General features: G+C 39.2%; 1 protein-coding gene across 4 annotated transcripts; it reads right to left on the bottom strand.

The window, feature by feature from the left end:
* Positions 1 to 20,483: 20,483 nt before the first annotated feature.
* LOC149179399 (uncharacterized) lies at positions 20,484 to 30,602 on the bottom strand. 4 transcript variants are annotated; one of them, XM_089420644.1, is made up of 5 exons: positions 30,326 to 30,571; positions 30,035 to 30,235; positions 21,216 to 21,302; positions 21,030 to 21,122; positions 20,502 to 20,857 (listed from the first exon to the last, which is right to left on the bottom strand). In XM_089420644.1, the coding sequence occupies exons 2-5, from the start codon at positions 30,149 to 30,151 to the stop codon at positions 20,660 to 20,662; spliced, it is 495 nt and encodes a 164-aa protein (XP_089276770.1). In that variant the 5' UTR covers positions 30,152 to 30,235; positions 30,326 to 30,571; the 3' UTR covers positions 20,502 to 20,659. The 4 variants fall into 4 exon arrangements, with proteins under 4 accessions (XP_089276771.1, XP_089276768.1, XP_089276770.1 ...); XM_089420643.1 differs by having other exon boundaries at positions 30,405 to 30,571; XM_089420645.1 differs by lacking the exon at positions 21,216 to 21,302 and having other exon boundaries at positions 20,484 to 20,857; positions 30,405 to 30,602.
* Between the last annotated feature and the right edge of the window lie 41,487 nt (positions 30,603 to 72,089).

Below are 72,089 nucleotides of genomic sequence, written 5' to 3'. Positions count from 1 at the left end.
CTATCATACTTAACTATGTGTTTCAAGTGCCTAGGAGCAGTTATCAACGAAAAAAGCATGATCATAAGCTGATTTTCCTAACTCCCCCTTCATTGTATTTCACCCCCACTATATACTCACTAATTTTCCTTTTACCCCTTCATGGCTTATGAAAACCCCTTCCCCCTCATTTTTACTCCTACCCCTTAGTTTCGTACATTTCCCTAGTCAATTACTCCTAAAATCCATTCCCCTAAGTGTGAAACCCATTTCCTCCCTTTTAAAATCATGTTTTCACTTCAATAATTACCCAAAACCCCTCTAAACCCTTTATCCTAACTCTAAAAAACCCCTGCCTCACTAACTTCACCACTTAACCATTTTCTTGACTGAACTCGAGTTTAACTTGCCACCTTGGTGAGGTAAACTAACCCTTATACCCCTAAAACTCCATAGTTTAATTAATCCGCACTTAAACATGGGTTAATTACTCTAAACCGTATTTAAAACCCATGGGTCCCGCTAACCTCTGCCCCATTTCCCGACCACACAACTTTCCCACGCGATGGTCGTCTGATCATCCACCCCCAGATCCAATGGCCCTCGCCCATATCGCGCCCATGCAATGTCCAACCTTTAACGGCCCGAGAGCACGCGATATGGGTGGTTTTGCTCGGGGCCCATTTGCCTACGTGTCAGCCTTTGGCATAGATCGTGTTCCCCCAGAAAAATACCGCCCAACCCCCATAAGCGGTGTGATGGCCTCCAAAACCACCTCCCCACCAAAGTGAAAACCAACACTATTCATAAAACATTTTTCCCCGCCATTTTTCCAACCGTTCGCGGTTAAAATCCTTCCAACCCCCATTTTCACCCTTTTTCGCTCAAATCGCACTGTTGAACCTCTGAAGCACCTGCACCTTCCGAACTCCTGCAACCAACTATCAACTATTAGAGCCTTCTGACGCCACCACTACACACCATCCTAGCTGCCGAAGCCCTCTGCAAACCCCAATTGAAAACCAGTTGCAGCCCCGACTGTAAATTCCAGGTATTTGAACAAGAACCAAGAATTACCCTCTCTTTAAAGAAAGAACATTAAATTCTTAAAATAACTGAAAGAATTTGATTAATTTCAATTTAATTGAGAGTCTCCCATTCCCAAAGTACCAGAACCCCAACCTGCAAACTGCTCATACCCTACCCTGGTTATTCAATTACTGAAATTTCACTCCCAAAGCCATATAAAGCCCAATTTTCCACATTTTATCACAAAAAATGGCTACCCAGACCTCCCTGGATATCAGGCCAGTAACAACCCCTCACTTATACATTGACCACCTGGCCTTGGCAGACGAAGACTTCCAAATCACCTGCCGTGACCTTTTGAAAATACATCGCTGGAGTAAAGATATATTCTTGAACAAAGAAGAAGATATCTACTTTTGGGACTCAAATCTACCCAAGTATACATTCCTAGAAGTACACCTTTTCCCAAACATTGTACATTTTTGCCATGCATGTTACATCCCTAGCCAAAGGGCTATAATTGCCCCAAACCAAGACTTCTTGTTTTCAGTTACTGCTGAGTCTATTAACCAGATGCTTCAAGTCTAGCCCAGCCACAATTTGACTCCTTTGTCCATTGGAAGCCACTTTGACCTCCATTGTACCCTAGACCCAACCAAAATCAAGCAAATCTTTCAGAATGTTATCATTGAGGAATGCCACACTCCAAAAGACATCCCACCTTATGTCGCCACCATTTTCTCACAAACTGGTAGGCGAATAATCACCATGCTCTCATGCATCTTAGGATACAGAATAGATAAGCATATAGATGAGATATTCATGGCTTTTATGCCTATTTTCACTCCAGGTCAACCCCCTACTATTATGTTTGACTATGCTCAGTTCATTGCAGACAGGATGCATGAACAATTTACTAGATTTCCCATTGAAAGAGTGTCCAAGTACGCTTCAGTGTTGTTTTACATGTTTCTATATTACTAGATAGACAAGTTCCCAGTGAAGATTCAGAAAACAGATACCAGGGGAAAGGTAGGATCAGTCATCTACTGGACACCCTTGGTCCAGAGGTGTAACACAACATTCACATACAAAGACTTCATATATTATTTTGTTCATCCTGTCATAAACATGCTGACTTCTAGCACTCAACCTGGAATAAATACTCAGAGCAAGAGAGTACTACAACTGGCAAAGAATAGCAGAGTAGGAGACCAGTACCTCTACCAGAATCATACTGAAATCAGGATCTATGGCTGTGAGTTAACCCCCTACAAATTCCCTAAGTATCTCCCAATGATAATATTTTCCCTTGAATACTTCAGGAAAATCATTAGTGCAGATGAAGTCAACTTCCTAGCTACTAGGAAAAAGACACAGTTTAAGATGAAAAACCAAATGGGACCTTTCATCTACAATGCCAGAGAGGCTGGACCTAAGGCCGATAAGATGCTTCAAGACATGAAATTCCAACATAGTTTCATTTGGCATTATGACTCTCATGGGGTTGTGAACAAACTCAGATAAAAGGTCAAGCTGGGACCTTACATCCACTACCCCATGCCTGACATTGAACAGTATGCTAATCAGTCAAAATGGGTAGAGAACACATTGATAGATATGGATAGCATAGTGGTGGATGTGGAGAACACCATGATTGACTTGGAGAAACAATTTGATGAAAGTTGTTTCTTGCAGGTCCCAGAGTTGGAAGAGCCAATGAATATCCCTCCCATCATTCAAACTCTTGTCAATGAGGAGAAGAATCCCAAAAGAAACAAGGAGGAAGCATCAAGCTCTACCATGGAGACCATTGATCAGCAATTCCAACTAAGCAAAAGGCCCAAATTGACTCTTGTGTCTGAACAGGATGAAAACATTGCATCAGAAGACATCATTGACATTGAGGCAATGGGGCAGAGCAGTAAATAGATGACAGAGACAGTTGCATCAGCAGAAACATAGCAACCATCTACTTCCAACACACAGATCATACAGAGACAGAAGAGTGTGGAGGTGTCTTCCTTTGTCAGGCCAGCTGACAAGGAAGTAGATATCAAGGAAAGATTCAAGGAGATTAAAATGAGGAATGAAAATCTCAAGGCAGACACTTATGCCAAGTACTTGAAGATGACACCACCAAATCAAAATAGATTGATGTCAGCTTTTGACATCAAAGAAGGAAAGATGCAAGTGTCTTTCCTACAACCTACTGTACAACAACCTAAAACCACAACAGACTACAAGAAGACCAACTTTGAGGTCTTAGCCAAGGATGTGCATCCCATAGATCAAATAGAATTTCACAAGCAGGCTAGAGAGATGATCTACTCCACCCTCACAGCAAAAGCAATGGCAACATTCAAGCTCAAGGACTCATTAGACAATGTGATAGCCCAGTACAAACTGGAAAAAGCATCTTCCAGTGCCAAAGACACAAGGATCAAATCCTTAGAATACTTGGTCATTGAGCTGGGCCATGATCCAAAGGACATGTTGTTGAACAGTTAATTAAGAATAAAATGAAGACATTGCAGCCCTTAGGAAACAGCTCAAGCTACCTCAGTCACAGCACCATCAAACAAAAGAATTCCTAGAAAGTTAAACAAATCATGAATAGATGATGGACTTGGTGTTGCAACTCAATGACCAATTGAAGGAAATGGAAAAGGAACTAGATAGCTTGATCCAGCTCAAACAAGCTAGTCTAGATATTACTCCTCCAACTATCATTCCTACAGTGACCACAGTTGTGCCTTCCACATTGGCAGCAGCATTAGCTCCCACTGGTCCAATGGCCACTGCATTGCCAGCAGCAACAACAACTACATTAGCAATGGCATCAACAGCAATACGTACCACAGGTGATGAAGCAAACATATTGGTCAAGGCAATGGAAGAAATGTCCATTTAGACCAATGAAATGAACAAGTTAAAAGAAAAACTTATCGGCCTAGAGACAGATTGTTGGTTAGCCCAGATCATGCATAAGGAAGAACAATAAAAGGCTACCAGAATGAATGAGAGAGTGAAAAGCCTGGAGAAATAGTTAACACTGAGTGAACCTTTGGGAAAGTCCAAACAATTATTATGGGCCAATATCATTGATCGGATGCCAAAGTTACAACCCCAGGAAGTTGATGTACCAACTTACCTAAAACGAGGCCCAGAGTTTGACGTTTCATCTTGTAGGGTTAGGTTTTTGGATGTTAAGGGTTTTCCATTGTTTCTCAACAATAAATAGGCCTTCGAGCCTCATTGTAACACATTTCAAAGGCATTTCGTCGCCACATCTCTTCTCAAAGATAAAGCTACCATCGCCCTAGCTGGTTTATTTCCATTTCTGTTTGTAAGCATATTTTAGTATTTTACATTAATGAAATGAAGTATTATTTCCGCTGCATATCTGTATTTATGGTTACTTCTATAATTTATTTCGTTCCTGTTTAAATCCAGATCAGTCGTATCAGAGCAGTCTGCTTTTTCTATGTTTTTCTTTGAATGTCCCCAACGAGGTCGGGATATAAGGAGTTAGGGCTTGAATTGGTCAAACCTTTGCATGACCAGCCTTCCAAATCCTGAAGGCCTCCCATGGCGAATGAAAAGAAAGACGAGGGGGTAAGAGATCCTATCAAAATCTTTCTCGAAGAAGCCCTCAAGCGACAAAGGAACGCAATGATGGACAGCTTTTCCTAGATCCTTCAGTGGCTACCCAAAGGCAACGCATCGGCTTCCAGCAACTACTCTGGAAATGCCACACCCTTTAAGGTACAAGTTAATTTTGAAATCCCCATATTCGAGGGTCAGATAGACACAGATGCCATAGATAAATGGTTAAATCTGCTAGAGGATTATTTTTCTGTTCCTGAAATTTCAAGTCGGGAAAAGATTATTTTCGCTCTTATCAATGCAACCCCACATGTCAAGGACTAGTGGGAAACCTGCTACGAGCAGAAGGATGAAAGTACGGACTCATTGTTCTCAGCTACACCCACTTGCAATTCCTTCTAGGAAGCCATCAAGGAGCAACACTACCCTGCCAAAAGCTATGAGGACAAATACATAAAGTGGACGACGTTGCGATAGGGACGGACAAAGATGTGTTGGAGTTCACAAACATTTTTCATACCCTTTTCACACAGTTTGGTATCAAAGATTATGAGTTGCATCTGGTACTCAATTACTGTGGCTTCCTACACAGATACATCTAGGAAGAGATGGAGTTCCTGAAAATCTCCTCGCTTAGCATGGCATACTGATACGCTATCAAGATCAAGCAGAAGTTTAAACAAAAGAAGCGAGACTTTGGATCTGTGAATCTGACGACCAAAGGACAAAGCCAAGGTGGGGTGACCCAAGACAACCTGTCGAAGCTGCAATAAAATACAAACACCATGAAGTCGAAGAAAGACACAGGTAAGTGGTGTGAGTTCCATAAGAGCCCCACTCACAACACAAGTGAGTGTCGAACCAAGTAGCTGTTGGTGGCAGATTTGAAGGCTTTAGAATTAGATGCATGTTCTGACCCTGAGTGAGAACCCGACAAGGGAAATGGCAAAGGGAAGCAGATAATTGACGCGGAGCCCAGTGCCATTGTTGCCACCGCCAAGATCTAGAAGAATGAGCCTGAAGATCCAAAGGAGGGGGAGCGTCTTTTCCACTCATAGATGTGGGTGAAGGGTTCACCACTGCAATTCATTGTCGATAGTGGTAGCCAAAAGAACCTCATTTCAATAGAGGTCATGAAGTGGTTAGGCCTACAGACTACACCACACCCGCAGTCGTATAGTATCGGGTGGCTTCACCAAGGATGAGATCTCCAAGTTCGCCAGCAGTCTCGCCTTCCTTACAGCATCAAACCCTTCATAGACGAGGTATTGTGTGATGTTACACCTCTGGATGTTTGTGATGTATTATTAGGCTAGCCATACTTGTGGAGGCGACATGTTGTGTATGAGTCAAGGCCTCGTGCTGTTATTATTACTTTAGGCAATTCATTTTACAGGATACCGGAGGTAGCCCCACCTACCACCACCTCTTTGATCTCTGCTAAGAAATGTAGCAAGATCGTCTCTGAGACTAGGAAATTCATTTTATGTCTGGTTCGCTCCCAAAGTAAGGGGAAGATCGTAGCCACATCCATGACCCCCGCGAAGGGTTCCTCCACACAGCAACAATAGCAAAGGGATACGGTCATGACAGAACACAGGAACAACTTCTCCTCACCCACAAGGGTACCACACAAGTTTCGGGTGGGCGAAAAAGTTTAGTTACATCTACAGAAAGAATGCCTCACAAGATCCCATCAGAAACTCAGACCACTCTGACATGGCCCTTGGAGCATTACCAAGGTTGTGGGAAACAATGCTTTGGAGCACAGCATTCCTCCATTCCTTCTCTTGCACCAAGTGTTGGGTGTGGAGCATGATTATCATCCTAATTTAGAGGTATTTTTTTCAGCTGGATGTATACCCCAGGAAGATTGTAGACCCCTCCATGCGGGGGGGTGCGGGGGGGACTTGTCCCCCTCACGGGGTAAAATTTCCTTGTAAAAGTATAGTAATTTATGGTCAATCTGGGCTGCTCATTAGGCAGATGATTTGACGGTAGAATTTATGTTTAGTTTAGGTTTTTTTTTCCCTAGAAGGCAACCCCTCTCTTTGTATGAGGGTATTGTATTGAGGCTATAGAACATATGTGTATTCTCAAAGCGAGAAACAAAGAGGTGAGGCTGTGAGAGAAATAGAGGATATTACAGCGAATCTACTGTAGGTTGTGTCTCTTCATTTTGCTGGATAATAGAAAGGAAAGACTGGTTGTTCAGGGTGGACGTAGCCCAAACAGGGTGAACCACGTATATATGTGTCTCTCTGGCTTTATGTGTTTGTGTTTTTTCCGCATATTATATGTCTTGCATTTCTCTGTCATATATAATATTTTTCTAATATTATTATCTGATGTTACACCTCTGGATGTTTGTGATGTACTATTAGGCTAGCCATACTTGTGGAGGTGACATGTTGTGTATGACTCAAGGCCTCATGAAGTTATTATTACTTTGGGTAATTCATTATATAGGACATAGAAGGTAGCCCCACCTACCGCCACCTCTTTGATCTCTGCTAAGAAATGTAGCAAGATCGTCTCCCCGACTAGGAAATTCATTTTCTGTCTGGTTTACTCCCAAAGTAAGGGGAAGATCGTAGCCACATCCATGACCCCCACGAAGGGTTCCTCCACATAGCAGCAGTAGCAGCAAAGGGATACGGTCATGATAGAAAACAAGAACAACTTCTCCTCACCCACAGCGGTACCACACAAGTTTCAGGTGAGCGACAAAGTTTGGTTACATCTGCAGAAAGAACACCTCACAAGATCCCATCAGAAACTCAGACCACTCCGACATGGCCCTTCCAACATTACCAAGGTTGTGGGAAATAATGCATTGGAGCACAACATTCCTCCATTCCTTTGCTTGCACAGAGTGTTCAATGTGGAACGCCCTCTACCATGCTTCCCACCATTACTGAACACATCAGAGATTGCAGAACAGCTCACCAGGGACCAAGTTCAGCAAATGGAGGAACTCACTACAATGGGGATCATTGCTTCCTAAGGGGGGAGGAATGATCCATGTGGATTTTGGTGGCCACCCACCTATCCCATTTGGACCCCCACAAATGTCTCTTTCAGTTTTTCAGTTTCTGTAATTGTAGCACAATTTACTATTTTTAGCAGTTTTTCGGGTCTTGAACTTCCGGAGCCATTTTGAGGCCCTAAACAATGTTGCTCTTCCCAAAGTTGTATTGCTCGGATAGATATTTCTAATGAGCTATTGTACGCATCAAACTAAGATTGGGTGACAAAGTTACGACACCGAGAAGTTGATGTACCAACTTACCCAAAACAGGGCCCACAATTTGGCATTTCATCTTCTAGGATTAGGTTTTTGGATGTTAAGGGTTTTCCATTGTTTCTCAACAATAAATAGGCCTTCGAGCCTCATTGTAACACAGTTCAGAGCCATGTAGCCGCCACATATCTTCTCAGAGATAAAGCTACCATTGCCCTAGCTGGTTTATTTCCATTTCTATTTGTAAGCATATTTTAGTATTTTACATTAATGAAATGAAGTATTATTTTCGTTGCATATCTGTATTTATGGTTACTTCTGTAATTTATTGCACTCCTGTTTAAATCTGGATCAGTGGTATCAGAGCGGTCTGTTTTTTCTCCGTTTTTCTGTGCATGTCCCCAACGAGGTTGGGATATAAGGAGTTAGGGCTTGAACTGGTGTAACCTTTACAAGGCCAGCCTTGCAAATATTGACGGCCTCCCATGGCAGATGAAAAGAAAGACGAGGGAGCAGGAGATCCTATCAAAATCTTGCTCGAAGAAACCCTCGGGTGACAAAGGAACGCAATGATGGATAGCTTTGCCCAGATCCTTCAGGGGCTACCCAGAGGCGACGCATCGGCTTCCAACAGCCACTCTGGAAACGCCACGCCCTTTAAGGTACAATTTAATTTTGAAATCCCCATATTCGAGGGTCAGATAGACGTAGATGCCATAAATAAATGGTTAAATCTGCTAGAGGGTTATTTTTCTGTTCATGAATTTTTTAGTCGGGAAAAGATTGCTTTTGCTCTTCTCAAAGCAGACCCTCACGTCAAGGAATGGTGGGAAACCTACTGCGAGCGGAAGGATGAAAGTATGGACTCACTGTTCTCAGCCGCACCGACTTGGAATTCCTTTTGGGATGCCATCAAGGAGCAGTACTCCCTGTTAGCATCGTTGGCACTAGGCCCAAAAATTGGATTCATGTATGCTCTTAAAGTTTCCAGATTCGCTTAAACTCATCCCAAGTGATCCAAAAATCCCTTTAAATCTTCAGCATTTTCTTAAAGATCATTCAAAAATCAAAACTAGCATAGGAGGAAAACCCTTAAAAGGGAGGAAAAACATTATTGGGAGGCCAAATCACTGAAAAATCAGCAAAAAACTACATATCGGAGGCTTTAACAGTCGAGGCACAGCAATCGATCTAAGCGGCTAATCGCAATCGACGCTATCATAGAGGAGGTTTAAACGTGGGCACATGACACCACCGATCAGCGATCGCTAATGATCGGATCGGCGGAGGACATATGTTCTATTATATAAAGGACTAGGGAGCGAGCGATGCGCGATTTCGATTTATCGCATCTCTATATCGCATCAACACTATACCATGGGGCGGGGCCTAGGCATGGGAATATGTGCGACCCAATGGGCCGGACCCGACAGAATTATATGCGACAATTGATCAATTTTGAATTCTATGTGAAGGCCTACTTTTAATGTATTTCATTGTTTAAACGAAATACAAAGGAACCTTGGCAGTGTCGATAGCGATGAAGTCCAGCCCTGAAAGGGTTCGGGAATGATATTCTATAATATTTGAAATCCGCGGCTTGGCCATTTTTAATGCATTTTTCATATATTTCGTTATTTAACGAAATACACAGGAACCTTGGCAGCGCCGATAGCGATGAAGTCTGGACTCGATGGGTTTCAGAGTTCAAATATATACTGTTTTAGGTCTGCCAAAGCCAATTTCACATGTTTTTTAGTGTTTTTGGCAGATTTCCAAATACAAGGAAAAGACATAGGATGCAGGATTTTGTGAATTGCGATGGCGACTAGGGTGGACCCGAGAGAAGAATAAACCATTTTTGAAGACCTTTGAAGTCCGAAAGGACAGAGAAGGCAGGATTTAGCAGTGATGGTTGTGTTTTCTATTTAAAACGGAAATATACATTTTTTTCAATAGATGTCCACCACAGGGGCAGCATTGTTTCACCATAATGGAAGCATGCATTGTTAAATCATTGGAAGGGCCACAGCACGATGCAGCCTGAAACAGAAAGATCAGGGAGCTCAGACAGCACAACAGCCACACCAACAAACATTATGGAGTATCTCTGGCACAGGAAAACTCCCAGACAGCACAACAAGCCACCAAAAATATCTGAAAGCGGTTACTTTGTTGTCAGAAGTAGAAAAATCTGCTCCCATGCTTGCCTAAAGGGCATCAAATCAGTTAGCAATGCATATTAGACAAATTAAGACTCCGAGCCTCTTAGAGCTCAGGAGCATTGTAAACAGGCTATAAATAGTTGTTCGTAAGATGTAATAAGGGTTCAACTTTTGGAGATTATTCCTCCTCTGCTCATTTAAGCTTTTCATCTTCATTCTAGCAATATAAGCTTGTTTTGCCATTATATGTTCAATGTCCATTCTCCTTATTGTTCTATGCTTGCACTTGAATAGTTTGTTCATGTTTTCTTTGTGTCTAATACCAGTTAACTGTTATCTTATCTCTGCTTTGATATATTAGATCTGCAAGCTTCTTTGTTTCCTATAGCTAACCAGCCATGTGTGGTCATATATGCATTTGCCAGTACAGTCAGTATTACTTTTGCTGCCTATAGCTATCCATTCATTTATGTTTATGTATGCAATCTGCTAGTACAGTCAGTGTTCTCCATCTATCTACTGAATATATAAATTATTGAGCATTAGTGGTCTAAAGCCTTGTATTGGTGAAAGTGTTCATGCATGTCTTGAGTGAAAATAGAGCTGAAATGGCTATATAACTTTATCCAAACCCTCATTTATTCCAATAGTTCAGCGAATAATATTGAAGATTATCTTTTACCAGGCATCTCCGATCTGCAACCTAGGAGAGTTTCCTGGAGTGATTACATAATTGGTGTCGTTTCCGGGGAAAGGAAACTGAAGCTCAGCTTCCCTAGGAAACGACATAGATCCAACTTTGATGATAGACAAATTTTTGGAACTGTACTGGAGGCCGAACCTCTTGGCAACTCCACTTCATAGTTCTGGCTCATTTTGTGATGCATATCTGAGAAATCCTCAAAAGCTACAAGCTAACCCAGTACCTGACCCTGAAAAAATCATCAAAGAGAGAAAGGTATTGCAAAAAGGAGCATCAGGTTTAGGTAAACCTAAACAATCTCCTATATCTCTTCAAGAAAGGCTTGTAATAGAACAAATACATGTTGAGAGTATAGCATCTAATACTAGCAGTGAAGAAAAACTCTCAGAGATTCATAAAGCTCCTTATTCTTTAGGTTTTCCTTTTGCTTTAAGCCCAAAGGAAACCTCACTTCCTACCCATCATACTCCTTTAGTCCTGTCAGTCACTTCTCAGCCATCTATCATTCAAACTGCTAGTACTCTTTTAGCCACCACAGTTATGGTAGGTCCACAAGCACCTACCAAAATGGAAAGAATCATAGCTACCAGGTATGGACCTCTAATATTGCCCACTCCTTTGAATTCCATGCCTACTGGAGAATATCAGAAATATAGGCCTAAGTTCATTGGGACTGAAGGTGTTACTGCTGAAGAACATCTTGAGTCATTCTATAGCTATGCTGATAATTTGGACATTAGTGAAGATGATGTGTGGATGAGAGTCTTTTTCCAAAGCCTAGATGGAGAGGCTAGAAAATGGTTCAGAGAACTAACTCCAAGATCTATAGCAGATATTGAAGCTTTAGATGATGCATTCCTAAAGCATTGGGGTGATAATAAGGATCTCCTCTACTACCACACTGAGTTTGGGAACTTAAAGAGGGAAAATGGTGAGTTGTTGTCTGATTTTAATAAGAGGTTTAACCGTATGTACAACAAGATACCAGCTGAAGTAAAACCCACTACTACCTCTGCTAAACTCACCTATGCTAGTGCTTTTGATTCTGACTTCTGCCTACTATTGAGAGAGAGGTGATGTGCTACTTTGGCTGACATGCAGGATGCAGCCTTGGAAGTGGAATCAAACATCATGGCTGCAGAGAAGCTCAAGGGAAATGTTGATAGAAGAAGACAGAGGGGCAAGTCTTCATCATCCTCTGATCCTAATATAGATAAAATGACCAAAATGATTGAGTCATTAGCCTCTGAAATCTCTAAATTGAAGATTGAGCAGCACCCAGGGAAAGGAAGAATGCCTAATACCTTTGCCCTAAGAAATCCAAATCCAAATCCATATAGAAGAATGAATGAGCAGTTGCAGATTTTGCAAAGAAACAATGATGCAAAAGAAGACCAAAGGGTGAAGGCTCCTTTTTAGAATGCAGTCATGGAAGAAGAGAAGTTTGAAGAGGATGATAAGATCCATTGTCTAGAAGACAAAGGAAATGCTTCCATTTTTACCTCAATTGCCTATGAAAAGTCATTATGCAATGACCAAATCAGCCAAGAATGGGATGGTGAAGCTATTCTACAAACTGTAGATTAGCAAAGATATAATTTGAGGTCGAAGATAAATAATGCGAAGGAAACTCCTGTTCAAAGAGTTGTTGTCCCTATAGTACAACAAGCTAATAAGCAAAAACAACTAGCAATTGATCCCATCATCCTCAAAGCTCCAACTCATGAGGTAAGAGGCCTTGACAAGTCTCCTTCTCCTTTCAATTTTCAATCAGAAATTCAAAAGCTAAGAATACCTATGCCTCTAATTGAACTAGTGAAGAATGAGTCCTTCAAAAGATCCATCCTCGAGGCCCTTGAACCTAAATCCATCCAAGCCTCCACTGACTATGTAAATCTGAAAGATGATAAGCTAGCTGTTTTTCTGAGCCCAATGATTGAAAATTGTGAAGACATCTCCCCATCATTCTATGTCTCCCTAACTATTCATGATAAAATCCTTCACAATTTCCTTCTAGACACTGGAGCCAGCCATAATCTAATGCCCAAGGCTGTCATGGATGAGTTGGGTCTTGACATCACTAAGCCTTATCATGACCTATTTTCTTTTGACTCTAGGAAAGTGAAATGTCTAGGATTAATCAAGGACCTAGCCATCACTTTGTCTCAATTGCCAATGAAAAGCATGATGATGGATATTTTGGTAGCAGATGTGCCTCCCAAGTTTGCCATGTTACTTTCCAGAGGTTGGATCAAGAGATTAGGTGGATCATTACAAAATGATCTGTCCTATGCTACTGTCCCAGTTTTCGGAGGTGAGAGCAAGAGATTATACAAAGAGGCGCAGTTGGCTTATATAATCAGCGATGAAAAGAATCCCACCAATCATCCCATACATGTTGTTGACACTGATTTTGGAGCTTGTATTCTTCATATTGAAGAATCCCAGTTGGCCTCCACGCAGCTCAAGAAACCAGTTTGCCAGATCGCAGAGGAAGAAAACCCACAGATTTGGGACATGTTCTTTGATGGAGCTTGCTCTAAGGAAGCTGTTGGGGCAGGTGTAGTCCTTGTGTCCCCAACACAGGAACACATTCATTTATCTTTCAAATTAACCTTCCAGGTCACAAACAACATTGCAGAGTACGAAGCTTTGATTCTGGGCTTAAGCACTGCTAAAGAAATGGGCATCAAAGGCCTAAAAGTGTTTGGAGACGTAGACCTCATTATTCAGCAGGTAAATAAAACTTTCCAAGCGAAGCATCCAAGGTTGAAGGCATACAGAGATGAGGTATCGAGGCTCAAGTATTGTTTTAATGATTTTAGCATTTCTTATATTCCAAGAATGAAGAACCAGCTTGCCGACTCCCTCGTTGTCTCTGCTAGCATGTTTATTCCTCCTTTGCCTCCCAAATTGACATATGAAGTTCAAGTAAAATACAAACCATCTCTGCCTGACAATATCAAATATTGGAGGGTTTTTTAAGACGATGAGGAAATTCACAAGTTTTTGCAAGTCATGGAGGAATTTTCTGAAACGCACATCGATCAAGAAAATGAAGCCATGGGAGAATGTGGCCAACCCAAGCTAAAAAGAGAGATCGGTCGAGGAAGCATCGTCCAGTTACCCAGTAATCACATACCAAAAGGATTGGTGCCTCTAGAGAAGCTTTTCGACCAAAACGATGTGCCATATAAGCCTGCCAAAACAGAAAATGAGTCTGTTGTTTGTAAACATAATATAGGGAGCCCAGCCCATCCAAAAAACATAAATTTGTCCACGCATTTGTCCTCTGCCCAGAATTTCGAGTATTGCACCCTTATGAAGCAATTCACTGACATTTTTTCCTGGGAATACAACGATCTTAAAACCTATGATGCAGACATCATTCAACATAAGATCCCACTGGAAAAGAACACCATACCTTTTAAGCAAAAATTAAGACCTATCAGCCCTCTCTTGTTGACTTTGATTGAGAAAGAAATCAAGAAGTTGTTGGATGCCAAAATCATAGTTCCCCTGAGGTATTCAAAGTGGATAGCCAACCTTGTGGTAGTAAGAAAGAAAAATGGAGAAATCAAGCTTTGTGTTGACTTCAAAAATCTGAACAAGTGCTCTAAAAAAGATAATTATCCCCTGCCTAAGATGGAACACTTGCTGCAAAGAGTTTCAAGGGCTAGAGTCATGTCTTTCTTAGATGGATTTTTAGGTTACAATCAAATTGATGTACATCCTGAAGATCAGGAAAAGACCGCCTTCACGACTCCTTGGGGCACTTTCATGTACTCCAAGATGCCTTTCGGACTGATGAATCTTGGGGCTACTTTTCAAAGGGCCATGGACATAGCTTTTGTGGGAGAGAAGGAAAAAATTGTCCTTATTTATCTTGATGACATAACAGTCTTCTCTAGCATCCACAAAGATCATTTACAACATTTGAAGAAGGTCTTCCTAAAGTGCAGACAGTTTGGAATTTCAATGAACCCAAAGAAGTCATAGTTTTCTCTAGAAGAAGGCAAACTCCTGGGACATATTGTTTCTGCTGAAGGTGTAAAAATTGATCCAGCAAGGGTTCAATCCATTCAGACATTGTCCATCCCAAGGTCAAAAAGGGACATTCAATCCTTCCTGGGTAAGATTAACTTTGTAAGGAGGTTCATTCCAAACTTTGCAGAGCTTGTAAAGCACATCACTTCCATGTTGAAGAAAAGAGCAGAAATAAAATGGACAGATGCTTCAAGAAGCTCTTTTGAAGCCATCAAGCAGGCCATCATGGAAGCTCCCACTCTAATCAACCCAAATTACACTAAGGAGTTTTGTATCTTCTCTTTTGCCTCTTATGATACACTTACAGCAGTTCTGTTGTAGAAAAATGATGAAGGCATAGAGCCCCCTGGCCTTTTTCAGCAAAACTTTAAGGGATGCCGAACTAAGGTATGACCTTATTGAAAAACAAGCCTATGCTCTTATAAAATATTTAAAGGCATTCAGAATTTATATTCTACATTCCAAAGCAGTTGCATATGTACCTTCAGCCTTAGTAAAGGATGTCTTAACTCAGCCAGATATTGATGGGAAGAGAGCTAAATGGATTGCAAAATTCATAGATTTTAACATAGAGGTGAAGCCCAATAAGCTTGTCAAAGGCCAGGGCTTGGATAAACTTATGGTTGAAGAAAATTGTAGCTTGTTAGATATAAATTCCATGGGTATAAATTCAGATTATGAGTAGGCAAAGGGATCAGTAGAAGAGCAAAAGCAGAATCAGTCTTTGGCTGAAAATCTAGCCACATGTGAATGGTATTACAGCATAGTTCATTTTTTGCAAAAGCTAGAAGTCCCTCCCTGGCTTAGCTCAAGTCAAGCTCAAGCCATTAAACTTAGATCTACCAAATTCTACATTAATAAAAATCTGCTTTACTGGAACGACCCAATAGGAATCCTCTTGAGGTGTCTAGATAAAGAACAATCTATAGAAGTCATGCACCAGTTCCATTCTAGCATCTGTGGAGGGAATCATTATTGGAAAACCACAGCTCACAAAATCTTGAGGGCTGGATATTATTGGCCTACTTTGTTCTCTGATGTGTTTTATTTTGTAAAAGCTTGTGACAAGTGTCAGAGGTTTGCAGGACAATAGCAACTAAAATCTCTGCCCTTGAAGCCAATACATGTCAATGGTCCCTTCCAGTAGTGGGGCTTGGACTTTATAGGTGAGATCAACCCACATTCCAGTGGCCAACACAAATGGATCTTAGTAGCCACTGATTATTTCACCAAGTGGATTGAGGCTATACCCACTAAGAATGTCAATCATCAAGTTGTCATAAAGTTCTTGAATGAGAATATTTTCACTAGATTTGGTTGCCCAACCAAACTAGTCACTGATACTGCAACAGCTTTCAAGGAAAAATAATTGATGGACATGACTGAATCCATGGGCATTCAAGTCTTGCATTCTACCTCATATTATCCTCAAGAAAATGACCTAGCAAAATGATCTAATAAGAGTCTGGTAAGGGCAAGCAAAAAACTGTTAGAGGACAACAAAAAGAGTTGGGATTCCAAGTTGAAGTTTGCACTATGGGCTGACAGAGTTACCATCAAAAAAATCCATAGGGAATCCTCCATTTAAACTGATTTATGGTGTTGATGTTGTTTTCCCCATCTAGTTGATTCTCCCTGTGGCTAAATTCTTGCAAGAAGAACAAGATGAAGAAAATTCCATGGTAAGAAGGGTGAATAACCTAGTTGAACTACAGCAGATCATAGAGCAGCTGGTTGAGAAGTCAAAGGCTCATCAGAAGAAAATCAAAGAAACCTTTGACAAGAAGGCAAAAGTGGACAATTTCCAAGTTGGTGATTGGGTGCTTAAATGGGATGCATTTAAGGAAAAGAAAGGTAATCATGGCAAGTTTGACTCCTTATGGACAGGTCCTTTTGTCATCGCTCAAGTTTAGTAAAACAACACATTCATTCTGCACAGTCTAGAAGGAGGAGGTACTTTTGGTAGCCCAGTAAATGGGCGGTTCTTGAAACTTTATTTCGTTTAAGGCTTTAAAGCCTTATATTGTAAATATGTTTTTCTTTCAGTTTTCATTTCATGCTAAATAGACTCCATGCCCAATGGAACACTAGGAGGAAGATTTGATTTTGTTTTTACAGGAAAGGCATTGATCTGTGATCCTTGAAACCTCACAGGGAGGATTTCATCCCCAGAAGGAGCCAGTGTTAGCCTCGCTGGCACTAGGCCCAAAAATTGGATCCATGTATGCTCTTAAAGTTTCCAGATTCGCTTAAAATCATCCCAAGCGATCCAAAAATTCCCTTTAAATCTTCAACATTTGCTTAAAGATCATTCAAAAATTAGAACTAGCGCAGGAGGAAAACCCTTAAAAGGGAGGAAAAACACTATCGGGAGGCCAAAACACTGAAAAATCAGTAAAAAACTACATATCGGAGGCTTTAATAGTCGAGGCACAACAACTATTAGATCTGGCCGATCAATGGCCCAGATCTAAGCGGCTAATCACAATCGGCGCTATCACAGAGGAGGTTTAAAGGCGGGCACATGACACCACCGATCAGCGATCGTCGATGATCGGATCGGCGGGTCGCATCGGTGGAGGACATATCTTTTGTTATATAAAGGGTCGGGGAGCGAGCGATGCGCAATTGTGATTTATCGCATCAGCACTATACCATGGGGTGGGGCCTAGGCACAGGCATATGTGCGACCCGATGGGCTGGACCCGACGGAATTATATGCGACAGTTGATAAATTTTGAAGTCCGCGTGAAGGCCTACTTTTAATGTATTTTAATGTATTTCGTTGTTTAAACGAAATACAAAGGAACCTTGGTAGTGCCGATAGCGATGAAGTCCAGACCCAAAAGGGTTCGGGAATGATATTCTATAATATTTGAAATCCACGGCTTGGCCATTTTTAATGCATTTTTCATATATTTTGTTATTTAATGAAATACACAGGAACCTTGGCAGCGCCGATAGCGATGAAGTCCAGACCCGATGGGTTTCAGAGTTCAAATATATACTGTTTCAGGTCCGCCAAAGCTGATTTCATATGTTTTTCAGTGTTTTTGGTGGATTTCCAAATACAAGGAAAACACACAGGATGCAGGCTTTTGCGAATTGCGATGGCGACTAGGGCAGACCTGAGAGAAGAATAAACCATTTTTGAAGACCTTTGAAGTCCGAAAGGATAGAGAAGGCGGGATTTAGCAGTGATGGTTGTGTTTTCTATTTAAAACAGAAATATACATTGTTTTCAATAGAGGTCCACCACAGGGGTAGCGTTGTTCTGCCATAACAGAAGCATGCATTGTTAAATCATTGGAAGGGCCACAGCATGCTGCAGCCCGAAACAGAAAGATCAGGGAGCTCAAATAGTGCAACAACCACACCAACAAACATTATGGAGTATCTCTGGCACAGGAAAACTCCCAGACAGTGCAACAAGCCACCAAAAATATCTGAAAGCAGTTACTCTGTTGTCAGAAGCAGAAAACTCTGCTCCCATGCTTGCCTAAAGGGCATCAAATCAGTTAGCAATGCATATCAGACAGATTAAGACTCCAAGCCTCTTAGAGCTCAGGAGCATTGTAAACATGCTATAAATAGTTGTTCGTAAGATGTAATAAGGGTTCAACTTTTGGAGATTATTCCTCCTCTGCTCATTCAAGCTTCTCATCTTCATTCTAGCAATATAAGCTTCTTTTGCCATTATATGTTCAATGTCCATTCTCTTTGTTGTTCTATGCTTGCACTTGAACAGTTTGTTCATGTTTTCTTTGTGTCTAAGGCCAGATAACTGTCATCTTATCTCTGCTTTGATATATTATATCTGCAAGCTTCTTTGTTGCCTGTAGCTAGCCATCCATGCGTGGTCATATATGCATCTACCAGTACAGTCGGTATTCTCTTTTACTGCCTATAGCTAGCTATTCACTACAACAAAACCAGCGATTTGCGCCAGATTTTAGTGCATTTTTTTTGTAATTGTGATGAGCAACCTGGCGCTAAATCTGGCTCTATTGTACAATTTTTAAAGCGTCCTTTTTTGCACCTGATTTTGCATCCTTTTTCACGCTAGATTTTGCATCATTTTTTGCGTCAAATTTTGAACCAAGATTTGCATCTTATTTTATGACAAGTTTTGCTTCTAGTTTTGTGTCATTTTTTGCATCTATTTTTCATTCTCTTTTGCTTCCTATTTTGTGTCATTCTTTGCTTCCATTTTTGCACCATCATTTGTATCAAGTTTACACTGTATTTTGAATCCAATTTAACGTCTTTTTATGCATCCATTTTGTGTCAGTTTTTGCATCTAGTCTTACGCCAGGTTTTGTATCTAGTCTTACACTAGTTTTTGCTTCTATTTTTGCACCAGCTTTGGTGCCTATCTTTGCACCATGTGTTGAATTTGATTTAGCACCAAATTTTGCATCCATTTTTGTGCCCATTTTTTCATCTTTTTTTGGACCATTTTTTACATCCACATTTACGTTTGATTTGTCTCCATTTTTCCCATCTCATTTTGCACCATATTTTGCGTCATTTGTTTCATCCAATTTTGCATCATTTTTAACACCATCTCTTGCATCTAATGTTACATCATTTTGAGCATCCAAATTTGCATTTATATTTGCATCTTATGTTGAGTCATGTGTTGTGTCCACCTTGCATCTTATTTTGTGTCTAATGGTACATTCAATTTAGAACCATTTTTTACGTCTACTTTTGTATTTGTTTTTGCACCAAGTTTTGCATCCAATTTTAAGCTATTTTATGCCCCTTTTTGCACCATTTTTTTGTGTCTACTTGTGTCCAATGTTGCACCATTATTTACACCGACTTTTTCATCCAATTTTGCATTTTTTTTGTGTCTAGTTTTACATCGTTTTCACCATCCAAATTTGCATCTTTTTTTGCCTCATTTTGTGTCCACATTTGCATATAATTTTGTGTCTGAGTTCGAGCCTAAATTTGCATGTGATTAGGAATCATTTTTTACATCCAATATGGCATCCTTGGTTTCACCTTTTTTCAGCCCCATTTTGCATCTTGTTTTGTCTTTTCTTACATCTTTTTTTTTTGCCTTTTTTGCACCCAAGTTTGCATCCCAAATTTACACCATTATTTGCATCATCATTTGGCATATTAATTTATAACGTTTTTTGCTTCTTTTTAACGCTCAACTTTGCATCTTATTTTACATCTAGTTGTTGTCTTTTTTTGCATCTAATTTGGTGCCCATTTATGTGTCCTTGTTTTTGCCCAATTTGATATCCTTTTGTATGCCATGTTTTGTTCCCTTCTTTGTGTCAACTATTGCACAATTTTTCACTTCTAATTTAAAACACTTTGTATGTCAATTGTTTGCATTTTGTATTAATTCCTAGTTTAACATCCAATTTTACTTTCAATTTTGCATCCATGGTTACATCCGCATTTGACTTCTTATATAAAGTATATTTTTCTTTACATATATGACCCCCTTTATAGATTCATAGTGAAATATATGATAGTTTCTAAATATCATTAAAGCAGATATCACAATTCAAAATCATTTGTAAAGAAATTTAAGAGAAAATGACAACATCCATCCAAAAAAATAACAATGTGTCATTAACAATTTTCAAAACATGTATAAAATAGCAACATAATACTAATAAAATCAGTATTATTTTTAATCAAAACAAGTAAAATTCAAATATGATTAACAAATCAAAATATTTCATGAATATCGTTATTCTACGATAAATTAACAACATACATAAATCAAACTCATCGTATGATTACAAAATCAAAATGTCTCATTGATATAGGGTAAATTCACAACACCCATCTAAACATAACAATGTCATTCTACACAATAATTTCTTCATAAAAAACAATGCATGTGCATGCCTAGCTACCACCACCAAGATCATCCTCATGATCATCTTGACCATCCTCATTACTCTGATCCACATCATCACCAACACCGCAACTATCATCATCATCTCCTCCTTCACCACCATCATCCTCATCCTCATCCTCATCATCTCCTAATATATGTTGAACATAATTTGGATCATCGTCTTGGCAATCATTACCTATAGCATTCTGACAAAAAAAATCAATATTACATGTTAGTATTAATTACATAACACAATGCATGTTTTTGTTATACAATGTTAACCATAAAATGAGGTAAGATATAATATCTAATAGTACTAAAAAATAAAATGAAAATATGGTTTAAAAGTATATTGGAAATCCAACTAAGATTACATACCATAGAGTCCATCCAAACAACAAATTCAACCCATCTCTTTTGCTGCAGCACCTCCTTTTCCAAATGATTTGGAGGTCTTCCATATTTTAGTTCCTATCAATCAGTAAATAGGGAGAAATTAGATAACAATGACTTTCTTCTAGTACAAAATTTATTAAAAAAATATCACATGTTTAATATACTTACAAAGGTTGTTATCAGTGCTTTTAAACCTTTCTGGCCACTACAATGAGTGACTTTTGTCTTGGTTAACCTCGCCTTGGATGCCTTGTCCTTAAACATAAACCAATTCAATTTATTTTCACACAAATACATGTCTAAGATACTTATAAGTATTAATACATTCTAAATAATGTTTAATGAAAAATTCAATACCTGAATGCTCTCATTGCCGGCTTTTCTTTGTGCATCCAACTTCTCATATGATTTTACAAGTTCTTTCCATACTTTAAAAGGTATGTCAATAGGTCTTTGTTTCAATCTTTGATCTTGAGGCATTTTTTTAATTTTTCTTGTTTGGTTAAAAATTTTGGTTAAAAAAAACCGAACAAGTAATTCACATCAATGGCATGGGGACTCTATGGATATGTGTAAAAAAATGGCTATAAAGAAAACATCCAAAAAACATATGAGCTCTCCCTTTGATGGTCACTTGGGGCATATGGTTGGAAAGGAACAACTCCATTTTCGAAAATCAAGGACAATCCTTTCTCAAATTCCTTCCTAATATTTGCTCCAAATGTCTTAAAATGAAAAACAAAATTCAAAAGTCATCCTCAAACATCTCCCTTAAATATAACGTTGGACCATAAATTCTTCACTTTTATTGTTATCGGCTCTGGAATGATTTTTCTATATGCAATTATATAATGAAATATGTGTGCACTAATGAAAAAACATTGAGTTTCATTTTTCATAATCACAAACAATGAAAAAAGAATCACACGTAACTAGCATCATTTTGGAAATTTTATATTTATTAAAAATCTTTAACATGTTTTCCTCCCATATCTCATAAAAAGGTGTGAAATTTTTTATATACTCTCCAATAAGCCTAAGGATCACATACCTTTTAAAACTTTGCATTACCATTATATGTTTCTCCTTGAAGATATATAATATGTTTCTTCTTTAACATATATATTATGTTTCGCATTTCTTAATATTTGACAAAATACTAAAGTTGAAAACAGTGGTCATTATCTCAATCATATTCCTGGTGATCTTGTTCAGCATAAAACAGTTTGGTACAAGCAAAGTAGGCATGACATTTTCTCTGGCACTCATGATATGGTTTTTCTCTATTGGTTCTATTTTACTTTACAATATTATTTAACATGACATGACAATTTTAAGGGCATTCAATCATGTTTATATCTATTACTTGTTCAAGAGGAACACTATCAAAGCATGGATGTCCCTAGGAGGTTGTGTGTTATGCATAATAGGAGCTGAAGCTATGTTTGTTGATTTGGGTCACTTCTCAGTAAGATCCATCCAGATAGCCTTCACATGTGTAGTATTCCCATGCCTACTATTGGCTTACATGGATCAAGTTGCATATCTTATGAAGCATCCCTCTGTGGTGGAGAACGTATTCTCTGCTTCAATTCCAGATGGTTTTATCTGGCCAGTCTTCGTGATAGCTAGTGTTGTTGCCATGATTGCAAGCCAGGCAATGATCTCAGCAACAATTTCATCTATTAAAATGTCCATGGCCCTAGGATGCTTTCCCAGATTGAAAATAATTCACACATCCCGATGGTTCATGGGTCAGATCTACATTCTTGTCATCAACTGGGTTCTAATGATAATGTGTGTCTTGGTATGTGATTGTTTTAAGAGCACAGTCGAGATATCAAATGCATATGGCATTGCAAAGGTAGAGATGATTATGGTGACTACAAGCCTAGTGACTCTTGTCATGGTTCTTATATGGGCAAAAAATATATTCCTTGCGATTGGATTTCCTGTTCTATTTGGATCAACTGAGCTAATTTATTTTTCTGCAGTTTTGATGAAAGTGGGGGAAAATGGTTGGATAAATGGTTTTTGCCACCTACTTCCTTCTTGTGATGTACATTTGGAACTATGGAAGTGTTCTGAATTATCAGGAGTTGTATATCTTGTTGGTCACAGAGATGTCAAGGCTAGAAAGGATTCATGGTTTCCTAAGAAACTGGTTATAATCTACTTCTATGCTTTCATGAGGGCAAACTGCAGGGCAGGCCCTGCAAGCCTCAATGTACCTCACACCAATCTCTTGCAAGTTAGCATGACATATACTGTCTAACTTGAAGGTTTCCATGAATCAAACATGTTGAATGTTTTTCAAGGACCAAGTCACAACATCAATATGGTGATGGATAACAAAGATTTCCTTGAAGGAGGCAGAGATGAAGTGAATTTTAATGTGAAGTTAATAATCATAAGTTTGTTGTCGACCAAGATCTTCATTACTTAGTCCTTGATTTTGTTTGATAGAGAATAATAGCCATTCCTACGATTAATCACTGATATTTATGAACAAAGACACCATTCTTTTTTCAATGAAGATGATAGGTGGTATTTTATATGCATGGTTAAGCCTAAGATAAGCCATGTTTTCTACATAAGAAAGTTATATTAAGTTATATCCATGAAAATGAAAGGAATATGACATTGCATGTTTCCTCGTATAGCTAACCATCGCTCAATAACATTGGATGCTTCTCCACCTCATTCATTACATCATTGCTTAAGAACCTTGGATGCTTCTCCATTTTTTTTGACATCATGTATTGATTATGTTGTTGTTGGAGGTTTTACACTAAGTTTTTCAACATCGAGCTTACTAGGGCTTGCACCACCGGGGTTATTAGTAAGAATCTCATGAGGTTTGCATAGCCATGATTATTAGAATCAAAATAGTAGGATTTGCACTAAAAAACAGTTCATAGAGCTTTCCTGCTGGGGAGAAAATCACAAGTTCAACTTCTGCAGTGCAGAGCACCGAGAGCTCATAAGCTTTCTTCAGCAATCCACCTACGTTTGGAAAATGTAGCCTGCCTGCTGGCGATGTTCTCAATCCTCTTCCTCTGCATCTTTCCCCTCACTATTCTTGTATGTCCTCTTTCGTTTTTCCCTCCAAACAACCCTCTCAAATTGAGAAAGCAGAACAACTCACTCAATGAGAATCTGAATCCAATTATCGCTTCTAACAATAACCCAATACGATACCAGAAGTGATTACACAAAACCTCATTGACTCTTCATTTGTTTGGAAAAGAGCCAAGCATATACTTCTGACGAGGGTTTCCGTCTCAAGTCTGGCTCGCAGGACGTCGCTTAGTCAATTGCGAGAAAAGTTTTCCACCTGCGTGTCACATACGGTTTGTCACACTATATATTAAAATCAGGGACAATCCTTTCTCGGAGTGGACAATCCATTTGAATGCATTGATCAATGCTTTGTGCAACGCTGGTAGAGTGGACCATGCAAGGAACTATCTAATGGAGATGAAAAAATTTAAATCGTGATATAGTTTGCTATAGGACATTCATTGGAGGCCTATGCAAGTTGGGTATGGTGGATGAGGCAGTGAATCAACTGGCGATAATGATTAGAAAGGGTCTCTCACCCACATATGCTCTGTACTATTCACTCATCAAAGCTTGCTGCAAATCAAAGAAAGTTCAAGCCGCTGCCCAGATACTGAACAAAATGCTTAGGGAACGTGTTGTTCCAAGTCATGCAAGTTTTATCTATGGCATGCATCATCTTGGGAAGGTAGGAAAAAAAATTGAGGCATAAAAAGTTCTTGAAGAAGTGATAGATTGTAAATCCTCTGTACATGTTAAAGTATACACAGAAGTAATGTCTGCTCTATTTCAGACCAGTGAAGTGGAAAAATCATTACAATTAGAAGGCAAAAGAATTAGAAGAGGTTGTGAAACTAACTTTTTGACTCTGTAAAACAGTGTTTCTCTAAGGGAAAAATTGATGAGGTATCCAAGATTATAGAAGGCATAAACCAAAGATATCTGGTACAAGGTATTACATTATGAAAAAATTGAAATGGTCAGATTTATTGTTTTTCCAAGGAGACCACTCTTGCTTGAAGGAATGGAGAGGGCTCTGCTCGTAAGAAAGTACTAAACCAAGACCATTGTCAAAAAATGTTAAACCAAGAGTATTGTTAAAAAGCAATGTTGCTTAGTTGCATGAAAATTTAATTGTCTCTTTGCTGGCAAAATTTCATATAAAGGTATGCCCTTTTGCCTTATAACATGATGATTTTAATGAAAATGGAGGAAGGGAATCAACTTCAGAGAATCAAATGAAGTTAAAAAATATTAGATTATCAATTATAATCCATAGGAAGGGAGGAAAATAAAGGGTATGGTTGTGCTTAGCCTAAAACGTTTGCCTCTCATTTGAGAACTTTTCAAAAACTCAACTTTATTTCTGAATCTATAAACACAACTCTAAGTTTACATCTCAATTTACAGGTAAAGATTTGGTTTAAAGCAAATCTAAAAATAAGAATAAGCAAATCCAGAACTAAGAATTTGAAGCATTATTATTGTGGCAGAGCAAGGCAACTAAAATTTGAGTGTGTGGGAACAAAGTGGGATCTAGAACATGGAAAACTCACCAAAAAAAACAGCAAATATTGTGGAAAGCGGAAAAGAGGAAAAAGAGCATCATTCCTTTGTTAATTCTCATACAGAATACAAATTAGATGCATGGTGTGAAGGAAAATGAAATTTACAAATTAGATGCATATGACCATAACATGGGATGTCCCCCAACTTTAAATTTTGCATCATGCAGACATCAGGTAGCAAGCCAAGGAGCATCTCGAGCTGTTCAGGACATTTCTGTACCTCCCCCCCCCCCCCCCCCGACAAATCCTGAATCCTGGATATAGGAGTTGCAAATAAAGTATGGAGGTTCTTGAAAAAAAATGTTAGCAATGGGTACTAATGCTAGTTTTAACTTTAACCTGCTTGCAATGAATACTCGGCAAATCCAAGTGTATCTTGAGGTAAAATTTGTTGACAATAGAATAGGATGGTTTTCCTGCTGTTGATACAAATGGCTATTGTTGTTAAGCCTAATTTTAACTATGATATGTTGCCAGAAGACATGTCCCCAAAATTTGGACAAATCCCTCAGACCATAGGATGTGTTCCTCAATCCCAGGTATGCATCCTCCTACAACATGGCATAGAGCAAAATATGCTTAACAGAAGTAGTCATTCACATCAATAGCAGGAAAACCATCCTGATGTGTTTCCAACAAAACATTATCTTGTGATACCCTACACACCACCATATTGGGTAAAAATGTAAAACTAGCATGTGTACCCCCAATGCCAACATTTTTTTCAAGAAGTTCCAAACCATAGCAGACAAGACTCTAGATACTAAAATGACAAGAAAAGTTTACAAAACTTTGAGAATTGTCAAGCCTGTTTCAGACTCTCAGATATCTAGTGGGCTATGCCTGTCCATGAATGCACGTGAGAGACCAATAATATACAAGAAGGCAATGAAAAAATCACAAAAGCACCTACACTCAAAATTCCATTCTGGAAAGAAGGAAAAGACTCACTAACGATACCAAGGGGTGCAAAATTCTAGATGTGAGGAATAGCAGTTACTGAGGAATACGGTTCATCTATTCTTACTGTTACAGATAATGCATTTACTAGATTGACTCAAGGTCTATTTCCTAGTGTCATGGAACACTGTGTTTTGATGATGGCTTTTGGTCTTGTTCCCATGGAACTGTAGCTGCATCTGGCTTAATCAATATGAAAGGGCTGCCCTGTGCGCGATTAGGAAGAAGTTTCCTTTCTTTCTCCTCTGGGTTATGTTTCAAAATTATAACCATCAGCTATCGGCATGTTGAAGGGATCACACACCTTTCAAGCAGAGCCCATTTTTCTGCAGGATTGTCCATAGGCATTGTTGCAGGTAACACCCCTTCATACAGAAGCCAGTTTTCCACAGAAGAATGGTGGTTGTTCAGTGACTCAGGGCCTCTCTGTGCAGTCACAAGTAGTATCAGCATTATAACATATCCTTTCAGAATTCAAGTATATCTTCTCACTGGATAGCATGATTAAAATGTAGAAAAATGTTATGGAGTGTCCAAGTAGTGTAGAACAGAGAAGCAAGAAAAAATACCACAAGACAACCATAGGGTTGATAGAACCATGTTTAGGCACATTAGATATTGCTTGGTGACAGAGTCTTACACCTTTGAAAGGAATATTTGTTTCCCTACATTTCTATTGAACAAATACAAACCTGAATATGTTCTAAGGACTATCATGGAGGGAGTCGAGATGACCCACAGGACCCATAGCTGAATACACAAGGGGATTTCAATGCTGGAAATCTAGTTTATAGCATAGTAGCAAGATTTGGTCATATTGCTCTTTATTATATGGAAATTCAGCAACAGTACAAAATTCAGTATGTTTTCACTGCAATGCAGATACAGAACAGTTCACTTACCTTATAATGTCTTTGATACCCATCAACATATAAGCCCCAAAAAAACAGAGCAAAAACCTCAAAAAAATAAAAATAACAGTAAGAAAACACTTAAAAATAAACTACATTGCAAAATTTTCAAAGAATAAATTGCTTTTTCTGGTTTTAGTGTGTTCTGAGGATGAAATTCTTCTAAAATATGGAACAAAACGCTTATTTTCATACTGAGAAATATAGATTTCCATATTGGAACCATGCTGCATTTCTTTATTAGGTATTTTCCATACTGAGTTGTATTTGAATACATATTCGGATTCAAATTTTGCTACTATGGTTTATAGCCATTCCTAGTTACACGTATGCTGAAATCAGGGAGGTCAAGGTAATCAGATAAATTGTCACAACAATTATGAACAAGAGGCAACCTTCCTTGAAATTCTTGAACCTCCAGTAATCAGAAAAATTGTCACAACAATTATGAACAAGAGGCAACCTTCCTTAAAATTCTTGAACCCCCTACCCTTGCCTGGATTTTCTCACGGCGCCAATCAGTCCTCATGTACATGTACATCAAAATATTTATTATATAATTAATTATAAATTTGTTAACATTAAAAGGACAAATAGATCCTCTGTTCATGTAGAGATGCTCACTGACGACCATATTGACAATGGCGATGAGAGGGAGAAACTGTCGTGATATCCAATCTTCAATATGCATATTTTAGATAATAAAGACTGACCTACTAAGTTAACCAAGTAGCCGTTATACAAAGTACACATAAATGAAGCTCAAAGCTAAGAGATTTTTTTTCTCACTTTCTTTGCTTCCCACACAAACTATTACTCGATTTCAATTTTTCTTATTAGATTCCAAAATTTAATGAAATTATCTGGCTGGGAGCATTGTTGCAGTGCATGGCTTTTATCCACTATCTCCACTACAATTTTTGAAATGACAACAAAAAATCCATTAAGACCGGAATCTCCCCACAACAGTGAAAGCAGAGTTCATTATTCAAGAACAAAGTAAAGCGAACAAAATACTCTAAGAGCAGGACATGCATGAGTCCTCCAGACCCAGATCCACTAGATTGATTGCATCATTTTTTCAGCTGGATGAAGCATCGATGACCCGGTAGATGCACTAGTCATGAGCAAAAATAACAGACGATCAGTGATTCAGAAGCACCCTTACCAAGCACAGTTGAGATCATCCAGATAATCCACAAGGCCATCTAGGTATGCTATCTTACAAAAGCTATAATTCTCAGCTTATATCTTGTAGACACTAGACAGACACCCATCACCAGGGTTCTCCCTTCCACACGTAACCCGTCAAACTTTGCAGTCCGATGAGCTTCAATAAAGTTTGCCAAGATAGAATCCAGCCTGGTTTATGGCCCTGCATACCTCTCCTTTGACGCTTAGATAAATTAGGACTTATTTATTTTCTAGGCTTCTGCTATTAGTCTCGTCTTCATTGTATCAAGTTTATCTGTTATTATAACCCTTGAAAATCTGATAAGGAAATCCAAGAGATGCTTCTCCATATTTGTGAATGGCATTCTTCGTAAAACTGTTGACATAGACTAGTGCACCTAAATCTGGGGGATTTAAACTGGTTACCTACTAACACGTAACCAGAACCAGCCAGATGCTCGTCTTCATTGTATCAGGTTTATCTGTTATTCTAACCCTTGAAAATCTGATAAGGAAATCCAAGAGATGCTTCTCCATATTTGTGAATGGCATTCTTCGTAAAACTGTTGACATAGACTAGTGCACCTAAATCTGGGGGATTTAAACTGGTTACCTACTAACATGTAACCAGAACCAGCCAGATGCTCAACAACATTGGCTACAAACAATTGAGATAATCACCCCTTTGTTATTTTATCATTCGTCATTCTGTTAAATCTGAAATCTTATTTGTAGTCTCTCCTTTTCAGCAAATACCTTTAAGCACTCCAGCATCAATATATAGTTTTAGTCCCATTAACCTAATGTCCTTTCATCATTTGTGGACATTTATATAATTTATTTCTTTATTCCGAAATTCTTCTTAAAATTATTATTTCCATTTCTTTATGAACCTTCTGTTGTCGAGCAATTGGTGTTATTTTGAGCAAAATAATTTGTAAACGAAGTTTCTTGGTTAGTGAAAAGCCCGCCAAAAGTACCTCTACGCCAAGTAGATCCCTGGAAAGTGTCTATCTCTCAATGTTAGTGACATCTCAACGCATTCACCCATTCGGGAGCTTTCGTAGGCAGTCAGCGTCGTATGTAGAGCATCTAGCTCGGCGGGCCTCACAGTTTGTGAGGAAGAGTAAGCAGATCGCAGAGTATTTGCTTATTTCACTCCTTTCGGAAAACCTATAAATTTTTTAAAGTAACTGCTACTTACGAATCATAAGTTTTTTAAAATAAATTCTACTTAGTTTCAGATTTTTAGATTTTTAAGGGGTTTTACCGACTCAGAAATAGAGATTCAATAAATGGAAGAGAAGCTTACTGATGGTGACATCGCCGTCGGGGCTCTGGAGCATCTTGTCCATTCCCTTGGGGCCGAGTGAGGTGCGGAGGATTCTCGCAACAGACCTGGCGGCCGCAATGTTGGCCTTCTGAGCATCTAAGCCTCTGATTCGGGTCTTCTGCTCTTGCTCCTTTATTATGATAAATGGCCTCCCGTACTCATCAAATGCCAGCGCCATCCCTGCAAACAGTAACAGATTGCAGCACAGAGATTAAAACCTAAACATACAAGAGTGGCTGCTAAAAACACACTGGATTTTGAACCAGAAACCTGAAATGCGTGTACTCCTCTCTGTGTGGAAGACTGAATGTGCGGGTGGAAATCCATTGAAGTTAAAAATGGAACATACCTTGGCGCCGTCAATGGACTGAAGAACCGATCGTGGGGTTCGAGTGTCTGCTACTGGTGAAACCCTAATTCGCAAATCTCTGCAATCTTGTTTTCGCTCCCGCCCTGCGAAAAGCGAACAGATCCTCCTTCTTGTTCTAGAACGTAAACGAAGTTTGGGTTGGGAGGGGTTTTGTAAAGAAAAGTAAAGCTTTACCTTTTTTCAAAAATGCTAATTTCATAGTGAAAAACAGTAAATACATTTTTTTATTTTCACATCACTAGTTAAGTAGCTATATAATGTTTTTGGTTCTTGGTTAGGTTGAAAAATATTTATAATAATATAATTTTATGGTTGTTGTTTAAGTTTATTAGGTGTTATTAAAACAATAAATACATTTTTTTTATTTTCACATCACTAAAGAAGTAACTATATAATGTTTTTGGTTATTGGTTAGGTTAGAAAATATTTATAATAATAATAATATAATTTTATGGTTGTTGTTTAAGTTTATTAGGTGTAATTTTTTTTAATTTCAATTTAATAATTTTTATATGGAAAAATATGATTTTAATTTGGTTGTATTGAAAATATTTATATGTTTTTACATATAAGGTGGGTGCAAACAAAGGAGAATATATAGTAAGTCTATTTAATAGTTAATAACAAGTGTTAATTTCTTAAAATTATATGAGAAATTTGAAAGGAGTAGGGTATGTATCTTTTTTCGGGTGAAATATATTAAAATTATTGTGTGAATGGGGTTGTAAGACCCTATATTTTCATCCTAGGAAAATATAGTCCTCTCTTAGCCACTTGCATAGTTTAGATTGTCATAAGCAAAGTAGGTACATTGTCTTAAGATGTAAACATTTCATTTTAAGCAGTGTCATAATGTGGTTTCAGCGAAGCATTAAAAGATGGAATGAGCATGCACATTTGGGATGCTAGTGTTATATTCAGCTTGAGGCATGATTGCACGTCTAAGAAGACTCTAACAAGGGTTGCAGAGGAGAGGTTGGGGGATTGTAGTCTCACTTAGAAGTGTATACAAGCAAGTTAAGCCCTATGAGAAGTTGTGAAACAAAATTAAGGGATTTGACAAGTTGCACGAAGGCAACTTAGTAGTGGTACTAAGTGAGCAATCCTTGATTCAACTTGATACTCTCTCCTTGGCACTACCACTTTGTAAGATGGAGAAGAAATGTGAAATAGATGTGCAACCCACTAAAGAAGTTGAAGGTTGTTGTAATGTATATCGGTGGTTATGTCATGATGTGAAAGGAAGTGTTGGAACTTGGAAGGTGACCATTAGAGTAGATTTACCATGGAGTGCAAGGAGGTGCAAGGATCTGATAAGGAGGGAACTACACAAATCTAACAAGTAGGCCATATTGGGTTAGGATATTACTATTTTGGGACATCCAAAGTTGAAGGTGCATTTTATGGAGGTGCAGTCGAAGTGCTTGGGTGCGTGCCACAGCGTAAGGGTATCTAGAACTTTTAGTGTGTGTTAGTGGTGTTAGTGCATTGTGTTTGATCAACACTAGCTAGAATGCGTTCCATGAAGGAAAAAATCCCACAAATTTGGGATGACTTAACCATTTGGAATTTAAGGTGTGTTATGTCCTAGTTTTGAGGAGACAATTAGAACCATCTTAGAGTGTGATGGGTTGTGCCATGGACTTAGGTCCACTTATATGGGTTGAGGTGTAAAGGTACCGTGTGAGTTGAGGAAAATGATTACAATGCTTACCTATATAAAGTGTTTATGATATAAGATTAATAAGTTTTTGTTGGAGAATGGAAGAGGAGGATAAGAAAAGAGAGGCATTAAGGTTTGTTGTAAATCAATCAAAAGGAACGAACTTGTTAATCTTATTAGCAAGATTGTTCAAGTTGTCTCTTCAATAGGAGTGAATTTGGCTAGGACTAGGGAGTTAAGCATTGATTGGGTACTCTGGAAATCCAAGACCTAACATATCCAAGCTAGTCCACTAAATAGATTCATCTTGGGCAAGGGTTGTTAAGGCTAAGGTGCAAATATCCCCTCTGCTCAAACTATTTAACATGCAAAGTTGGATCTGATTCTTCAACTTGTCCTGACGATGAACCACACCGGTTGGTTCGAAACGCCTAAACAAATGATATATCTTGTGATTTACGCTAGAAAAATTTCTCGTAAACTACACATTAAGAAAGTTTGTGCACTCCTATATGGATAAACATGCTTATTATCTTTCATGAGTTTCATCAAATATTTAACATATTATTCATCAACTTTATTTAGATATTCATCATCTCCAATTAACAAATATACATTAAGCAAGTTCATGCACTCTTATATCGATAACATGCTTATTATTTTTCATGAGTTTCATTAAAGATTTAACATATTATTCATCAACTTTGGATTTGGCGAGGATGAATTCTAGTATATTACCAAGTGTGTTTTTTTCAATTGTAGTTCTTACTTTCATGATTAATTTGGTTGTAATTTTTACTTCCACGATTAATTTAGTCTAAGTTCTCTAGGTAGTCATTAATGATCTATTCAGTGCTATGTGGGGGTTTTACTTTTCAACAAATATGAAGTATCTATGTTACATTGGGACCTAGTGACCTTGTTGAAAAACCCTAGCAAACATCTTTGAAACCATTTACTAGCACTAGTTGAACTTGAGATATCTCAAAAACTAAAAGGAACAAATAAGGGTTGCTTTGCCAATCCACTCATAACCTAATCCACTTTGGTGTACTTATATTCTCAAAGTGAATCAAATACCAAGAATGATCTATGTCTGCTAAAACCTATAATCACATTGTTTCCCTAATAGCAACTAAAAACTTCTATACCCAGTTGTTGAACTTTTGCAACCAATTATAAACCTTCAACAAGAAGTAGTTTTCTAACGAGAATTATTGCCATATCTTCCTTGGTTTTACGAGGAAAAAGAAATAAAATTTCATTTGTTATCAAAGGTAAACCAAATTCATTATTTGCATACTTCCAAACCTAGGGTTTCGTATCCAAAGTAGATCCTAACCACATCAATGAAACAAACTTTATTTTTATGTATCATCCAAACATTATGTACAATTACAGACTCACCTCTAATCCATTGTTTATAAAAATGTTGAATATTTTCATACATGATATACTGAACAGTTGGACAATGAAAATAGTTGTCATCGCTATTCTTCCATTTATATGCTTTTTGCAACTTATTTGAAAGAGCAATTTTGTCCCAATAATTAGACTTGTAGCATAAAGAACATGGTTAATACATATGATTAGACCAAAAACTAGTTACTACCAAAATTCAACCAAAAAAAATATTACTGCATAAAAATAGAATTAAAAACAAAAAATATAAAAACAAAAATTTCCCAAATTAAAAATAAATAAATGATTAACTTTTTTTTACCAAAATTTAGTGATTTTTTTGGTGCTAATACTAACATCACCATTACAACAAGATATTTTTCTAGTGCTAATACTGCCATTACAACAAGATATAAGAGGGATATAATGCAAAAAGTTTAATAATAATATGTATGTAGAAGATGGTCTTCAGACTGGTGAATTCATGATAATCAATGGGACTACAGTCAAAATAATTGGATGTTATTTACTTTTTTACATAGATTGTCAAAATAATTGCATAAATCGGTTTTTTTTAACCAAAATTTAACAAAAACTTTGCTAGTGCTAACATTAGAACCACCATTACAACAAGATATCTTTCTAGTGTTGACAACACCATTATAGTAAGATACCTCAAGAGAGACAGAAAATCTAAAAAGTATGATAGTAATACGTATCCAGAAGATGGTATTGAAACTAGTAATTGTTCACGAATCCATAAGATTGTAAGGTCATTCTCATTATCATAATCATTGTCATCATCATCACATCCTTGTCATTGTTATTGCCATCATTACATTATCATCATAATCACCATTCATGCCATCATCATCATCATTATGGACATTGTTTGCAATTGTTCATAATTGTAGATGTTGTAAGAAATATCATCAACCCAAAAAATGTGATCAGTGCTAGAAAAGGGTTGTTTAGGACACATTGATATACGTAAGAGAAATAACAACTCTATTTTTGAGAGATGATCGATGATGATCATCATCACCACCATTATCATCATCATTGTCATTTTTATCATCCCCATCATCATCATTAATGTAATTTCTATCGACATTGTTGTAATCATCATCATCATTCATGCCATTATAGTTTTTGATGATGACCTAGATGAAAATGATGATGATGACACCAAAGATAATGCTTATGATTATGACAATGACAACATCTAAGATTGGGAAGATTCGCCAACGTCATTAGCATCGTCATCATCATAATCATTGCCATCATCATCATTGTCATTGTAACCACTATCGTCTTTATCATCATAATCACAATTCATGTCATCGCCATCATCTTCATTTTCATCATTGTCAATATTATTGACATTGTCATCAATTGTTCATAATTGTCAATGCCATAAGGAATATCATCAATGCAGAAAATATGATGAGTGTTGGAAAAGGGATGCAAAAGCGAACATAGAAATGGGGGCAACAATAGAAGTAAAAGTGGATGAAAAGTGGATACAACATAAGTAGATGCACAACAACATGAAAAACCTGACACAAAAGTGGATGCAAAAGTAGATGCAGTTGTCAATGCAAACTTGGATGCAAACATGAAGGCAAAAGTGGAAGCAAACATGGGTCCAATGGTAGGTGTAAAACTTGGCACAAATTGTGGTGAAACAAATGTGGATGCAACAACGGACACAAAAGCAGATGCAAAAATGGATGAAACAAAAGTGGATGCAATAGGGGATGCAAACGTGGAAGAAAATGTGGTTGCAATGGTAAGCGCAAGATATGGTGCAACAAAAGTGGATGTAACAATAGACAAAAAATATGCAAAATAAGATGCAAAATGGATGTAAAAGTGGAAGCAAACATTGATGCAACAGGCAAAACAAAATTGGATGCAAAAAATGGATACAATGCAAGTAGATGCAAAAGTAGATACAAAATGAGATGCATAAACCTGACACAAAAGTGGATGCAAAAATAGATGCAATATTTGATGCAAAAGAGGATGTGAACATGGATGCAAAATTGGAAGCAAACGTGGATACAACAGTGAGTGCAGAACATGGTGCAAATTGTGGCATAACAAAAGTGGATGTAATGATAGATGCAAAAAAAGAATCAAAGTATGATGCAAATGAAGATGTAAAAAGGGATGCAAAAAGTGAAATTTAAAATGGGTGCAACAGTGGATGCAAAATTGTGTGCAAAAGTGGATGCAATAGAAGTCGATGCAAAAGTAGATGCAAAACGAGACACAAAACCCGATGCAAATCCTGGTCCAAAATTGGATACAAAAAGGGATGCAAAAATAGATGTAGTAGTTGATGAAAACCTAGACGCAAATGAGGATGCAAACATGGATGCAAAATTATAATCAAAAGTGGGTGCAAAAGGAGGTGCCAAACTAGGCGCTAATTGTGGCACAAAAATATTAGATGCAATAGTGGGTACAATAATAGATGCAAAAGAGGATGTAAATATGGATGCCAAACAAGATGGAAAAGTGGATGCAACAAAAGTAGATGCAAAATTATATGCAAAACTAGACACAAAACTCGATGTAAAACTTGGCGCAAAAGGGATGCACAAATGGATGAAAAAATGGATGCAAAAAATGATTTAAAAAAGGATGCAAAAAAGGATGCAAAAGTTGATGCAAGTGTAGGTGCAAAAAGTGGATGCAAATGAGGATGCAAAAGTATGTCAAACAAAATTAGGTGCCAAACTTGATGCAAAACCTGGTGTAAAGGATGACACAAAACTTGGCATAAAATTTGGTGCAAAACGTGGTGCAAAACCTATTGCAATACCTGGTGCTAAACTTGGTGTAAGATTTGTTGCAAAACTTGATGCAAATTTTGTGTCAAGTTTTGCACCATATTTGATAAATGGATGCAAATAGCACCAAAAATGGGCTCTAGATGCAAAAAAAAAAGTAAAAAGGGACGCTAATCGCTGGTTTTGTTGTAGTGATTCATTTATGTTTATGTATGCAATTTGCTGGTACAGTCAGTGTTCTCCATCTATCTACTGAATCTATAAATTATTGAGCATTAGTGGTCTAAAGCCTTGTATTGGTGAGAGTGTTCATGCATGTCTTGAGTGAAAATAGAGTTGAAATTGTTATCTAACTTGATCCAAACCCTCATTTATTCTAATAGTTCAGATAACAATATTGAAGATTATATGTTACCAGGCATCTCCAATCTACAACCTAGGAGAGTTTCCTGGAGTGATAACACTACCCTGTCAAAAGCTATGAGGACAAATACATAAAGTGGACCACGCTACGGCAGGGATAGGACCAAGATGTGTCGGAGTTCACAAACATTTTTCATACCCTTCGCACACAGTTGGGTATCAAAGATTCTAAGCTGCATCTAGTACTCCAATACTGTGGCTACCTATGTTGGAAATAATACTGAGAGGGGGGGTGAATCAGTATTATCAAGTCACTTATTTTCTTTTTCAAACCCAGATCATATACGCTACTTCAGTTAGACAAAACCGCATATATACGCAGCTACAGAGAAGGAAACCCGCGTATGCAATGCAGACTTATAAATTAATTTATCTTATTGATGTTGATCATTAATCTGTGTATTAGGATCAAATAAACAGTAACCAGAAACAGTAAAACGGATATGAAGACAATCTCACACACAAGAACACAAGATATAAGGTGGAAACCCAATGTGGGTGAAAACCACCTGCTGCAATTCGTCTCTATCTTCTTTTAAGTAGAAACTTCTTTTTACAATGTACTGGTGTAGTCCTTTACCAGTACGTAGGCTGCAACCTGCAAAGAGTTACAACTCTCTCTCGTTCTCCAGCTTCTCCTGGAAGGGAGCTACAACCCCCTTAGCTCTTGCACTAGCCAAGATACTAGTACGTAGGTGCTGACCTACAGAAGGCTACAACCTTCTCTTTCTTCCAGGGACCACATTTCCTAAATTTTCAGACTGGATCCATGAACATCAATCAATCATCAAAAATTTCTGCATCAAACAATCTCCTTTTCACCAATTAGAACTGAATCAAGTAGATACTTCTCTGACAGTTGTATCCAAAATACAGTAACAGCAACCACACACCAAATTCTGAACCTAGAACACTGTAGCAATAAACAGAAGCAGCTAGATCACAACTCAAAAGATATACGCTACTTCAATAACCTGAAACCTGCATGCATATGCTTCTGTGTTTGGAGAAACCTGCATATACGCTGTTTTTATTCACTGAACCAGCGTGTATACGTGCCTTCGCTTCACTGAACCTGCTTACACATCTATAAAGGATAATTCACTCTTTCAGATATTCAGACACCAATTAACCCAGATTATCAGAATTATAGATCAAGCATGCGCCACATATAACAGGTCAAAATCATACAAAGATACTATCATTCAAGCCTAAAGATTATGACCCATCAATAAAACTTATCCTTCTCTTTGCGCTAAGGTTCCTCCTTCATTCAGATCCAAATCTGCACCATAACCTCAATCACCAATATTTCAGATCTAGCACTTATTAGATATTCAATTAATTCAAATGATCCTTTGCCAATTGATCTCCTTCCTCTTTTATAGTCTTAGGCCTTTCACAATACCACGGTCCAAAACCATAATAAACCAATACCAAGGACCTAATACTTGGGATCAACACTTCTGACGAGATACCATGGTCCAAAACCATAGGTTCAAATACCAAGGACTAACTACCATGGACGAAACGTAAGTTCTCCAACATATACACGCTTTTCCTTGCGTGAAAGTGCATGTATACGCATACGCGCCTTTGTAACGTCTAACCCGCGTGTATACGCGCTTTCGTCTAGGTGAACCTGCGTATATATCTTTTTCTTTCATTCTGAGAGCCTGTACTGAGATCTGTCACCAAAGTGAGTTGCCATCAAGGACAACACCTGTGCCATAGCTCCAATCCTGTGCCATAATGCCAACAATCTCCCCCTTTGGACTTGATGGCAACCCCAAGATCCTCAAAGTCATTCTCCCCCTTTGTCATCAAGGGCAAAGGGTTGTGCTCCCCCTGAGTACATGCTGAAATCTCTGCCCTGCTGTGCTAACCATGCTCCCCCTGACTGTAGGCAAGATCTGCAAAAAGATGTTTTTCAAGAAGAACCTTACATCATAAAGGACCTTCCTATCACCAAAAGACTCAATACATACATCCATCACCCAACCAAGTGGGGATCATCCACCCAACCAAGTGGGGATACATCAAAAATTTACATATGACAACCAAGTACATTACATTTTCATCCCAGGCATAGTGGGGAAACCAAAATAGGCTGTTACATGACCTTGACACCATAAAAGAGATACATGACATAGAGACGAAATATCTAGAGCAAGACTTATGAAAGTCACCAATAATTGATATCAGTAGCATCTGTCAATCACCTATTCAGATCAGCAACCATGATTTCCTTCTATTTTCCCTCTGCATTTGTTCCACCTGAAACCAACAACAGCTGTGAACTAGAACCAAAAGCTTCTAAGATAATGCCAACAATGCATCATTAGAAGTTTATTTGCTCCCCCTGAACCTGTGCCAAATGGTCTCTGTCAGACCCATATCAGACTATCTTCAACCAGAGCCTGTCCCTATTGATATCCATCAAGCCTCCATATACACAACTGTCTCTGCACAAACTGGCGTATGTACGCGGATCCTCCTCAGGAAACTCGCGTACACCCATTTTTCTCTGAAACAGACAAGTTTTAACATCAAGATGATGCATCAACTACTCCCAGCTTCTGTCTGAGGTATTCAAAAGTTTCCCTGGGCAGTGGTTTGGTGAGAATTTCAGCAACTTGTTCCTTAGAATGAACATACTCCAATTTGACCTTTTGTTCCAACACTTGTTCCCGGAGAAAGTGATACTTGATCGGTATGTGCTTGGTCTTTGAATGCATGACTGGGTTCTTTGAAATGCTAATTGCACTTGTATTATCACATAATATGGAGATAGGTGGTGTACAAGTGATCTGAAAATCCTGCAAGGTTTGCATCATCCAAAGGAGTTGAGTGCAGCAAGATGCAACAGCCACATATTTTGCTTCAGCTGTAGATAAAGTAATCGAACTCTGTTTCTTGTTGAACCAAGATACTAATCTGGAACCCATAAAGAATGCACCACCACTTGTGCTCTTTCTGTCATCCAAGCTTCCAGCCCAATCTGCATCTGTATAAGCATGAAGAGTGAGATCTGTATCTCTAGGATACCATAAGCCATAGTTTTGAGTTCCTTGAAGATACTTGAAAATTCTCTTCACTGCTTGAAGATGAGTTTCCTTTGGATTTGCCTGAAATCTTCCAACTATTCCCACTGCATGCATGATGTCTGGTCGGGTACCTGTCAAATAAAGCAAACTTCCAATCATGGATCTATAGGTTGGTTGATGCACTGCTGTTGATTCATCATTTGCACTGAGGTTGCATCCTGTAACCATAGGGGTACATACTGGTTTTGCATATTCCATGCCATATTTCTTCAAGATTTGCTTGAGATACTTGGTTTGAGACACAAAGATACCGCCTTCATTTTGTTGGATTTGCAATCCAAGAAAATATGTCAGTTCTCCAAGCAAAGACATTTCGAATTCTTTCTGCATCACCAAGGTAAAGCTTTGACTCATAGCTTCTTCATTGCTGCCAAAAATAATATCATCTACATACACAACAAGTATTAGCAATTTGTCATTTTCAATTTTTATATAAAGATTGCTATCTACTGATCCTTTTGAAAAACCTTGTTGATGAAGATATTTGTCCAAACGGTAGTACCAAGCCCTTGGAACCTGTTTAAGACCATAGAGAGCCTTTTTTAGTCTGCATAGAAGATTTGGATCATTCCAAAGAATGAAACCATCTGGTTGCTCAATGTACACTTCTTCTTCTAAGTCTCCATTCAGAAAGGATGATTTCACGTCCATTTGAAATACTTTGAACTTCTAAAAGCTAGAGAGAGCAAGGAACATTCTGATGGCCTCAAGTCTAGCAATGGGAGCAAAAGTTTCTTCAAAGTCTATTCCATCTTGTTGAGCATACCCTTTATAGACAAGTATGGCCTTGTTTCTAATCACTTCCCCATTTTCATTCAACTTTTTTTTCAAGATCCATTTTGTCCCTATGACATTCTTATCTTTTGGTCTAGGAACCAACTCCCAAGTGTTATTCTTTTCGATCTGCTCAAGTTCTTCATCCATTTCCTTGACCCAGCATTCATCCTTACATGCTTCTTTTACATTTTATAGTTCAGTGGAGGAGAGCAAGGCCAAATAGCTTGAGGCTTTTGCAATTGTTCTTCTTGTTTGTATACATGCCACTTTCTGCCCCAAAATTTGAGATTCTGGATGATTCTTCTGAACGTACCTGGATGGAGTCTTCTCTTCTATTATTATCTATTCTTCTGGTGCCTCTTGAGCTTCTTCTTCATCACAGTTCTATGTTGAAGGATAGTCCTCATCATCTTCAAGATCTTCGGAATTCACTTACCTTGGAATGTTTCCTTCTTCATCAACCACTACATCAAAGTTGTCAACAATTTTTCCAAGTCTTTTCTTGTAACACTTATATGCCTTGTTGTGAGGAGAATAACCAAGGAGAATGCCTTCATCTGCTCTAGGTTCAAACTTGCCAAGATTTTCATCATTATTTTTAATATAGCATTTGCTTCCAAAAATTTTGAAATATTTTACCGAAGGAGTCTCACCATACCAGAGCTCATGAGGAGTTTGAGTGCTGTTCACCCGGACATTTGTCTTGTTGAGAATAACAACTACAGCAAATGCGGCTTCACCCCAGAAAGTTGCGGGAGTTCTAGACTCATCAAGCATTGCACGAGCCATTTGTTGAACCGTTTTGTTCATCCTTTCCACTACTCCATTTTGCTGAGGAGTCCTAGCTGTAAACAATTCCCTTCTTATTCCATGTTCTTCACAGAAATCGAAAAATTCATTCGAGGTAAATTCTCCTCCTCGATCTGACCTGAGGCATTTGATTCTGAGATCTGATTCGTTCTCCACCAAGGCTTTGAATGATTTGAATTTTTCAAAGGCTTCGTCTTTGTGCTTCATAAGTCCTATCCAACACATCTTGGAATAGTCATCAATGAATAATATAAAGTATTCTTCTCCTCGAGGTGACCTTTTCCTAGTTGGTCCACATACATCAGTATGGACAAGTTCAAGCGGCCTGCTAGCTAATCCTTCCTTTTCAAGGAAGTTAGTTCTGGTTTTCTTACCAAACTGACATGATTTGCATATTGTATTGTCTAGGATTCTGATGTCTGGAAGACCACGAACTGCCTGGTATTTGCATGCTTTCCTTATCTGTGAGAAACTAAGATGCCCCAAACTTCTGTGCCATAGCCAGTGTTCATCATTCTTGCTCAAATAGCATTGAAGTTGTCCTTCTTTGAATATGTATAAATTATTTGGAGTCCTTACACCTTTGATCACTGTTTTTCTTGTATCAAGATCACGAACACTACATCCATTTGATCGAAATATTACCTCAGTTCCTTGATCACACATCTGGCTGACACTTAATAGATTATGCTTTAAGCCATCAACGTACATGATATTTCCAGCTTTGACCCTTTCTTTCAACTGAACAGAACCTTTACCTTTTATGAGAGTAGGGGTGTCATTTCCAAAAGAAACCTTCTTCTCCTTCTCTAAGGCACTATATGACTGAAGTTTCTCTTTATCACCTGTCATATGTTTCGAACATCCACTGTCGATGTACCATTGATTTTCTTGCCCTTTCGCATATAAGGCTATACCACATCTTTCTGGTTGTGGTTCTTTGGTTCTCCATGATTTGGCACTTGAGGCTTGCTCCTTCTGAGTTGTCTGCCAAAACTTGCTCCTGCATTTAGAATCTTCATGACCGAAATTGTTACAAATAGAACATTCTATTTCATTTTCAAGAGCAGAGAAGTTGTTGTAGGTCCTTTTCATGATCCCAGTCATACTCCTCTGTTTATGAGCTTCTCTAGTCATGATTGTCTTATAGGCAACACATTGAGCTGCTTTGTGACCAAAGTTATGACATGAAAAACATTGGCCATTGAAGAAACTCCTGTGATTATCAAATCTACCAGCCAAATGATTGTAGTTCCTATTGACATCCATTCTTGAGGAAAATTGAGAAGGTTTTACCTGTGGCTGGTTGTAGCTTCTGTTTGTCCTTAAAGTAGATTGCCCTCGATTTACCTGGTAGTCTTTGTTCATTCTTGAAGTAAATTGTCCCTGATTTACCTGGTGATTTCCATTGGGTCTTTGTTCACTTCTCCTTGCAGCGTCAAGATAACTCTTGGAGGTAGATGGTTTTTGTGCTTGAGTTGTTTCTTCATTATATCCCAGACCTGTCTTGATTAGTGGAGAGCGCTGCACTTTGATAATCTCATTTAACGTGTCAGATCCTTTAACAAATCTAATATTAAGAGCTTTTGTTTTCTCAACCTATTTTCTTAGTCCCACAATTTCACATTCTAACTTTTCATGATGTTTTTCCTTTTCAGCAAGTTGGAGTTGTAGAGTATCTATGATCACATTCTTTTCTTCTAAACAAATTTTGAGTCTAGAAATCTCTTCATAAAGACTTTCTTCATCTATAGCATCCACGAAATCATCATCTTCAAAAGCCATTAAAAGTTTATATTTGTTACCTTGTTCATCTTCGTCACTATTTGAAAGTCCATCACTATCTTCATGAGTGTAATAGCTTTTCTTATTTACATTATGTTTCTTGTTCCATCTAATAGGTTCCTTCCCCTTGTCAACCTTCTCTTCATGAGGACATTTGGCAGCATAGTGACCGAATCTTCCACAAGCAAAGCATTTGAAAGGTAACTTACCTCTGAATCTTCCAGCACCCCGTTGAAGGTTCTTGATAAAATTTGATTCTTCCTCTTCTTCCGACACGTGTCCTGGCTCATAGTAATCTCCTTTGCCTGAAGCCTTGAAAGCAGATTCTCTCCTGTCTGATGGTCCTCCTTTCCTCATTTCATAAGCAGTCAGAATTCCGTGCAACTGTGACATGGTAAGGTTTCGTAGATTCTCTTTTTCTTCTATTGCAGAAACTTTAGATTCAAACCTAGGGGACAAAGATCTTAGAACCTTTTCAACCACAACAGCCTCTTTTATTTCTTCACCCAAATTTTTCATACAATTAACAATCTCATCTACACGAAGGAAATAGTTAGCCACACTTTCATCATTGTGCATTATGATATTTTCATACTGAATTCTGAGGGTTTGAAGTTTTGCTCGTTTTACCTGTTCATCTTATTCATAGCTCAGAACAATCTTGTCCCATATTTCTTTTGCGGATTTATACTGCATAACCTTCACGAATTCTGATTGAGATAGACATCCTAATAGAGTATTGACAGCCTTTGCATTTGTTTCATATTTCTTCTTCTCAGCCGGATCTGTAGGAGTTGTTGATGGAAAAGTGTACCCTGTATCTATGATATCCCAGACTTTTGTAAAAAGAGATTGCAGATAGGTTGTGACTCTTACCTTCCAATAGACGAAGTTGGTCCCATCAAAAATTGGTGGCCTGATAGATGCTTCTCTCTCGTAGTTGCTCATGATGATGGATCTTCCTTCAAGCGATCAAGCTTCTTCAGAAGGACCTGCTCTGATACCAATTGTTGGAAATAATACTGAGGGGGGGGCCAAGTCACTTATTTTCTTTTTCAAACCCAGATCATATACGCTACTTCAGTTAGACAAAACCCCGTATATACGCAACTACAGAGAAGGAAACCCGCGTATGCAATGCAGACTTATAAATTAATTTATCTTACTGATGTTGATCATTAATCTGTGTATTAGGATCAAATAAACAATAACCAGAAACAGTAAAACAGATCTGAAGACAATCACACACACAAGAACACAAGATATAAGGTGGAAACCCAATGTGGGTGAAAACCACCTACTGCAATTCGTCTCTATCTTCTTTTAATTAGAAACTTCTTTTTACAATGTACTGGTGCAGTCCTTTACCAGTACGCAGGCTGCAACCTGCAAAGAGCTACAACCCTCTCTCGTTCTCCAGCTTCTCCTAGAAGGGAGCTACAACCCCCTTAGCTCTTGCACTAGCCAAGATACTAGTACGTAGGTGATGGCCTACAGAAGGCTACAACCTTCTCTTTCTTCCAGGGACCACATTTCATAAATTTTCAGACTAGATCCATGAACATCAATCAATCATCAAGAATTTCTGCATCAAACAATCTCCTTTTCACCAATTAGAACTGAATCAAGTAGATACTTCTCTGACAGTTGTACCTAAAACACAGTAATAGTAACCACACACCAAATTCTGAACCCAGAACACTACAGCAATAAACAGAAGCAGCTAGATCACAACTCAAAAGATATACGCTACTTCAATAACCTGAAACCTGCGTGCATACGCTTCTGTGTTTGGAGAAACCTGCGTATACGTTGTTTTTATTCACTGAACTAGCGTGTATATGCACCTTCACTTCATTGAACCTGTGTACATATCTATAAAGGATAATTCACTCTTTCAGATATTCAGACACTAATTAACCCAGATTATCAGAATTATAGATCAAGCATGCGCCACATATAACAGATCAAAATCATACAAAGATACTATCATTCAAGCCTAAAGATTATGACCCATCAATAAAACTTATCCTTCTCTTTGCGCTAAGGTTCCTCCTTCATTCAGATCCAGATCTGCACCATAACCTCAATCACCAATATTTCAGATCTAGCACTTATTAGATATTCAATTAATTCAGATGATCCTTTGCCAAATGATCTCCTTCCTCTTTTATAGTCTTAGGCCTTTCACAATACCATGGTCCAAAACCATAATAAACCAATACCAAGGACCTAATACTTAGGATCAACACTTCTGACGAGATACAATGGTCCAAAACCATAGGTTCAAATACCAAGGACTAACTACCACAGACCAAATGTATGTTCTCCAACATATACGCGCTTTTCCTTGCGTGAAAGTGCGTGTATATGCATACGCGCCTTTGTAATGTCTAACCCACGTGTATACGCGCTTTCGTCTAGGTGAACTTGCGTATATATCTTTTTCTTTCATTCTGAGAGCCTGTACTGAGATCTGTCACCAAATTGAGTTTCCATCAAGGACAACACCTGTGCCATAGCTTCAATCCTGTGCCATAATTCCAACAGCCTACACATATACATCCAGGAAGAGATGGAGTTCCTGAACATCTCCTCGCTCAGCACAGCGTATCGATACGTTGTCAAGATCGAGCAGAAGTTTAAAAAGAAGAAGTGAGACTTTGGATCTGCGAATCCGAAGACCAAAGGAAAAATCCAAGGTGGGGTGACCCAAGACAACCCGTCGAAGCCACAAGAGAAGAGCAACACCACGAAGTCGAAGAAAGACATAGGAAAGTGGTGTGAGTTCCATAAGAGCCCCACTCACAACACAAGTGAGTGTTGGACCAAGCAATCGTTGGTGGCAGAGTTGAAGGATTTAGAATCAAATGCATGTTCTGACCCTGAGTGAGAACCCGACAAGGGGAATGGCAAAGGGAATCAGGTCATTAACATGGATCCCAATGCCACTGTTGCCACCGCCAAGATCCAGAAGAATGAGCCTGAAGATCCAGAGGATGGGGAGCGTCTTTTCCACTCAAAAATGTGGGTGAAGGGTTCACAGCTGCAATTCATTGTCAACAGTGGTAGCCAAAAGAACCTCATTTCAGCAGAGGTTGTGAAGCAGTTGGGCCTACCGACTACACCAGACCCGTAGCCATATAGTATCGAGTGGCTTCACCAAGGACGAGATCTCTGAGTTCGCCAGCAGTGTCGCCTTCCTTACAGCATCAAACCCTTCACAGATGAGGTATTGTGTGATGCTACACCTCTGAATGTTTGTGATGTACTATTAGGCCAGGCATTTCATCAAACACATCATGAACATGTAATGTATGTCATAAATACAGATCTAAGCATAAGGGTCTCATACTTATCTGAGATTCATCATGAAGGTATGATTCCCTCTCACAATAGCTGCATTATCATCTATTAGGTCATACATTCATTAACATTTCATTTTCTAATCAAAACAATATGGGAGCAATAACTAAAGTCTGTCATAAAACCATGCTTATAACCAGCATATAACCAGACAAAAATAAATTATATAACAACCATTAAAGACACATAATAACAAGTATAAATACAAGAGCTCTTATTAACATATGCAAAATCCAACCTAGTCAGGGACTTCCACGTACCACCCGATCATAGATTGGGCTTAACGAAATCTTTCTGTCAGCCAACCACCCCCATTCCATATTCCAAACATGAATGTGGGACTCACAACAAAACCAACCATGCTTCTTAGGCTTTACCTCATATCCTACCAGAACTGGTCAAGGATTTCTAGGCCTGAAGCAAGCTCCAATACAAGCAGCCTTTACCATATATCCTACCAAGGGATTCAGCAAAACAAGAAACATACACTACTGGGCTTTAGAGAAATCCCACCACATACCGGTCTAGGGATATCTAGGCCTATGTAAGCATGGATTTCTCCACCTAAACCATGAGGAATTTTCCCATCTCCACCCTCAGGCTTTACTGCATATCCCACCTTTATCGGTCCAAGGATTACTAGGCCTTTGGGAATTTTCCTGCGACCACCTCACTCAGTTTCGAACCATCTGGCAATCCAACTCAACCAAGTAGGAGAACCTCATCACGCCATGCCTATTTACAAATGGAAACGCAAGGCTGAAAACCACTGCCACACCTAGCAAAACCCATGCCAATGACAACAAGAGAACCAAATACACACATGCATGTATCATGCATGCCAAAACTAGCAAGGAAATCATATATGCAACTTGATACCTGCAATTAATCTTGTTTTAGCTAGTTGATCCAATTCTTCCTTGCTTGATATTTTCTTCCCTTTGCTTTCTTTTCCTTCCTTTGCATTTCTTTATCCAATGCTAAAGTGCTCTAATAATGCTCTAAGTGTCCAAGAGTATGAAAGAGTAGAGAGAACAGAGAGAGCTCCAAGTTAAAATTGATAAAAGGTTGTGAATTGATCCTCAGAAGCCTTTTTATCAATGAAGCCTCTGTTTTCTTCAATTTCCATTATTTTTCCTTCATTTTCCTCCTCACATGCAACCTGTGACCTTTCACCTTCCTTTTCTCTTATTTTCCATTTTTTTTCATAAATAAAATGCCAATTAATGCCTCATGCCTTTTCAAAGCCTTTTCCATTGCCTTTTCCAATTTCCCCTAGCCATAATAAACCAAATGAACACCCACTAGGATGTTTTCCCAACATTTAACTTGAAATAAGTGTCACGTGACCTTAGTCTTATTTTTCCTTTATTTACTTTATTAATTGAATTTTTAACCCGAGGTTGTTACATACCTCTCCCCCTTAGGGAAACACCATCCTTGGTGTTCAACGACACCTACAACTAGCAAGACCACTGAAAAGAAAAACATATTGCCCCATGGAGATTTATAACTTAGCTCGTTGCAATATTTATAATGAACAGCTTGTTGAAAAGCAAACCAACATGACAAACATAATAACATGACACCCATACCACTTATTTGAGATTTATAACACATCTCATGGAGGTATTTACATCCATATACATATATAGATATACCAAAATTTCTTTGCCTCGACGTCCAAACAATGAAGGATACATATTCTGCATCTAATCAGTCATCTCCCATGTAGCTTCATTGGGCCCAAATTGCTTCCACTGCACTTTAACCTGCTCGGTTCTGAAGCATGAGCATATTTCTCTACAAAATTCATTGAGGTTCCAACTGTAATTCTCCTTCTGGATCCACCTGCAATACAAACCAATCAATAACATGATCAACATCCTTTACATATCTTGTAAGTAGACTTTCACTGTCAGAGGCAGTGCAAGTCTATAGGCCACTGGTCCAATCCTCTCGAGGATCTCGAAAGACCCGCAATATTGAGGTGTTAGCTTCGCACATGACCTAATCCTTAAGGATCTCTTCTTGGGCTTGATGCACAAGTACACATGTTCCCCAACCTGAAAATTCTTAAATACCTTATGTTGATCTGAATAATGTTTTTCCCTGTCATGTGCTACCTTTATATTCTTCGTAATAACCTATATTTACTATTCCATTTCAAAGATCAAAACCATGTCTAGTCCAATCAACACCCTGTTCACCGAATCGCTCCAACTGATGGGAGTATTACAACTCCACCCATAAAGTGCCTCAAACGAACTCATCCTCAATGACCCTTTGATACCATTGTTGTACGCAAACTTAACCAATGGAAGATACTCTTCCCACTTCCGTTGTTAATTCATAACATAAATCCTTAGTATATCCTCTAGTATCTTGTTGACCCTCTCTAACTATCCATCTGTCTGCGGATGATAAGTTGTGATGAAGTCCAGCTTTGTACCTGATCTTGCAAATAACTCCTTTCAAAACCTAGAAGTGAACTGAGAATCTCTGTCTGACACAACCTTCTTTAGAACACCATGCAACCTCACTATCTCCCTGATGAATACCTATGCTACATCACTAGTTAAATAAGTAGACTTCACTTGAATGAATTGTGCTACCTTTGTCAACCTGTCAACCACAACCATACTATAATCATGTTTTCTAAATGTCCTCGAAAAATTTGTAATGAAATCCATGGAAACGACCTCTCATTTCCACTTTGGAATCAGAATCGACAGTAGTAAACCACTTGAATGCTTGCACTCTGCCTTTACCTATTAACAGTCCAAACTCTGCCACTTCCTTCTTCATATTCGACCAATAGTATAACTTTTTCACCGTTGTCAATGACTTTTGATATCCTGGATGACCTGAATATGTCTTAACATGAAATTCCCTCAAAATAAGATTCTTGGTCTCAGTGTTGTCTGGCACATAGATCTTGTCCCTAAATCTAACCAAACCATTCGTTGTGAGATGATAGTCCACATCCTAATCACCTATATCTTATTTTAACTTGTGCCTAAGCTCCCTATACTTTTCATCCTATTGTCTTGCCTACAAGATCTGATCCTGTAGATATGTCCCATATGAACTCGTAGCTACAATGTTGTAACACCCTCCTCCCACATGTACTTAAGTAACTGGCCAACCAGGGTAAGCATGTGATGAGAGGATACTATTATTAGATTAAGCCTCCTATACGACCTTAAGGAAGTGTAATCTATGGAAACACGACATACAAACCTTCCACGTCAGCTACAAGACTCTTAGGAACCATTCCAACCACTCACATAGCTAGTCATTGGATTTGATTGAAGTTTTTTACCACTTGACCTCTAGACACTCTCATGCTATAGGTTTTCCAACGTCCAGGAGGCTCTTGACACTCTCATCACAAGGCATGCCAGTGTCGAGGGACTATTTTGCTCAGTTTGTGCCAACGTCCTCAGGATTTGAGCCACTTTTTAAGGCCCAGAGCCTAGGTCACTGCCAAGAATTGAATGAAACGTTCAGAACAATAAGATAACATGGAAAAAATGATGCAAAAGTAAATACTTGAGCAAGCCCTTAACTAGACCCCTACTAGCCATGATAAGCATTTTGTCAAACATATCACAAATATATAATCTACGGGTATAAACAACATATTTAAGCATAGGGATCTCATACTTATCTAAGAATCGCTAAGAACCATTGTTCCCTCATATTATTTGTTGCATGATCGTCTATTAGGTCATAGATACATTTTCCATTCATTTACAAGTAAAAGCATAACGAGATCCAGACATATCCACTGTCACAAAACACATACATAACCAGCATATTAGAAACAAAAATACCAATGAAATCACATCCATATGATCCACATATAAACCAGTATAATACTCATAGAAATACAAGGAGAAATAACCTCATATTGATGATGTAAAATCCAAACCCAGGATGGGACTACCACGTTTCACCCGACCATAGAATGGCTGAGCCAAATCTCTCTTCATCCGTTCACCCCCATGCCATATTCCGTGCATGAATGTGGGACTCGAACCATAAGAACCAATTAGGGCATCCCAAGGCTAAACCACCTCACCCTCATCAATACAAACCAGGCTTTATTGTAATCCATCCTGGATCACTAGACCAACACAATAAACATGTCATAACAGGCTTTACCATTATCGCCACCCAATCACTAGACCAAACAAGCATGGATGCCACTGGACTTCTCCACCTACACCATGAGGAATTTTCCTGTCTCCTAGTCTCTTAGACTTTACCGCAATCCACATCGAATCACTAGGCCCTAAACTGAGACCCACTCATCTAGATTTACCACATACCCCAACCCAAGATTACTAGGCCCACCAGAGAGAAAACCACCTCTTGGCTTTATTGTATATCCTACCATTCACTGGCAAGGATTCCTAGGCCCATCGAGGCAACACAAAATCCAGATTTATCGCAACCCACAGTTTGGTTCAAGGGTTACTAGGCCATGTTTTCCATCATTCAGAGATCCACCCCACTTAGCTTCAAATCCATCCGGCAATCCAACTCAATTAAAACATGAGAACCCCATCACACCATGGCTATTCAAAAATGGCAAGGCTAGGTTGAAAACATTGTCACACCTGGCAAAACCCTTGCCATAACAGTAGAAGAACCACATGCAATACCATGCATGCAAAATCTAGCAAGGAAAACACATATGTAAATTGATACCTACAAGGAATCTTGTTGTAGCTGCTTGATCATGTTTTTCCTTGCTTGATCTTTGATTCCTCTTGCCTTCTTTACCTTTCTTGATCCAATGCCAAAATGCTCCAAGAAAAATCTCAAGTGTCTAAGAGTGAGAGAGAGAGAGAGAGAATAATGAGAGAGCTCCAAAACTGAACTGACAAAATGTTACAAACTGATCCTCATAAGTTTTTTTTATCAATTAGGCCTCTATTTTCTTCATTTTCCATTATTTTCCTAAATTTTCCTCCTCTCATGCTACCTGTGACCTTTCACCTTCCTTTTCTCATAATTTCCATTATTTTCATAAATAAATGTGCCAACAATTCCATTTTGTCTTTCCAAAGCCTTAGCCATTTCCTTTGCCAATTTCCTTTACCCATACTAAACCGATGAACACCCACACTAGGATTGTTTTGCCCAACATTCAGCTTGGAATAAGTGTCCCATCAATCGTGGTTATTATTTTTTTCCTTTATTAACTTTTATTACATGGAATTTTTACCAGGGTTGTTACAACCCCCCCCCTTGGGGGACACCGTCCTCAATGTTCAACCAACCTATACCTCAACAAAATTGTTGAAAAAAAAACATACTGCCCATGGAGCTTTAAAACATAGCTTGATGCAATATTTACAATGATCACCCTATTGAAAAGAAAACCAACGTGACAATATAACAACATGGAAACATAATGACATGACACCCATACCACTTATTAGAGCTTTATAACATAGCTCATGGTTGTATTTATATCCATATACATATGTACATATACCAAAACACCATCAAACATGTACCAAAACATATAACAAAGACATATACCAAAACACCATACCAAAATTTATTTGCCTCAATCGACAACATAACGAAGGAGACATAGCCCGCATCTGATCCGCCATCTCCCATGTAGCTTCATCAGGCCCAAAGTGCTTCCACTACACTTAAACCTACTTGATTTCTCAGTTTTGGAGCATGAGCACCTTTTTCTGCAATATACACTAAGGCTCTGGCTGGAATTCTCCATCTGGTTCCGCCTACAATACAGATGAGTCAATCACATGATCAGCGTCTTTAACATACTTCTTAAGCAATGACACATGGAAAACATCATGGAATTTCATTGTCGGAGGCAATGCAAGTCAATAGGCTACTGACCCAATCCTCTCAATACTGAAGGGTCCACAAAACTGTGGTGACATCTTGGCACATTATCCAATTCTTTGGTTTGATGATCAAGTACCCATGTTCCCCAACCTGGAACTCCTTGAACAACTTGTTCCGATCTACATACCTCTTCTACCTATTATGTGTTGCCTTTATATTCTTCTTTGTAACCTGCATCTCCTGTTCCATTTCTACCAACATGTCCAGTCCAATCAATGCCTTGTTAACTGGATTGCTCCAACTGATGGGAGTATTGCAACTCTGCCCATATAATGCCTCAAATGGACTCATCCTAAAATATTCATGATACCCACTATTGTAAGTGAACTCTACTAGTGGAATATTCTCTTCCCACTTTTGATGTCGATGCATCACATACATCCTCAACATGTCCTCCAATATCCTGTTGACCCTCTCAAACTGTCCATCTGTCTGTGGATGACAAGTTGTACTGAAGGCCAACTTTGTGCCCAAACCTATAAATAACTCCTTCTAAAACTTGGAAGTTAAATTTGCATCCCTATCTGACACAAACTTCTTCGAAACACCATGCAATCTGACCACAACTCTGATGAATACATGTGCTACATCACTAGTTGAGAATACAGACTTCACTGGAATGAAATGTGCAACCTTTGTCAACATGTCCACAATAACCATGATGGAATCATGTTGTCTCACTGTCCTCGGCAAACCTGTGATAAATTCCATGGAAATGACCTCCCATTTCCACTCTAGAATCACAATCGATTGTAGCAATCCACCTGGGTGCTTTCACAAGCTAGCAATCGAGACACCTAGCCACAAACTCTACTACATCCTTCTTCAGATTTGGCCAATAATAAAATTTGCTCACTACCATAAATGTCTTATGGTAGCCCGGGTGACCTGAATATGGATTCACATTAAACTCCCTCAATATCACGTTCTTGAGCTCACTATTGTTTGGCACATATATCCTCTCTCTGAATCTAACCAATCCATCTATTGTAAGGCAATAGACCACATCTTATGAACCTACACTTGTACATGTACCTGTTCCTATACCTGTACTTGTACATGTACCTATACGTGTACACGTACCTATACTTATACATGTACTTGTACATATACATGTACCTATACATGTACTTGTACTTGTACATGTACCTGTACATGTACTTATACTTGTACATGTGCATGTACCTATACATGTACATGTGCATGTACCTATATGACCACATGTACCTGTACATGTACTACCATATGTACCTGTACCAGTACTCTACTGCAACCTGTGCATAATCTCCATATACCTGATATCCTGCTAACCTACCTGTAAGATTCTATCTTGTACGTCTATCCCATAGGAGCTCATAGCTGCTAAGTGATTTACCTATACCCACCTGCAAAGAGCATCGGCCACCCTGTTCTCTTTACCCTTGATGTACCTGATCTCAAAATCAAACTCACTGATCATGGCCAACCATCTAGCCTGTCTAGCGCTCAGATTCAGTTGGTAAAACAAATATCTCAACCCAATATGGTCATTGATCAGTACAAACCTTTTTCCAAGAAGATAGTGCCTCCACATCTTTAATGCATGTATGATCGCTGCTAACTCAAGATCATGTGTCAGGTAGTTTTGCTCGTGCTCGTTTAGTTTTGACTCATAGCATACCACCTGTCCATCCTACATAAGGACTCCACCAAGTCCTATCTTGCAATCATATGTACATACTACAAACTCCTTGTCTGGATCTGCAATCTTTAAGATTGTAGCATGTGTCAACAACTGCTTAAGTCTCTCAAAAATGGCCTCACACTCCTCGGTCTAGTCAAACTTCTTACCTTTCCTTTGCAATGATGTAATAGGATAAGCAATCTGTGTGAAGTTCTTGATGAACCTCTTGTAATAGCCTTCCAACCCCATGAAAGATATCACCTCATCCAAATTCCTAGGAGCTACCCACTCCGTGATGGCCCTTATCTTTTCTAGATTTACTGCAATTCCCTCCATGGAGACAACATGTCCCAGGTAATGTACCTCAGTCTGCAAGAAACTACACTTGTTGAGCTTAGCATACAACTGATGCTCTCTCAACAATATCAACACCTCTGCTAAATGCTTAGCATGCTCTTCCTCATTTTTAAAATATACCAATATGTCATCAATGAACACAATAACAAACTTATCCAAATATGGACGTAACACATTATTCATCAAGCACGTAAATGTAAGAGCATTAGTCAAACCGAATGGAACTACAACAAACTCATAATGCCCAAACCTGGTTCGGAAAGTTGTCTTGTAAATGTCCTCCTCTTTGATGCGTACCTGGTGGTATTTGGATCTCAAATCAATCTTCGAGAACATTGTTTCCCCCTTCAGCTGATCGAACAAATCATCAATCCTCAGTAATAGATGCCTACTCTTGATGGTCACTTTGTTCAACTGCTTGTAGTCAATGCATAATCTGAGAGGACCATCCTTCTTCTTTACAAACAAGATTGGTTCACTCCAAGGTGATACACTTGGTCTAATGTATCCCTTGTCTAACATTTCCTTCAACTATACCAACTCAGGTGTGCTCATCCTATAAAGTTCTTTTGATGTTGGAGTTACGCCAGGAACTAACTCAATATAAAAGTCTACTTCCCTGAGAGGTGGAAACTCTGAAATCTCTTCGGGAAATACATCCTGAAACTGTTGTAGAACTGGGTACCTGCTCAAAACATCTACATCCTCAACTTCCTTACCTTTGTCACTAGAAATATGTACGGAAAATAACACATACCCTTTCCTATGACTACACTTTGCCTGCATAGTTGTCACCATCCTAACTGATGCGGCTTTCTTCTTTCCCTGCAAGGCTCTTGGTTCCCCATTATCATAACCACATTCAATGGCTTTGTCATAACAATCTACCTTGGTTATATGAAGGTACAACCAATCCATGCCCAACAACATATTGTATGATCCCAATGGTAATACATTCAAATGTGTTGCGGTAGGCATACCATTCAAATCAAATGCACAAGCTCTTACCCAATGATGAACTCACTTCTTTGTACCTGTAGCCAACTGCACTAACCAAGATTCTGCATGAAATTTCTTACTCAAACCACACTTATCCACCAAGTCAGGACTAACATAGTTATAATTAGATCTAGGGTCAATCAAAATAGAAATAACTTGATCACAAAGCTTACCATCCATCTCAATGATAGTCTGCCTGTTTGTTATCCAATGTTACATAAATATGAGGAACGCTCTGACCAACATCCCAAAAAGTTTGTGCCTCCTGATCATTATATATATGAGTCCTACTACCCTGATCATATGGACAATATCTCTTAAGGTGCTCCCTTTGGCATGTCCAACACTCCAACCAACCAGTACCATCACCTCTATGTTGTTGCTGTTGTGACCCGTGCCCCTGTCTATTTGCATTGAACCTCTCTTGCGGTGCCACATTTTCTTTCTCATCTGCATTATGAGGCCTTGCTCTTTTCGGCCACCATCTACCTTTACCTTTGTCTTTTCCTTTCCATACTTACTAAGATTCATTCTTACGCTTTGATTGTTCATAGCAATGCTTCAACTTCCTAATAACTTCCTCAAGTGACCGAGGCTTATCATACTCAATCTGATCTCTAAATGATAATGGCAATCCATTGACAAATTGTTGAACTTTAGCCTTCTCATCTTTAAGATACTATACATACCTCAATAGCTCCAGAAACTTAGTCGTGTACTCTTCATCTGTCATTTATCCCATATTTAGGTCATAGAATTCTTTGGCCTTACTGTCGTAGTACCTTTCTGACAAGTATTTCTTCCAAAAAAGCCACTTGAACTCATGCCAACTCAATTCATTAGTCTTGATGTCTCTAACCCACTTCACATCTTCCCAACAGATGTCTACTTTACCTCTCAAGATGAAGATAGCTACTCTAGCCTTCATATTATCTGTGTAATTATGCAACTCAAATAACTTCTTCATCCCAAGTATCCAAGCCTCTGCATCTTCCGGCTTCTTCACATCTCCATCAAAAGTAGGTGGCTTTGCTTTCTTAAACTCATTTGGCAAGTATCCCCTATCATTCCTCCTGTAAGGATGATAATGATGATGATCATGATGCTTATCAAAACCAGAAGTAGAATAGTACCTGTATCCATCTCCTCTCCTATCTAGAGTATCCAACAACCTGCCATCTCTAACAGTATCATCTCTATCTGACATGTGACCACCATGAGACCTACTTCCATATGCCCCATTAGTTTTTCCTCATGTCCATGGCTGATACGAAGTGGCCCTTGTCGCTGCAATTTTGACAAACTCTAAAGAAGTATTGCATTAACCTCTTCTTGTTTCGCTTGTGCCTATATGATCATATCATTGTCTACCTTACAACTCCTTATTTCTTCCTTCAAGCTTCTCAATGTGTTTTCCAAATCAGAAGAGTGCCAAACACCACACTACTAATCTGATTCATAGGGAGATTCTTTGTAGTCTACCATCTTTCTAGTCATTTTGATCTTTTTCCTGCAAGGCGTACTATTTCAGCTAAACCAAATCACAAAAAACCAACATACCTTAGCATAATTTGGGGAGGATATCTCATCTACAAGATCAACAAATTAGCATGATATATGTATAAACATAATCATAACAGCATATAGACATATAATACATAAACACATAACCATGTAACCATCAGTCTAGTTAGAGTCCAGTCATCAACGTATGACCATATCAACTACACGTACCATGACCTCGTGCATGACAACAACAACCATACCGACGTACACTGACAATACGCAAGCATAAACAACCTATATTAAATCATACACTCATGACGACACACTTTACAACAACAACATCAACTTCCACATGGTGACATCGCTACAACCAATACTGACACCAAGCATATGCAACAATCACATGGACCACAAGGATGATTAATCACACATGCAAACGACACGAATGTACACATCGCCCATCCAATATGAGGGGTGAACCATGCTCTGATACCACTATGTAACACCCTCCTCTCACATATACCCAAGTAATTGGCCAACTGGGGTAAACATGTGACGCGAGGCTATTATAATTAGATTCAACCTCCTATGTGACCTTAACGAAGTGGAATCGTCTAAAACAAAAAATACAGACCTTCCAAATCAACTACAGGACTCACGAGAAGCATTACAACCACTCAGGTAGCTAGCCCCTGGGTCACACTGAAGCTTTTGACCACTTAACCTCTAGATGCTCTCGTGAAATAGGCTTGTTAGTGTCCAGGAGGCTCTGGATGCTCTCATGAAAAAGCATACCAACTTCTAGGGACTATTTTTCTCAGTTTTTTGTCAGTGTCCTTGGGATTTGAGCCACTTTTTCAAGCCCAAATCCCATGTCACTGCACAAAATTGAATGACACCTTCAAAATAGTAAGATAACAGGGAAAAAATGATGCAAAAGTAAATACTTGAACAAGCCCTTAACTGGACCCCTACTAGCCATGACAAGAATTTCATCAAACATATCACAAATATGTAATCTACAGGTGTAAACAATAGATTTAAGCATAGGGATCTCATACTTATCTGAGAATCGTTAAGAACCATTGTTCCCTCATATCATTTTCTGCATTATCATCTATTAGGTCATAGATACATTGTCCATTCATTTACAAGTAAAAACATGATGAGAGCCATACATAGCCACTGTCATAAAACACATACATAACCAGCATAATAGAAATAGAAATACCAATGAAATCATAGCCATATGATCCATATATAAACCAATATAATACTCATATAAATACAAGAGAAATAACCTCATATTGATGATGAAAAATCCAAACCTAGGATGGGACTACCACATTCCACCCGACCATAGAATGGCTGAGCCAAATCTCTCTTCAGCCATTCACCCTCGTGCCATATTCAAAGCATGAATGTGGCACTTAAACCAGAAGAACCAACCAAGGCATCCCAAGGCTAAACCACCCTACCCTCATCAATAGAAACTAGGCTTTATCATAATCCATCTTGAATCACTAGGCCAACACAATAAACATGACATAACAAGATTCACCATTATCTCCACCTAATCACTGGGTGAAACAAGCATGGATGCCATCGGATTTCTCCACCTACACCGTGAGGAATTTTCCTGTCTCCTAGTCTCTTAGGATTTACCGCAATCCACACTAGATCACTAGGCCCTAAACTAAGACCTACTCTCCAGGATTTACCGCATAACCCAACCTGGGATTACTAGGCCCAACAGAGAGAAAACCACCTCTTGGCTTTACCGTATATCCTACCATTCGTCGACAAGGATTCTTAGGCCCACCAAGGCAACACAAAATCCGTCTTTACTGCAACCCACAGTGCAGTTCAGGGGTTACTAGGGCATGTGTTCTATCATTCGGAGAACCACCTCACTCAGCTTAGAATCCATCCGAAAATCCAACTCAACCAAAACATGAGAACCCCATCACACCATGGCTATCCAAAAATGGCAAGGTTAGGCTAAAAAAATTGTCACACCTAGCGAAACCCATGCCATAACAGCAGAAGAACCACATGCAATACCATGTATGCCAAATCTATTAAGGAACACACACATGCAAATTGATACCTGCAAAGAATCATGTTGTAGTTTCTTGCTCATGCTCTTCCTTGCTTGATCTTTGCTTCCTCTTGCCTTCTTTGCCTTTCTTGATCCAATGCCAAAATGCTCCAAGAAAACTCTAAGTGTCCAAGAGTATGTGTGTGAGAGAGAGAGATAATAATGAGATAGCTCCAAAACTGAAATGACAAAAGGTTACAAGATGATCCTCATAAGCCTTTTTATCAATTAGGCCTCTATTTTCTTCATTTTCCATTATTTTCCTTCATTTTCCTTCTCACATTCAACCTATGATATTTCACCTTCCTTTCCTCCTAATTTCCATTATTTTCATAAATAAATGTGCCAAAAATTCCATTTTTCCTTTCCAAAGTGATCCATCCATAAAAAACTTTCAAAGAACCATGATTGTATCAAGTCGGGACAAACTTCTAAGAATTCCAAAACAGCGATCGAAAACACCCTGAACCAGTGGCAATGGCAGCCAGCGTGGAACGACGAGGACCTTGATCAAAGTGCACTGACTGAGGCCCATGGAGACTGCGCGGGAGGTCAAAGTAGCCCCGGATCGAGAAATAGAGGTGGAATTTGATGGATGAAAAGGGCTGAAATTGAGAAGCCCCGAGCACTCGGTCGCGTGGGGAGCCAGAGAGCCATGGGAAAAAAGCGAAAAGCGCTAAAAGGACAAAGGGGGGACCCGCGCTTTGGAAACCAGCGGTATTGATCAGAGCGCCCTCAAATGGTAAGTGGTTTTGGATGGAAGTGGAGCGATCCCACTCAACGATCGACATGTGGCAAGAAGAGGTGAGAGAAAACCGTCGTTGATCGCGCATTAACGGTCGAGAAAGTCAACCGCGTGAAATGTGCGTATGGCGTCAGATCTGGAGGCCCCAGATCTAACGGCTGAGATCGCACCTGATGGGAGAAGCGGAATCGATGAGGGATTAAGCCGCAGTTTGTAAAGATTGAGATCCGTTTGACTGCCACAGTGGAGAAAGACTTCATCCACGACGTAACTGAAGAATTCAACTAACGAAGCAGGCTGGCGCAAGTTACAGGAGGACATGTGGCCACTCCCTGAGCGCTGATGATGACGCCGAACAGGGAACTCCAAGCGCAGCTGCAGAAGGTAAATCGACATAGGTGGAAGAGGAACCGAACAGGCATGGGGACGAATGGCTTCAAAGCCATGAACAGAGACAGAATACACAGTGAAGTCAGTCAGTCAGAGAACCCCGAGAGGAGGACTGAACACAAAGAGACAGAAAATAGAGAAAGAAGAAAGTAAAGCAAAGCAGAAAGAGGACAGAGAGCCGAGCTGACTAGAGGCAGCGTCGAGCACCAAAGGCTTGAGAGATCCGAGCCATCCTAGAGAGGATCTGTCCGGACTGAGCACCACATTGGGCTCTTTCCACTGTAGACCAGAAGGTCACAGAGCTGGTAGGCAAACAAAGTTTGTGCACTCAAGTGGCTTTGGGAATCCAAGAACCACCCTACCAAGCAAATTTGTTTCAGGTGACTCATATTGAGCTCTTGCATTGTAATTCTTTGCTTAAGACACAATAAAACAAGGCCACCATTGAAAGCTGGACCGGAGATGTAGCCCTGGAGAATAGGGTGAAATCCTTATTAATTTCTTGTGTTCTTGTATTTTCTTACTGTATTTCTTTGTTGTCTTTCCATTTAATTGTCTGTGTATTGGTAATCTGATCGATCCGTTGCTTCAATAACACAGAACACACACACCAGCACATGAGTCTGTAATACCTTTATTCAATAAATCTTTAACTGAGGTCACTCATAGGGTGATTATCAGATCACAAAGCCTTAGCCATTACCTTTTCCAACTTCCTTTAGCCATACTTAACCGATGAACGCCCACACTAGGATGTTTTTCCCAACATTCAGCTTGGAATAAGTGTCCCATAAAGTGTGGTTATTATTTTTTCCTTTATTAACTTTTATTACGTGGAATTTTCACTGAGGTTGTACAAATGTGATTTACTTGTACTCTTCTACTAAGAGCATCTACAACCTCGTTTTTCTTTCCCTTAATGTACCTGATCTCGAAGTCAAACTCATTGATCGTTGCCAACCATCTAGCTTGCCTAGCATTCAGATTTGGTTGGTCAAATAGGTATCTCAATCCACTCTAATCACTCATCAAGATGCATCGCCTGCTAAGAAGATAGTGTCTCCACATATTCAATGCGTGTACACTTGTTTCCAACTCAAGATTGTGTGTCACAAGTTGTACTCGTGCTCACTCAGTTTCATTAATTTGTAACATACCACCTATCCCTCCTATATTAGAACACCACCAAGTCCTCTTTTACAAGAATTTGTACACACCACAAACTATTTATCTGGATCTGCAATCTTGAGAATTGGAGCATTTGTCAACAATAGTTTCAACTACTTAAAACTTGTCGCACATTCCTTTGTCCATTCAAATTTCTTCCCTTTTCACTGCAATGATGTGATAGGATAGGAAATCCACGAGAAGTTCCAAATGAACCTCTTGTAGTAATATGCTAACCCCATAAATGACCTTACCCCATCCACATTCATAGGAGCTACCCATTCCATCATAGCCCTTATATTTTCCGGATCCACTACTGTGCCTTCCTTGGAAACAACATGCCTTAAGTAATGTACCTTTGTCTAAAAGAAACTACATTTTCTAAGCTTGGCATACAATTGATTCTCTCTTACCAATCTCAATATTGTTTCTCAGTGTTCGACATGCTCTTTCTCATTCTTAGAATATATCAATATATCATTAATGAACACAATAGAAAACTTGTCCAGATAAGGACATGCCACACTATTCATCAAGCACATAAAATTAGTTGGAGCATTAGTCAAACCAAATGGAACTACAAGAAACTCATAATGCCCATACCTGGTCCAGAAAGTAGACTTGTAGATGTCCTCTTCTTAATACATACCTGATGGTATCTTGATCTCAGATCAATCTTTGAGAACATTGTTGCTCCCTTGAACTGTTTAAACAGATCATCTATCCTCGGCAACAGATACCTGTTCTTGATGGTTACCTTGTTCAAATGCCTTTAATCAATGCATAACCTGATAGTACCATCCTTCTTCTTCACAAACAACACTATTGCACCCCAAGGCAACACACTTGGCCTAATGTATCCCTTGGCAAGCATTTTCTTAAACTACAATTTCAATTCCACCAACTCTGGTGTGCTCGTCCTGTATGGTGCCTTTGATGTTTGTGTTGCCCCAGTACCAATTCAATAGAAAATTCCACTTCCCTATGAGGCAACAACTGAAATCTCTATGGGAAATACATCCTAAAACTTTTGTAGAACTGGATACCTCTTCAAGACTTTTGCATCCTCAATATCCTTACCTTTATCACTAGAAATTTGTATTGCAAATAACACACACCATTTTATGTGACTATGCTTCGCCTACATAGTTGTAACCTTTCTAACTATTGTAGCCTTCTTCTTACCCTGCAATATCCTTTGTTCTTCATTGTCATCCAAGCACTCAATAGCCTTTCCATAACAATCTACTTTGGTCCTCTGAAGGTACATCCAATCCATACCCAAAAGCATAATATATTATCCCAATGGAAGTACATTCAGATGCTTTGATGTAGGCATACCATTCAACTCAAATGCACAAGCTCTTACCCAATGATGAATTATTTTCTTTGTACCTATAGCCAACTGCACTAACCAAGATTATGCATGTAATTATTTATTCAAACCACACTTATCCACTAGGTTAGGATTAACATAACTATTATTAGATTCAGGGTCAATCAAAATAGAAACAACTTGATCACAAAGCTTACCATCCATCTCAATAATACATGCACGAAGATCTACCTTCATGTTATCCAATGCTAAATAAATATGTGGAATGCTCTACCTAACATCCCCCAACTATCTGTGCTTCCTGTGCATTATAAATCTGAGGTCTGCCACCCTTATTTTGCAGACAATATTTCCTAAGATTCTCCTTACCACATGTACAATGCTGCAACTGTCTCCTACCATCACTTCTATTTTTCTTTTCTCCAGGATGAGGTCCATTAAACTTCTTGTAAGGCACAACATTCTCTTTCTCACCTACATCCTGAGGCCTTGTTCTTTTACGCTACCATTTACGTTTAGTATTGTCTTTCCCTTTCCAACCTTGTTGAGATTTTGTCTTGCACTTTGATTTCCCATACCAGTGCTCCAACTTCCCTATGACTTATTCAAGTGACTGAGGCTCATCATACTCAATCTGGTCTTTAAATGTTAATGGTAATCCACTGAAAAATCTCTGAACTTTGGCTTTCTCATTCTTAAGATATGGTACATACCTTAACAATTCTAGGAACTTGGTCGTATACTCCTCATCCATCATCGATGCCATCTTTAGCTCATAGAATTCCTTGGCTTTACTGTCATAGTACCTCTCTGACAAATATTTCTTCCTAAAAATTCTTTTGAATTCATGCCAACTCAAATCATCTATCATGATATCTCTAACGTGCTTCACGTCTTCCCACCAGATGTCTACTTTCCCTTTGAGGTTGAAGATAGCTATTATGGCCTTCATATTCTCTGTGTAATCATGCAGATCAAAGAACTTATTCATCTCGAGTAACCATGCCTCTACATCTTCCATCTTGTTCAAATCTCCATCAAAGGTAGGTGGCTTGGTTTTCTTGAACTCGTATGGAAAATATCCCCTCTCACTCCTCATGTAAGGATGATAACGATGATGACCATGGTACCTATCATAACCGGAACTAGAATAGAACCTATGCCCATCACCTCTCCTATCCAGTGTATCCAAGAACCTCCCATCTCTAATCGTGTCATCCCTATCTGACCTATGCCCACCATGAGACTTACTACCATATGCCCCATTAGTCCTATCCTCCTATCCATTACCAATCCTAAGAAATCTTTGTCTCTGCAAGTAATCACCATGTTGCTCATCTTATCTATAGGGAGAATCTCATGAACTGTAGTCTACCATCTTGCTAGTCATCTTTGTTATTCTTCTTCTTCCTGCAAGCATATTATGTTAGCTAAAGAAAAATATAAACATAATCAACATACCTCAGTATAGTTCAGGGGAGGATATCTCATCTGCAAGATCAACCATATTAGCACGATACATGTATAATCATAACCATACCAATATATCAACATCGTCTCAATCATTATCCAATTACATCATCTCAATCATTATCCAGTTACCATGCATGACAAGACCAACTGCATACCATGACCTTATGCATGACAACTATAACCATGACAATGCATGCATTCATCCACATAGACAACAAACATACACAAAAAATGCATATTCAATCGACATGCATGCACAACAAACACATCCCAACAAAAACACATTCAACTTCTACATGACAACACAACTACAACAATGACCATCACTATGCATACACAACAAGAACATATACAACTTACATGCATGCATGAAAAACACATTCTTTCCATCTAGTCCAAGGGGTGAACCATGCTTTGATACCACTCTATGGTATCATATATAACCCAAAGAGAACCAAACTGGATAGCACACAAAGAGAATGGAACCTCCTCTGATACCACTTCGTAACACCCTCCTCCCACACCTAACCAAGCTTACTAGTCCACCGGGGTTAATATGTGACGAAGAGTGACTATGATATGATTCAACCTCATATATCACCTTAAGGAAGTGGAACCAATGAACTAACACTTTACATACCTTCCTTAGGTGCTACAAGACCCCCAAGTGCTAACCAACCACTCCAGGTTCCCAACCCCTAAGTTAACTTAGCCTTTCATAGAACTAAACCCCTATATGCTCCCATGACAAGGCCTCCATGTGATTGAAACCCTTTTGTCGCTCCCACAAGCCTACTTCCTAGTGACTGTAGTGTTTTCCAACTAGTTTTGTGCCAGTGACAGCGGGATTTAAGCTACTTTTTCAGCGCTAGGACCTAGGCCTCTGCCTGGAACTTAATGAAATACTCATAAGTGATAAATAACAAGGAAACAATGCCTCTAATGTAAAACTTGAACAAGGACCTAACTAGACCAATCCTAACCATGAAAATCATTTCATCAAACACATCATGAACATGTAATGTACAAGTCATAAATACACATCTAAGCATAAGGGTCTCATACTTATATGAGATTCATCAAGAAGGTTTGATGCCCTCTCACAATAGTTGCATTATCATCTATTAGGTCATACATTCATTAACATTTCATTTACTAATCAAAACATGATGAGATCCATAACTAAAGTTTGTCATAAAACCATGCTTATAACCAGCATATAACCAAAGAAATATCAATGATAGAATAACCATTAAAGACACATAATAACAAGTATAAATACTTATGAAATACAAGATGAAAAGAACTCTTATTAACATATGCAAAAGCCAACCAAGTCAGGGACTTCCACATACCACCCGACCATAGATTGGGTTGAACCAAATCTTTCTTTCATCCAATCACCCTTGTGCCATATTCCAAGCATGAATGTGGGACTCACAACAAAACTAACCATGCTTCTCAGGCTTTACCGCATATCCCACCAGAACCGGTCAAGGATTTCTAGGCCCAAAGCAAGCTCCAATACAACCAGGCTTTACCATATATCTCACCAAGGGATTCCTAGGCCAAAGAAGAAACATACACTACCAGGTTTTCCAGCAATACCACCACATACCAGTGCAGGGATCACTAGGCCTATACAAGCATGGATGCCTCCGGATTTCTCCACCTAAACCATGAGGAATTTTCTTGTCTCCACCCTTAGGCTTATCCCACCTTTATCGGTCCAGGGATTACTAGGCCTTTGGGAATTTTCTTAAGACCACCTCACTCAGTTTTGAAACCATACAGCAATCCAGCTCAACTAAGTAAGAGAACCCCATCACACCATGGTTATCCGGATATGGCAAGGCAAGGCTGAAAACCATTGTCACACCTAGAAAAACGCATGTCAATGAAAGCAAATGAACCAAATACACACATGCATGTACCATGCATGCCAAAACTATCAAGGAAATCATACATGCAACTCGACACCTGCAAGTAATCTGCTATAGCCACTTGATCCAACTCTTCCTTGCTTGTTCTTTGCTTCCTTTTGATTTCTTGTCCTTCATTCGCCTTCCTTACTCCAATGCTAGAGTGCTCCAAGAATCCTTTAAGTGTGCAACAGTATGAAAGAGTAGACAGAATAGAGAGAGCTATAAGCTAAAACTGACAAAAGGTTATAAATTGATCCTCAAAATCCTTTTTATCAGTGATGCCTCTATTTTCTTCAATTTCCATTATTTTTCCTTCATTTTCCTCCTCACATGCAACCTGTGACCTTTTACCTTCCTTTTCTCCTATTTTCCATTATTTTTGTAAACAAAATGCCAATTAATGCCTCATGCCTTTTCAAAGCCTGTTACCGGGAAAAGTGTCTATTTAGAACTACTCTATCCCACTAAGGTGTGACAGCTGCCTTAGAAACAAACAGAGAAAACTACTTTTGTATTTCCTTTATGAATTAAAGATAGAGGGGGATAGAAAGAACCGACCTGTGTCTTGCGCTAATCCTTTGATCCAATCCCTCTCTTCTTTGACAGCTTCCAGCTACTTGCTCCCTTACTTGCCCAGCTTCACCAAGTACCTGTAAGATCACAGAAGAAGAAAACTATACAAAGACATGGATCTATATTCATAAATAGCTTAGGATCATATTTAAGCTAACCATACAAATGTAACAAGCATCAATGATACAAAAGCATGGAGGAAAAACTCAAATAGTTTTTATTGATATACAAGAAGATCCAGGAGGAGTTACAACCGATGATCCCTGATCCAGCATCAACCTCCCAGCAAAGAAGCCCCTCTTCACCTCCAACAAAGCATAAATCACCCAATACTCTGATATTTGTCTCAAAACCAACATCAATTCCTTACAATGTGCAAAATTCCAGCCTCCGGATCTCTGGGATGAGGGATCCATAAATAGATGTATGCAAGGAGGATGAGTCAGCCTGTGATTTGATTAGTGTCTTCTCTCTGTCAGTTCTTGCTTCCACTTGGAGACTGAAGGTCTCTTACTCATCCTTGGTCGAATTCAGTGAGGCAAGTGTCATAGGATAAGATTCTGGAAGCTTCCATTGTCTTTCCACCTCGCAGAATGGCACTGCCATTTGTCATTTCCCGCTCAACGCACCCTCATAGTGCATTTAGGTGCGTTGCAACGCACCCAGCTAGTGTGTTTAGGTGCTATGCAACGCAACTAGCCAGTGGAGCAGCTGAAATGATCCTGTTTTGACTTATTCTGAGCAGTTTCTGGTGGAGAACTTCTGGGAGAAGCTGTAATTTGTTGACCTTGTTCCTTTAGGGGTTATAACAACACTTTTAGGGACTTAGGAGCCCTTGGTTTATGGAAATTTCATGCTTGGAGCTGCAAGGCACAAAAATGTCTATAACAGTTGCCCCCTAAAGTATGAGGCCATTAATCGGGTGAAATGCTTTATTATGAGGATCCGAAGTTCTTTCAATGCTGGGAGGAGACCTGTAATAAGATACAATACAATACATTATCTTCATACTGTTTTCATGATCTAGCTGAGGCGGGCATTCCCATGCTCAGCTTTATAAATTCATTTTCATGTACATAGGACAGACAATCGTCTGATTGTAGACTGATGATTCTGATAGAGCCACCATCCTTTTGGTAGGATGATTATCTGTGCTGCAATGTTGTACATTTAATGTCTTTATTTCCCTGAATATATATCGCAGCCCGGATGGATGAAACTAGATCCGGGGTCTTCAATCTCGTCCGATCTTCACTCGAAGTACAAGTCGATCCATGTGAGAAATGTTTTGAAGTCGAACATGGAAAGACATCGCTTGATTACCAGTCAATGATGTAAACTGTTAACAAGCGCGAGAGGAATCACCGATAATGATAATGACCCTCAAGGTACTACAGTACAATTCACGTGGTGTGAATAAAGGACTTGGCGTCGAACACCACGCAAAATCTTTCGGTCGAAGGCCATTGATGTAAACCCGTCGCCGGAAGTGAGAAACTTGCCATTAAGGCATGCAAGCTTCAAAGTACTGAATGGGGTGTTCCTAGATCAACTTCTTGGATAATGAGATGATGTCGACAAGAAGTGATCCGTCAAAGGAGGGCCTTAATGAATCCCACATCAATGACACGGAACGGAGCAAATGATTTTGATGGAGGTGAAAAAAATCTGATGATATACGGTTCAGGGTGGCGGTCATGAAAGTATGGAGTATAATGTATGGTAGTGGGTGGGACACAGGTGACTTCTCTGGATGACTTCTCTTGAACATGTCGGCGACACTTATGTGATGGATTGGTAGCATTAACCCCAAATGTGGATGGTATGGCGTGACCATGGTGATGTGATCGGTGAATGAAACAACCCAACCCGACCTGGACACGGAGTGGAAGTGTCATGTTCAAGAGCGACTTGCTACCAATAAAGATTCTTTGAGTTTTCTTCCCAATTTTTCCCCGGTCATTGCTGACCAGTACCTCTTTATTTTTGTCAAGCTTGAGGAGGATAACATATGCTTGTTCTATAATTTGCCCTTCGGGCAAACCCATCGCTATGTTTTAACGAGCCTAGCGATAGTGAAACTCGTTCTCGTCTAAAGACAAGTTTGTCACTATTAATCTTTTTAACGAGTTTAACGACAAAGATAACTCGGTCCTTTTCATTTTTAGAGAGTCTGAAAAGGTATGTAAAGGTAACTCCCAAATTCCTTTTTCGTCATCTAAACCCTTAAGTCCGAAAAAGTATAAAACAATACAGAAGGGATGAATTTTCGATAGTTTTAACGAGCCGAACAAAACAAGCGCTCGATCTTTTTGTGCAATGATCCCTCAGGTCCAAAAAGATTAAAATCTAGAGGAGGGATAGCACTTCATGTCCCTTTAACGAGCTGGAAGGCCAAGGACTCGGCAATCTTTTCATATTTTACGAGTCAGTTGAAAAGAGCTTAAATAAGACTCGTCTTTTGAGGAACGAGTGATAAAACGGGTAGCAGCTGATTCCAGGTAAGGTTTGGAATTTTCCAATCACGGCAGTGTCACAAGGATGGCTAGTGAAATCACTCTTCGCAGCTATTCCTCAAAATGGGTAAACAATCAAATGGAGGTGAATGATCGGCCAATGTAAAAGTGGAGGTGACGGTGCAAACACGACCAAGGCTTTAATGGCTGAAGTACTACATTCACAGTGGTTATTTACCAGGGAATAGTTCATTTTTTAACGAGCTTAAACGCGGGTGGAAACATTTGCTCGGTGCGGGTTTATTTTTTAACGAGCTTGAACCTTGCGGTAACACTGCTCGATTAATCCAGTCGTCTCATAAGAATGTCTCATATAAAAAATGGCAATTTTTAGAGTTTTGCCCCACATCCTTTCTTTATGCAAGTTAGGAAACGACCAATCCTACGGGTTTAAAGGGTTAGAGGTCCTAAAAATTTTAAAAATAAATAGTCGCTCTTCGCTTGCATTCCAAAAGGTTTGCATGCCCCCAGGTATAAAACAGAGTTTCAAGGTTACCCCTTCTTTAGTCCGTTAAAACATTTGTTTTACCGAGAGAGGCCTACCTCTTACAGGTTACCCAAATATTGTTCTATTCGTGGCGCAAACAAAACACTTCTTCGGCGATGTCTACCGAGATAAACAAAGGTGAGTGGCGGCGCTCGCCAACTTACATAACTTTGACAAGAGAATCCTGTACTAGAATAACCCCCTCTTCCAATCATGGACGGGGGTACAGACTAGGCATATTCTCCCGCGGAAACCTACTTTATACCCGAAGTTTTCCTGCCGAAGCAGACCAGGATGCATGCCCCCTGGGTTTCAGTCATATCCCTCTGAATTACTCGCGCTCATCGGGAGGACGGACTAGAGATTGAGACATTTCTTGCGTGAAAATACCATTCAGGGATGGTATATGACTATTTGCTCTGTATGATTCGGGAAATGAAAGCTGGTCCACGAGCTTGACCACTCTTCCTTCGTGCAGAAAACACATTACTCTAAAGAGTGAGGAGACAATGGCTCCCATGCAATAAATATAGTCTCGTCCAAGGAGTAGATTGTAATCTAGGGGTCCTTGAACTACCATTACGTTCAGGTGAATGGTTTTCCCTCTCAATGTTATGGGCACATCGGGAAGGATCCCTAAAGGTCGACTGGTTCCTTTATCAAAGCCTGTCAGATTTCTCATCTCAGGCAAAAGCAATGGTGAACCAAGCGCTTTCCAAGCAGTTGAGGAAAGGATACTCACAGAAGCCCCCTCATCTATGATGGTACCAGCCATAACCATTCTATATATTTGAACAATAATTCGGAATGGTATGCTTGCTGGTAAATGGGGTCTGCCTAGTTGATTCCAGTCGAAGGAGACAACTAGGTTGCTTGGAGGTGGGACCGAATAGACGGCCGAGTACGGCTCTGACGAAATTCCTTCCTGCGGTAAAGGAACGGGTAAATTGCCCCCATGTTCGTTGGAGTCTGTGCTTATGAAAAGAATTTGGACGGTGTCATCCTTGTTCTCTTCAGTGATTGTATCATCTGAAGATAAAACCTCTAGAGGCAAGACCGGGTCAACTGCCGCCTCGACCTTTTGACTTTCGTCAGGTATGGATCCAGATGGTTTATCTTCAATGATAGGTGCTTCGGCCTACCACCTGAGCGGGCCAGCCGGATTTTCAACTAGTGACGGACTCGGCAAGAGTTTTTTATATCCAGGAGGAAGTCGTAACGGTGAAACCGGACGATCATCCAAAACTCTTTTAGCTTCGTCTAAGAAGGGACAATGGTGGACGGCATGGTCACCTTGGCACAGTTTACAAGGAAATTTATCTTTTCCTTTTTGTCCTGGGGCTTCACTTTCACTAGTCGACGGTGTGCTTTCAACATGATCATCAGAGGTTGACGACACTGGGTTGTGCAATCTAGGAGACCAGTCCCTTAATATCCGAGGGATGCAAGGACAATCTCTGTGAAAGTGGTCTCCTTTGCAAATGACACATGGCGATTTAGGCCTGGTCGGTGCAATGTGTGGATTTTCGTTAGACGACACTCGTTTCCCCCATTCACCTTTGGCTCCTTCTTCTTCTTCTCTTTCTTATTCTTTTCCTTCTTTTCCTTAGGAACTTGACTTTTGGCTTTACCGACCCCATCAAGCGAAGAGGAAGGAGGAGAAGAAGAATTAGAGGAAGTATAAGGCTGGTGGGCAACTCTGGACTCGTCTAATTGCTTATTCGATTGTTCAGGAATAGTGGTGTTCTGAACGACAGAGGTTGAGAAGAGCCATACAGGCAAACCAATTGTCAGCCCTGGAAGCGACAATGTGGCCATATGGGGCGCACCAACATCTCCCCAAGAGGAGAAGGGACTAGGATTTCCCCCAAGGGGAATTCCTTGGTTGGTAGACTCCATTTTCTCAACCCAAGATCAACGTAGGAAAGGGGTAATGAATATTCCGTTTAAAATAAATTTTAGACGCTTTGACACAACTTGTTTTTTCAATTTTTAAGAATCGAGAAAAAACAAAAGATGACTCTAGTCTCCTTCGATTTTTAATGAGCCTGAAGTGACAAGTGCTCAGATGGACCTTTTCCGTTAAGGAGTCTGAAAAGGAACGAAAGGGACTGCTCTGGAGATCTAGGTAGAGGGAGTACCAAACCAATCGCAAAACTGCAGAATACTTTTTACGGTACGGCAGTCAATCTTCCTGAATGTTGTATTCAGTGCATTGCGATCGATAGGGCGGCAGACACGGCTTCCTATGGATAAAGGATTTAAACCTATAGGGGTCTCCCAAAATATACTCGACGGTACGTGGGAGCACAAGTCCGTACTGGCACTTATCGTCTCAAAGTGGAGGAATCACCCAACCATCGATGAGGACAACAGTTACCAGGCTTTACGA

The sequence above is a fragment of the Pinus tabuliformis genome, chromosome 4_1 (genome assembly GCF_031772625.1).
Source record: "Pinus tabuliformis cultivar Carrire ecotype Pingquan chromosome 4_1, CPIR1, whole genome shotgun sequence".
Classification (NCBI taxonomy): domain Eukaryota; kingdom Viridiplantae; phylum Streptophyta; class Pinopsida; order Pinales; family Pinaceae; genus Pinus; species Pinus tabuliformis.
This window is presented reverse-complemented; position numbering and strand designations above follow the sequence as displayed.

What these genes read in the sequence shown, in the direction of transcription:
- LOC149179399 (XM_089420642.1), bottom strand. Translation starts at nt 21,527, where the DNA reads ATGCCTCAAGATCAAAGATTGAAACAAAGACCTATTGACATACCTTTT. An exon ending in CCGGCAATGAGAGCATTCAG is followed by an intron (nt 21,303 to 21,404) that starts GTATTGAATTTT and finishes TTTATGTTTAAG; the next exon opens with GACAAGGCATCCAAGGCGAG. An exon ending in AAGCACTGATAACAACCTTT is followed by an intron (nt 21,123 to 21,215) that starts GTAAGTATATTA and finishes ACTGATTGATAG; the next exon opens with GAACTAAAATATGGAAGACC.